The sequence below is a fragment of the Meleagris gallopavo genome, chromosome 2, assembly GCF_000146605.3.
Source record: "Meleagris gallopavo isolate NT-WF06-2002-E0010 breed Aviagen turkey brand Nicholas breeding stock chromosome 2, Turkey_5.1, whole genome shotgun sequence".
Taxonomy (NCBI): Eukaryota; Metazoa; Chordata; class Aves; order Galliformes; family Phasianidae; genus Meleagris; species Meleagris gallopavo.
In genome coordinates, this window is record NC_015012.2 from 62,379,353 (window position 1) to 62,438,164 (window position 58,812).

The window sequence follows — 58,812 nt, forward strand, 5'->3', positions numbered from 1 at the left end:
TGACTGCTGCACAAGGGTACTGAAGCGGACATATTAAAAAAAAGGGTTAACACTGTAGTGGAAGAAGCAAAGGAAAAAATGTGTGACACGAAATATAGTGTTAGTAACTGCTGTTGCCACTTTATATGACCTGGCACGTTTGACTAAGAGAGACTTTGACTGGAATAGTTTTGTGCTGGTGACTATTAACTCAAGCAGTCACAAGAATAACTGTAATACAGAACAATATGTGACAATCCTAAAGTATTCTGTAAGTACTGATGACTACTTTGAAGTTATGTGGTCTAGTTTTGGCAACCGAGACAAAATTAATTTTTCATTCATAGATCTGAAAAGATTAATTGTGTGTTGTGCTTATGGGAAGGAATCATTACTTGGTTAACAAATTAGTGGGAAATCTTAATCCAGCCTTTTCTTTCCTTACCTACCAGTAGAATACCATTTTCGTAGCTTCCTTGAACAAGTATAAGTTTGATGGATTTATTAGAAATGGCAGATGCGAAAAGTTTTATTCCAACAAAATTTTCACTGAGCGTGCTCCAGCAAGCATTTGTATGAGGCACCTTTTTTAGGCACAACGTTTGAGAGAGTTTCAAGTTGCTTTTGATGGTTTTTAGTGTTTGTGGGATGTGGTCATGAGCATAGGGCAAGAAATAGTACTCATAGTCATGCATCATTGAGCCATTTTAGGGTAAAATTTGGTAGTATTTCACATTTTATTTTTCCTCAAGAGGCACTGTTACTCCTCTCAATCTGGCCTTTTCATTAAAATGTGATACTAAATACTATCCTGCTAGATACACAGATACACTAAACCATCTAATTGCTGCATTCCAGATGCGTGTGTTTGTTTATTTATTTTGCTTTGTTTGAAAATGACTGGTACAATTCAATTAGATGTTGGATGTTTCTTTGATTATTTTTTTTTTAGTCATTGACATTAGACGTTTAATGTGTAAAATTGTTTGTTGTGTGTGTGTGTTTGTTGTCTTAAATTACTCATAACAAATTATACTGTTGAAGCTCTCCAGATTTTTAAGCAAAGGAAGTATTATTCCTAGAAGCAGATAATTGGACATGATAGGATTTTTTTTTTTTCGTGACAAAATAATCTTGAACTAGTTGACGTTGTCTTTTTAAACCTAATTTTAAATTACTTATTAAATGAAGAAAAATGTGCTTCTGCCTTTTCAGGTTCATTTTATCAATGAGCAAATCAGTTCAATCATTAGACTGAATGGGGGAAGCATACTCTTTCAATTTGCAGAAGAGGCTGTCAGGAATTCATGATGTCAGCACATTGTAATTCTGAGGTTTAGGCAGTAATTTCTCAATATTCAGTTTAGCTTTGAACAGAAATGCGTTCTACGTGAATATTGTGGACCTAATTTTAATATCTCATGCTGTGTTTTGGTCTTAATAAACTTAATTATAATCATAAGTTTAAAATCCTTAGAGCAATCAAATACAAATGAGCAATACTCATCCAGATATCTTTAAAAACTGTATTTTAACTTTTAAACCGAACTTAGCCATATTTTCACTTTCTTCTCCTGCTTTGTTCCAAAAAATTAGAGGCACCATAGTCCAAGGTTGCTCCTCGATAATAAAAAGATAAGTCTTTTTTTCCTAGAGGGTGTTGAAGCCCAGGTACAGAGTACCCAGGAAAGCTGTGGCTGTCCCGTCCCTGGAAGAATTCAAGACTGGGTTGGATGGGGCTTTGGGCAGCCTGAGCTGGTGGGTGGGAGCCCTGCCCACAGAAGGCGATTAGAACTGACTGGACTTTAAGGTCCCCAACCCAAGCCATTCTGTGATTCTGTAATTTTTCTAGTGATGAAAAAAACAGTGGAAGAGGAGATGATGGCTCATGGCAGCTGATGCTGGGTTGCCTCCATCTGTAGGCTAAAATTCTAACTTAAACTTTCCCTTATGCGGATTTTTGACACAAACACTCATAATGCTTTTTATATTCTGAGTATAAAAATATTCCCTATTTATCATCCCAGTTAGTTATTTACTTCTAAGCCATGTTGTTGTTGGCTCCTATTCAGCTTGACTGTTGTCTTCAGATCAGTTTGTAATGAGGCAAACTGCCTGGCTTTTGTGAACATCAGTGGCAAGCCTGTAATCTGTTACTTTTGAAACTTTGCTCTTGGAAGAAGTTAGAATTTAACCAGGATTGTATTCCCATATTCTGTATTTCAAATGCACATACTTTCAAGGCTATTTTTCTCTTTGCTAAAGTTACAGGTGGAAGTTAACAACTGAAAGAAATGGTGTTATCTGCAGTTATCAAGCAAATCTAAAGCTATTCAGCTATCTCATTTTCAGTACTCAATTGCAGAGGTATATGAACATTTTCTGTTGTTTGTCTTAATAATGTATTTAAATTCTAAATGAGCTTTTCATCTCATACTAGTTAAGAACTATGAAGTCATCAGTCATTATAAAGCAATTTTTAAGTCATTCAGGCTGGACTAAAATGTTTTTAAAAAGTGTGTGTAAATCCCATTATTTTAAATGAAGTAAAGCTGAATAAAGCATAAAACAGCGTTACGTTTCTGTAACAACAAGCCACTTTGTAAATTCCCCAGTATCTAGGAAATAATCTACTGTTTTTGAGGCTAATTATAGAAATATTTTATGCAGGTTCCGACTGGAACATCTCGTCAGAGTTACCCAGCTACCACATATCAGGACTTCAGCAACTGGGAATCTCTAATGAAAATTAAAGAGGGGCTGCTAAGACAGAAAGAGATTGTGATCGATCGGTGAGTAAGCTGCTCTTGCTGCATTTGTTAGATTAGATGACATAAAAGCTGTGATGTAGAAACTGGAAAAGTAGAACTGTTAGCTTTCAGTCCAGCACGTACTTACACACAAAATATGTGGGACTTAGACCTTGCCAGGAGGGAAGACAGGCTGCTTACTAAAAGTCTTCTACAAGTTTGGGAATTTACTCCGGGGTTTGAGGCCTTTGCAGTGGAAAAGGGGGAGCAAGACCAATAGCTAGTTCTGCTGTCAGCTTGCCCAGTCTAGTTTCATGTAAGTGTTCATGTTCGTATTGGATATATTTCTGCTTGCATGTAGGGTCTTGGAATTGATGCAAGCTGAGAGCAGGTAATCTGCTTTGTACTGATCTTACTTGTGGGAAAAGAAAGAAATGCAGTATATCTGAAGCCAGCTGATAATTAAAGCTTTGAGAAAATGGTCTTTGAAGAAAAGTTTATTAGCAAAATCCTATTTAATTGCTCAAACAAATTGTTCAAATAATAAAATATTAAAATTGTTATCTACTTATCAAGAGATACATAGTTTCGAGTTGAAATTTTTATCAATCTAAAATAGAACTTGGCAGCAAGTCGCTACTGTAAGTTTCTAGTACAGATGATATAATTTCTGGAGTTCTAGATGTTTAGATGGTATTAAGCCTTAATGAGGAAAATGTGCTTTTAATAAAGGGCCTGAGCTTAATGAAGCTTGCACTAAATTATCAAATGTCATCTGGAGTTGCAGAGTTTGGATGTAGGACATTTCAGAAGGGTATTTTTATATTTGACATAATTATCATTTGGCTTAGTCTGTGTTTTAATAATAAACTCTTGACTCATGACTGAAAGGAGTGGTTGTTCTTATCTTGAAATAGTTTTGGCCTCTTATTGATACTTTGCTTCTCAGCCTGGGGAGAACTGTGTAAAGCAGGTGTGTGTTAATAACAGGAATGTCAGGCATCTGTGATAAATGTTGTTTTATTTCATCTGGTAGTTCTTCTCCCTTAATTGGATGGAGATGGACAACTTGGGCAGTAGACCTATGCTTGTGCACAGTCTGTTCCTTCCCCTCTTGAAACAGAGAAGGGAATTGTGATGAATTAAGATATTTTTGCCCCCTAGCAATCTGACCATCACTTCTGCTGGCCAGCATCGTTTTCCCTAGATCAGCTTAGACACCTGATAGTATTTTCCTGCCCCTGCAATGGAAGATGATCTACAAAGTAGAAAGTGGCTGGTGCAAGCACTCAACATCCTGCTTTAATGCAGACCTTCCAAGGGGACAGGCAGTTGAGATGGCAGCATCTGTAGCTGTTGCATAGATCTCCTCTGTCAGAGTCTTTTGATCAGTGGTTCAGGGGCTGTCTAAAGTAAAGCAGCTTTTCCAGGCCTGTTATATCAATACTAATGCTGTATAACCTGCAGCCCTCTCTTCGAGCTATCACTGACATTTGTAAACACATAATGCATGATGGCCAGGGGCTGTCTTTTGTTGCCTCTACTGAGCACCTACGCTCTACAAGAAGGCTTGTTACACAATGGCAGTTAAGCCATCAGTTCACATTACTCTTCTCACAGTGAAAATGGGTTTACAGTCAAGGTGAAGTTTCATTTTACTGAAGTGACAGTTTGCAACCTAGTTACCTGATATTGTCCATCCTGAGGGAGAAGAGCAATTTCTTGACATCCCATGGCAATGTGTGTGATCTTTTTTTTTTTTTTGTAAAAAGCATGCTTTTGTATGACTTAGTGAATACAGCTCTTTCTGGATTTATGAGAGAAGTCAATTGAGGTGCTCCCTTTTCATTCATCTTAAAAGACAAAATACACTCTGAAAGCTACTGAAATGAACAGAGACCATTTCGTGATCTTACAGTCATTTGCTTTAAGTAGACACTTGGTGTTGCAGTTAAATACAGTGTAAATTGCAGTATAATCATAAACCACAGAAGGGGCGGTTTTCTAAACGTTAAGCCTCCATTTGGGCAAAAAAATTGCCTCAAGATTTATGATTTGAAAACCAAGTTACTTCGTATAGTTGAATTGTATTATTTAAAATCAGTACGAAATGTTGCATATTTATAAAATCTTTTGCATCTCCTTCTTATATTGTTGTTTTTTTTTTTCCACTGATGGTTTCTTTCATGGAGGAAATAGTACATAGTTGCAGTCCAAAATTCTAGAAATAGAACACTATTATAAAGTGCTAGTGTTCTATTTATTATTAGATGGAACATTCATAATTCTTAAGTATAAGTAATGCCTTCTTTCATTGCCATCCATATTTTAAAAGAGAGGTGCAAGACATTACTCTGAGATCCAATATAATATCTGGGACTAAACCTAGGATTTTTGACTCCTGTTCTCCTTGATCTTATCTGAAACTCTTTTTTTCCTAAGTTAATGAAAATTCTGAATACTGGCCTAAAATACATAAAATAAGTGTGTGTATTTTGCTAAAGTTCTGTTAATTATAATTCAAGATGATGGCATTTAAATTGTAGAAGTTATGCCTTTAGGTAGTGGAGGAGGAATTATTTTGTTGATGGGAGGACTTGATACTAGGTGTTGGCTGAAAAAGTGTTTCATGCCTTTGGTTCTTGCAGAGCTTCAGAAGGTGTGGTTGTCTTAAAAAAAACAACAACAACAACAACAACAACAAAACCATGGCTAATCTTGAATTTTTAACCTGGTAAAAGAAGGATATCAGCAAGACTCGTTTAATTAATGGGGGAACTGGGGAGGGTCAGGTCGTGCCCGTGACATTTGGAAATTGGAGGAGCGGTGGAGCGGTTGGCCAGAGGATGCTGGAGGTGGGGCTCTGAACTGGTGCTCTGGTCATAGCTGTTTGCAGTTGAGAGGTACAAGAAACAGCGGAATGAAAAGAAACACCCCAAGAACACCCTTATCTCGCTCTTGTCACTAGCTGCCCTTTCACTGGTTGCTGTCCAGTTTATTTGAGGTTAACATACGCTCTACTGCTGTGAATTGCAGCAGGAGGTAGAGGAGTTGAACACCACAACTTAAGTGCTTAAATCCGTTGATGTGCTGGAAGTAGAGGCTGCATACATAGTGGTGTCTTTGAGGTGCTCTACCTTGTTGTTCTAAAGGCAGCAGAGAGGAAACAGAAACCTGCTGCCTGCTTCCCTTCTTATCCCACGGTAATTAACAACAAAAATCCAACCCATCCGGATAAGATTATTCAACTTCCTTGTTTTGCAACAGAAATCTAACAGTTTGGAAAAGCTGCAAACAAGATTTTTGTTTGAAATAGCTCAAGAATTAACACTTGCTGTGTGAATCACCACACTTGGATAGGTTGTGTGTCACTGGAATTTAAAGCCATTAGTAGAATGTTAGGGAAAAAAACAGCATTTGTGACTAGAATAAATGGCTTGATGTATATTCTGTACACTGTTGAACATCAGATTTACTAGTAGATGAGTTAAAATTGTTTGGACTTGTACATCTGAACAAGTATAAATGAACACAGTAGCATAAATGTGTGGGTATAAAAGTGGTTTAATTTTTTTTCTAAAGCTGCTGTAGGTATCACTGTCAATTTAACAAAACAAAGCTTGAAATCTATTTTTAAGTCTACTCTTAAAGAATTGGGGAGAAACCACTTTTATAAAGGAAAAGTGTGGCATGAGGGAGGGAGCCTGGCATGTGTGTACAGAGGTACACAGTGGTGCTTTCTGAAGGTATGTATCATGCTTTTTCCACTTTAGATCTGTTGGTGCGGAGTGTGAATAAGGGGCAAGGGTCTTCACGGTTTTGTTTGTAAGAGGAAATCTGCTGCTATAACGCCTATTACTGGAATTGGATTATGTCATTGCCTCACTTCTGCAGCTTAATGTGTAATGCTGTATTGTATTTGGCACCAGAGGGAGCCAACAGTATATGCATCAGTTTAGAAAATTACAGCATCGCATTTTAATTCTCAGCGCTGTTCCCGTGTTGTGTACTCTGTTCAGTTCATTAACAAAAATGAAATTACAGCATTTTGGTACAACTATGAACATCATCTCTGACTGGCAAGCCACTGTGGATGTCTCTGCTGTGGTACTGGCACTGTTTGGCAGGGATTGCATGTAGTTAGGTATGTGAATAAATGCCAAATATCTGAATATATGACATAAACTGCTGAAAATAGCACTTTGCATGCAGTGTTCTCATCCAGGCAGCTTAAGGGCATTTGAACTGCTTTTTATGGAAATACAGATATAAAAGTATCATTTTAGTGAATAGCTGTAGTTCCTCGGAGCGTAGTAACATTCACAGTCTCTAATCAGTTGCTAAATTATTAGCTTTCCATCCAGCGTTGAATTACACTTTACTGTTTTCACTAAGACATTTGTATTAGATTTTCTTTGCCCTCTGTCAAATTGACCTGTCTTCACTTGCTGACGTCAGACTGGGTGTGCTGATAGTGTTCGTGTTACTGCTAGTGCAGGACTGTAATTTCTTAATTTTTGGATGCTCTGTAAGCATCTGCAGCACTAGCATATCCAATTGAAGGACCCATTAGTGCCATTTTTTATGAAGTAGCACTGAAGCTTTATGTCGCCCTGGATCTGAGCAAACTTGTACAGTGGGAGCCCCTGTGCAGGGATTAGGCTACGAGGAGCCTTCCTGAGCGTCTCGCTGCGTAAAATACTAATTGCTTGCAATAATATCTTCAAAAACATGAATTTATCTTCTTTTGATGTCACTGATCCCCTTGGTAGTTGGTGGTTGAGGTATCCTGGGCCAGTAAACTTTAAGTAAGCATTTTAGCAGTTTCAAAAGTTCAGGAAAGAATATGAGTAGTATTGCTGAAATGGAATCGTAACAATCCCTCATTAGATAACAGCCTGAATTGTGGCACCAATGAGAAGTAGGAAGGACCTTACTAATGCTTGTTCCAGGCCATAGGGATACACTGTAGCGTGACCTATCTAACCTGTTCTTTAAAGCCTGCAGTCACAGATGTTCTACAGCATTTCCAGGTTGGACAGTTCAGAGATTACTTAGTTTAATCATTACAAAACTAAGCTTTTCCCCAGGTCGTATTTTCTGGACCTCTGGTAGGTTTTCTTATTCCTTGAATTCTCTTCAACTGATTTTACATCTTCTGGAAGTGTGCAAGTTGGACAACTGAGGCTTTCTCCTGCTGTGTCCCTCTTGTAGGTTGCCTTTCTGCATTGCCTGCTTTTGTAGTACAGCATTGTGTAGTTGTGCTCAGTCATTGCTCAATAATCCCAGATATTATTCTCTGGAATTTCATTTTCTTTTCTGTGGGTTTAAATGTTTTTAGGAAGTCCCACTATTGACAGAGATGGGAGCAGCATGATTCCTGTCAGGAGGCCTCAGGAGTTGCAAAACTCCGTTGTAGGAGGGAAGGAGCATCCTTTGCCTGCGCAGGCAGCCATGTCCATGTTCCTCACTCCCCCGGCTGCATGGCTGACATCGTTTAACCAAGTCAAGTGCAGTTGTTGGCTATGCTTTTACCTGGCCTCCCCATATGTCAGTGCTAACTTGCCTCCTGAGGGTCAGAATAGCATATCAAACTTCAGTGCAATTCAAAAGAGTCATTACCTATAAGAAAGATCCATTCTGGACTCCCAGAGGAGGAAAGAAAAAAAAAAAGAAAAAAAACCAGCACCAAAAAGACTTGATTGCATAGGAAGTTGGAGTCTGTCTATTTTTGCATGGGCTTTAGTGGTATCGGAGCTCTTTGGCTTTATCTTCCAAGTTACGGAAATGTATTTGCATTGTTTTTAGGACTTTGTGTACTACTGACTTCTCTCTCTATCAGTACTCTGCACGTTTGGTCCCAAGAGATTGTGTCTTTAAAACAAAGGGATATAAAAACTAGTATCCAGCTTCTTAAAACATCAAAACAAAACAGCATACTTCTAACTGTGATGTGGAATGAGTGATGCTTTTGCTTCCGAAGGACCCATATTGTATTATATTTCATGTTCTGATTCTCAGAAAATCTTCTGAAGCATTTTCACCTAAGGCAGTGATTTCTCGGTAACCTTTGAAGGTGAGCATTGATTTCATTTGATTCATTATGAAATTACTAACATGATTTCTGTAGTGAAGGAAGCTGCTTTTTTCAGTTTCTGGAGTGTCTGAAGGTGCTGGACCTTTATCTTCATTTGTAATGTAGGACTTTTAGATTTATACTAATTTAAGACTTTTCAGAGTTGAAAGGAGGAGGCAATTCTCTGGCAACAATGGTCTTTTCAAGATGCTTTTATATTAGAATAAGTGATGAAAGGATTTTATGGAAACAGACGAGTTGGTCTCAGGTTGAAGAAAATGTGGCTTGTTTCCAGGCAAATGCACATACGAGTATCTGTCTAAGCTTGTGTGCCTGGTTAACTAGTCCAGTGTGAATATGAGAAAATGTTGTGAATGCCAATTATGTTCTACAAACGTTCTGAGAGAGACCTAGAAGCAATTTGTATATTAAACAGTTTATTTATTATTAATGCTGGTCTCTGAAGGCAGTCCAGGCTTTTGCATGCAGAGCTGCGTTGTATTCGTACCCCATGTTCTTTGTGCTGATCTGAGTTTTCGAAGAAGTTTGTTTGAGCCAAAGGACAGAACTACAAATGAATTGAAATCAAGATTCCCTCCACAGCCCCTGAACTCATATTTTACAGTTAAGGCTGTAATTTTCTCTTTGCACACTTAAATGTCGTCAGTTTGTGTCTAGAGATACGAGTAATTTTCCTCTGGATTGCGACCAGCTTCATAAATAGAATCTCAGTCATCCAGCATGGGATGAGCTTGTCTGCCATTTCGTGAAGGGCCGTGTGTTGTCTTCCCCGTGTCAGTCTACACAAAAGAAAACCACAGGGATTATGCACCACTAGCAGCCCCTTGCTGCCAAAGGGGCAGACAGACTGCAAAAGTTGCAGCCCCCCATGGGCTCTCGGGAAGCAAAAGGGTGGGTGGGCATCAGGCAAAGGTCCAGGGACGTGAGCAGACTGGGCAGCGCTGTGCTATTCTTCTACTGTGCATGTACCAACTGAAAGTGAGCTGCTGATTCACAGACTTGGCTTTAGGTGAGCTAGCAACAGTCACTTTGTGCCAGGTCACGCTAATGCTCATTACAAGAGAACAGTGCAGATGCTGGGCTGTTCTGCTGTTGGTGAGGGATTAAAAGGAGTGCATAATCAGTTAAAAATATTCTGGAATGTATGCATATTCCAAGATACTTAAAATTAAGGTGAAGTCATTTGTGAAAATGGTATTTTTCTGTAAATTAACTTAGCTAGCGTGTAACTAACTAATATGGGAGTTGAAACAAAAGAGCTAGGTAGAAGGAACGTTAGAGCACTTAGCCACCAAGTTTGTCCTGTGTCTTGGATAACCTGTCATTGCAGGTCCCTTTAGAAAGGAATACCTGGGAGCAGTGCAGGTAGGATTTGGTCTTAAGGTATCTATATGTACCTGTATCTATAAATTATGGCTGAAGTTCAAAAAAGGTGGTGAAAAGGCTCAGAGTGAAACTCCCATGGTATCAATGGAAGTTTTGGAATAATAGTAATGAAAATATGGATATAACAGGCAGGTTATTTCTGAGGAAAAACAAAACAAAACTGACAAATCAACCTATCTAATGTAAAATCCAACAATACAGTGGCTTTGATATCTTCATTGCAGAGCTCTTCTGTGGGTAATGGAAGTGGTATTCTTGCTCATTTAAAGAAGATATAAAATTCATTTGTTCCTGTATTCCCCATTCCTGGAGACTTTTATGCCTCGAAGGGCAGCTAGAAAGATTTGTGCTGGATTTGTCTCTGAAAGCAGTGGTATTAGTGCTATGTTGGTTGGATGAGAGAGTTAAATTTTATACACTTTTCAATGATATTTTCTTCTGAAACATCGAATTAAGTAAGGCACACTTTTAAATATCCCTCCCGAAAGGATATCTTTCATTCCTGCTTTTTTAACTTTCTTTTTTTTATTTATTTTTAAACAAATTCTTCTTCCCTTTGAGTCCTAATGATTGGTTTGCAACTTTAGGGCAGGTCTGTGCCTCCTGTTCTTCTTTCCTTAAGTCTGAGTATAAAGGGAGGGACATGTCTAGACAGAAACTTGAAGTATTTTCTCATCTGACTGACAGGATTGAATGAAATCCTGTGACAAGTCCTGTGATACTCGGATAACATGCCAGTAATTGTTACTTTGCCTTCAACATAGAGTTGCAACACCCACTGATGGAGACGTGGAATTTGTGAATGAGAGTAGTTTTTGTGGTGTTAAGTACAGCGTTTCTCTCGACCCTGGTTGTGCTCTGGTTCCTGCAGAGGAGTGTCTTGTTAGTCCCAGTGCCCTGAGCTCAGGCCTGGGCCTACTTACATAAAGGCACGGCTCCCTTCTGGGTTATAAATGCAGCGAATGCCTGGGGAGAGCTGATGCCGTTAGCAGCTCATTAGAGAAAGGAAAGAGCCGTGAAAAGTTTTGACCAATCTTGGCAAAGGTTACAGAATTTCAGCCTGCTCTGATCTGCCCTCTGCGAACATGCAGAATGCACGTGAGTTACAACCACCGCAGCAGTTACAAGGGGAGAGTGGCCTTGCTGTCACATCTTTCCATCTCAGGATTATTTTTGTTTTTTGCCTGACCAGAGTGGCAGTCAGCACGTACCTGGGTGGAAGATGGATTGGTGATGGAGAGGCTTATGGGGACAGTGTCCCCTCTGCAGTGTGCAGGTCATGTTTGTGAAATGCTTTAATAATATTTGCAGCCTGTGGTTATGCTGCAGATTAACGGTAACAGCTGTGGGGTAACAGAAGATTAAAACTGTCTTAGCATATGAGGACATCAGTGAGAAAACGCATCTGGTATGAAGTCTCCAAAGACTTACAGGACTGTATGTAAATAGTAGGTATGTTTCTATGGTGCTTTATCTTTCCCTCTGCTTGTGACTGCTGGGCTGTTCGCAGCATTTTTGTCTCTGGGTGGCATGAGGTTAATGATATTTTGAGAGAGGCAGTTATGTGAAGAAGCTGTGCAGGATCTACGCAGACGTGAAACATTTTCATGACAAGTTTTGCTGGCTAGGTTTCAGATGGGGCAGAGTTTCACGCTTTGCAGAGCGAAAAGAAATGTGGTTACACTCTTCGCTCATGCAGCTCTGTTTCATCGTGGATTAATTTGTTCTACCTTTTTTCCTACAGGGATTTGTTAGGGTAGGGAAAAGATTATGAAATATGCTACTGTAGTTGGAGGTTCAAAAATATTTAAAAATGCTTACTCTGGGCTGTAGCATTTGTTTCGAGCTATTGAATTCCTGCCCATAAAGTGAGGCACTGCTAAGATGTAATCACTCAAAAGGAGAAAATTGCATAGTGTCTTCAAGGGATGAGTGGCAAATGGATGAATAATGTTAAAACAAATGGGGCAGGGATGTTGTAATAGCTGTATCTGGTAAGTAATAAGGTAATAAAAAATGAAAAATGACTTCCGTTCATGGATTAAGACAAATCATAATAAATGATCCCAGTCTCTGTGACCAAGCATGCAGCAGAAGCCAGCAAGGCTTTATATTTTCTCACATGATTACACTAGCACTTGAGCTTGTATATGGCCTGTTACAAGTTACAGGCATACTCTTTTTCTTGATCTTCCAATTTGCTTCTTCCAAAATAAGTTTGAAGCTTTTTGATTGAAGTGCCCTCGTATAGAAAGACACCAACCAGAAGAGCTGAGTCCGAGTACAAAGTTGTTCTGCATTACATAGTCCATTTATGTGGACTTTTTTTCTCTGAATAGTAAAACTGAAAAGGGAAGCCTCAGATTCACCTGTTTGTATATTTTAGGACTTGCTGTGGAGTCATCTAAATGCATTTGATTGCTCTTATTTATGAATTGTAGTCAATGAGTCATCTTAAGGCACTACAGAATTGCAACTTGTTTGTACTGATTTCCCACTCATTGTAATTCTTTGTAGCTGAAGAAATAGAGAAATGTTACAAAGATAAGTTTTGAGCATGCAAAGCTTTGTACATGCATCCTATCTTTGATGCTCTCCTAAGATTAAAAAAAAAAGAAAAAAGAAAAAAAAAAAAAGAAGTAGAATTAAAGGAGTACATAGAAAGTACATAGAATCAAAGCAGAGCTGAGGTCAGAAGGGTCCTCTAAGTCCATCTGGTCCAAACCATGTTCAAGCAGGGACAACCAGAGCTGCTTGCACAGGGTCATGTCCAGACAGCTTCTGAAGATCTCTGGAGAGGGAAACTCCACATTTGCTGGGCACAAATGAAAGCTGTTTGTAGATTGATGGAGCAGGCAGGTTGCTCTGTGTGTTTCTGGTAGGTACTGATGACTCCACTCCAGTCACTTCATGAGGTACCCAGCCCTCCCCAGAGAGAACAGCAGAGCTGGCGGTCTGTGTCTCTCGTGTAACTTGGGCTGGGGTTGAAACGTGTCTTGTGTTTGCTATCTAGTCACATTAGTTCAAACGAAGTCATAATTTAAATAGTGATACAGTGTGTGATGTAATTAAACAGCGATGGAAGAGTGGTGCTATTTCTGCTGTACGCTAGCCAAATGATTGGTGTAAGAGGTTTAATTCTTTAATATGTAGTGCAGGATTTTACTGTAGTGGTGGGAAACATATGTGAAGCAACTAACTTAAAAGGCCTTGAGCAGCGTGGAAAGACAGACCTCACAGAAAAGCCTGCAGTCTAACTTTTGTAATGACATCTTCTTTTTAATTTTTCTGCTCCTTGCTTTGTAAATCTCTAAGCTATGTCAAAAGTCAGCTCTCAGAAAGAGAGAGGAGCCAGAGCAAAGTCCAAGTAAAGTGAAGATGTGAGTTTTGTTTGCATTCTAGTTTCTACGTACTTCTTGCTACTTACATTTCTGGGTGTAAGGAAAAAATTACAGGGGAAATTGCTCTCCAGCCCCTACAAAACTGGTATTCAGGTTCATATTTCTGAAAGATTAATTTATGATTCCCAGTTGAGTGCAGGCCAGTTGGGGGATGCTTTGGTGAAAGGTGCATGGCAGCTCTAGTTTAATAACTCCTTATGAGATTCCAGTTCTGGTGTTGAACTAGGCTTGTTGCAGTTTGGCTGCAGTGGGGGAAAAAAACAAACAAACAAACCCATAGCTAAAGTAGATCCAGGATTATGAAATACTTAATCTGGTTCTGTTGTCTGTTACTGTTTCATTTGACAATGTGGAAGAGAGAAAGTAAGCTGCATACATTGCTGTAGTATTCTCCAGTACTAGTCTCAAGATCATTTTTTTTATTATGATCTCTGTTCAATTCCATTTATTTTCAAATAAAATGTATTTATTACAGGCAAAAGCAGCAGATTAACAATTTACATCAGAAAATAAGAGAGAATGAATTACGAGCTCAACATGCAAGACTGAGCCATCTTGTGAACTGCGAAGAACCATACATGACTAATTTGCAGGTAGGGTGGATATTTTTATTTTAGAGAATCTTTCAATTATGCAGTAACTGCCACTTGAAATGATGTTCACAGTTCACTGTAGGATAAAATGCTGGGCTTTTATGTTTATTAATGGTTGTGTCTTTGGATAACTGTAGATTGCACAGAGTGAAAAATCCTGAAAATGTTGTTATTTACTTCAGATTTGTAGAAATGTAAGTTGTATTAATACTGTGTACATACTTATTTTGAAATCTGGTGAAAGCGGGGTAAGAATCCTCATTTGTATTGCAGCACTGTGCAAAAATGATGGTTTTTAACAGCACGTGTGTAACACAGCTATATGAGGAGATATTAGAAGATAAAATATTTGAAAACACTGACGAAGGATTTGTGAAGTTGGACAAGGAGGTGCTACCCAAAGGAGTAATTACAGAGATAGTATCGATACAATCCATCTCAACACCTCCACGTATCAAAATGGTCTTGCTGGAGGAAAATGTTAAAGGCAGATATGCAGAGAAATAACTTTGCCATCCTCTTTTATTACTTGATCATTTTTATCACAGACTCTGTACCAGGATCTCAGCTAACATATTTCAGCCTGATGTTAATTATGTTCCTGGAATAGCACAGCTTTATGTAAGGTATGACTGTTTTGTGTAAGATGGGAGGAAAGCTCAGGTAGCAACTCAGTATGAAGGTGGATAGAAATGATCTCTGAATGTGAATTTCGGTGCTTTCAGAAGTTTCTTCATAAAAATACCCTAAAACTCTGTCTAGATTAAGAATATGAAAGGAAAAAAAATCATGGAAACTGAAATATGAATGTACATAACCTTAATATAGCAAATACACTTGAAATAAAGCAGCAGATGCTTTCATCTTTCATACTTTAAAATATACAAGCCATTTATAATAGGTCTTTTGGTTTCTGCTTGATTTGTTTGCTTTTCATAAGATTAACTTGCAAATGAAAATCTGCTCTACTGGAGATTTTAATCTCTTATAATGCTTTGCACAAGGAATGTTATTTTAAGAGCTCTCTGTATAATTTCTTTAAAGGTTCCAGTTTATATTATTAAAAGAATATGAAACTGAAAGCCTAATGGGATGCATCTCCTTTTTCATCCCACAGGCAGTTGATTTCCATTTTGTGCTTTCTCTCCGTGGGCAGTGGAAGTGGGAGAACAATGTTGAACTGCATAAGATAGAAAAGGAGGAGGGTTTTGGTGGACACACCAGAAGGCAGGAAGCCTGCCATCTGGTTGTAGCTATTATCTCAGACTATCCCTGCACCCCTCATCTCAGTTGTGATAGCTCTGACGTTTAACGTTTTCTAATGTTCTACTTTAACAGAGTCTGTGAGATTGGAGCGTATCTTACTTTATAAAATGTCCGTGAATATATTACACTGTTTTTTCTCTGTAAGAGATAATAGGGTAATGTAGTGGACTCTTTTTTTTTTTTTTTTTTTTAAATTGCATTTTCTTTGAATTTTAAGGGTTGGAGGTTTTTGTTTGTTTTGGAAGAAAAGCTGCACCTCTTCGGTATATCTGAGGGGGAAATGTCACACAATGTTCATTTTCATATGTTGTGAATGTAAGTGTCCAGCTTCCATTTTTTTCATTTCTTTTTTTATCTACAGAAGATTCCTGAAATACATTCTGTTCCCACACATTTTAACGTTTGAGAATCAGACTCCACCCTTCCTGAAAGTGAGGGGAAAAAAAAACCAGCAAGACTGTTTTCTGCTGTGCAGTTAAAGTATGTAGTGGTATGTGTGTGTTCATTTATATGATTGTTCTCCTTCTTTTTGAAAGCAACCACAGTATGAGAGTGCATCACTGCAACCTCACGTTTCAGAAAGATCAGCACCCCACCTTGAGGAGCTTGAGCGAAAGATTGCAGTGGCTGAGAATAAGGAGTTACAACTCAGTGAATTTCTAAAGCAGATTTCGAACAAATCTAGTGAGGAGAAAAAGAAGATGGAAGAAAAAGTAAGTGTCTTTCATGTTCCAGATTTCCTTTTGACCTTGTTATAGTGGCATATATTGTACTTGTTAGGAAGCAACTTTGTGTGGAGATTACAGAGCTGTTTTCAAAATGAAGATAAAGTTTATCTGGGATAGTAGGCATTGGAAGTGGATAAACCTGAACTTGTAGTGAAGAAATATCGATTATTCTGCATATTTTAGACCTGGTAATGGCAATTTTAACCATATATCAGTTAAACTTATTTTGAAGAAAATCTGCTCACCTCTAAGCCTAAGAATTCATTTAGCTTGTATGTTTATTACAACTGAAGTATTTCCTAAAAATGCACGAAAAGCATGGAAATGAAAGCTCCTTTTTAACATAACGCACAGATGCAGGCCTCACGCTCTGAGATGTGCTGGAGGTGCCTACTCAGCAGAAAGCAATTCTCTTGCAACATCCTTAGGAAGCACGAAGCAGCCTTCAATCTGAGACAAGGAAGGGGCTTAGCTAGGTGTGTTCTTGCAACTCTCTTGATAAGAAGTTTCTTTGGAAGCCAAAGCAATACCTAAGGTGGTTGTGAATGTCTCGAAAGCCTGTCATTGTTGCAGGCTGGAATGTGCCATTGATCAGTGATTTCGTAATGTTCAGTGAGATGTTGGCAGTTACCTTCTCTTTAATCAGTAAATCTTACTGCTGTACTTAGATTTATATTCGTGCAGATTCAAGGGGCAGGAGCAATGTGGTACTGTGAAGCAGCAGATAGGAAGGAAAAATAGAAAGTACGGTTAATCTCCACTTCTGCCTTCCCATTTCTGATAAATCCTGTTGTATGCCTTTCATTGACTGAATTCTTCTGTTTCCTCTTGTTTCTTTTAGTGTTTTTGGTGCTTGTGTTCTTGTGTAGGAACTGTTGCTGTGAGTGGTGGCAGTTCTGAGGAGTTGTGCCCCAGTGTGCCTGTGTCAGCTGGATAGTTGATCACCAAGAACCTGATTCACTGTACAGATCTGATCCACCTCACAACACCCCCCATTCTGTCTGTTGAACAAAAGGCTCTCAACAAGAAAAAGGACAGGAAGGGAACATGTGTTGTAGTAATAAATTGAACGCCCTCCTGTTGAGGGAAGACTGCAGAGGGAGGAAGGCGATATTATGTAGTGATCCTGCAGTAGGCTGGGTGCCAAGCCTGGGGACAGCCCTCTCTGCAGTTCCTCAACTGTGCCTGCACTGAGAACCCCAAAGCCCAGAAATCTTGGTGTCCCTGCTCGGTGGTACCAGACATTAAGGGACAAAAAAATAGAATTTATGTACTGAACAAAGGTATTGTGGCTGGTAGCTGTTTTAGGGTTATTTTTGAGTGAATGCTTATGTTTTTGAAGAGGCTTTTCAATCCTAAGCCAGACTCGGCCAGCGAATGGGGAAATGATAGAAGCCTGAAGCAAATTAGCTATTAGATGAGCTTTGTAAGTGCATGTCTAAAAGGACACGTGCTATATGTATCTAATTCTCTAGCTACCTACTGTTACAAATATTTTTTCTTATATTGACATTTAAAACATACAACATTTAAATACAGTGTGCAGATTGTATGTTTTTGACAGTAAGAGACAGGCTGTGACTGTTCCAGTGCACATGGGAGGGAAAAAAACATGAGGAACGCTGCCATTTCCTTGTCCATCAATTGTCAGTGATGAAAGGTCTAGGAGAGTCTCCCTCATCACAAAAACAGGATGTAGTGGAACTGGAAAAGGTTCAGAGGAGGGCAACAAGGCAAATATCCGACGGAAGAATACAGAAACCATAACTGCCTCAGGAGAAAAATGGACAAAAGCAACTGGAGACTGGAAAAATGTGTTATCCACGTTCTTTCTTTACTGTAGATATCTGCATGTGGGCACTGTTGGAAATTATGCACTGAGCTAGAAGACTTCTTGTTCTGAAGTGCTGTGTCCCTTCTAATATAGTGGGTACACTGGATGCTTTCCTTTTGAGAAACAGCAGGGCCTGCAGAGAGAAGTGCCCTTTACTCATTACTGGCTTCGCATCTCTCTTCCGCATTCTGACATACCAAGCAAGGCAGTGTTTTTACAAATAATACTGGTACCTGAAGAGCAGGTTTGTTTTCTCCAGGCTCCACATGTGCTCAGTGTGTAATTGAGGTAACTGGAAGTGCTTCAGTGGGCGCTGAAATTTTAGGAGCCTGAAAAGGCTTCTCTTTTGTGGCTGGCCAGATACCTTGGCAGCTTGTGGCTTCCTAGCTGAAGGAGTGTTCACAAGTGTTCTTATCACAAGTGCTTAGCTTCTTCCTTTTCTTTCTGCCAGGCACAAGTGTGCCTCGTGGCATCTGTAGATTTTGCAGCCCTCGCTTTAGTTTTGAAGCATTTCATCTCTAAGCTGTGCTGCTGAACTGAAAAAGATTGAGTTCAGGTACCTGCACCCTGCTATCTTCTCCTCCCTCTACTGTGGTTAGTTGTGAAGACTCCTCTAAGGCACCTCTGGTAGTTGGTACTAATGGTCTGCCCTTTGAATTTCTATGGCATGCTTTAGTATTTAATTGCCAGGTAGTGAGAGCCTGTCCCAGCTAAGTCATATGCCTGAAGGATGAAATAATAAAATAAAGATACAACTCACCAAACGAACAAAGCTTTCTTGTCTTCTCAGTAGAATGGCAGGGGTGAGTGGAGGGGGAAAAAATAAAATGTTTTTTCATCTCAGGAGAAGGTAGAAAGAGCTCTTGGGCTGATGCTGAGAATGTAGAGAGGACAGAAGGAATCGTAAGGCAAACACTGTAGCTATGAAAAAGGTAGAGGTTGTAGGTGAGAAAATGTCTTAGTGTACATATGCAGGAAAACAAAAGATTCAGAAATCATGTAATCTTTGTCAGAAGTACTGAAGTATTCAGACTGTTCAACTTGTCATCCTTGTTGGTGTGTGAGAAACAAAGAAAAGGGATTTACATATTGGACAGTCGCATGCTCTTGGCAATTTGGCTGGCTTGAATGTATTTTAGTTGCTGTCCTGGGACTTGGACTGTGGGGAGAGTATGTGTTTATATGGGACATGTTGTGGCAGAAATTGATGGCTGAATTGCAACTTTGCCTCGCTTGAGTGTGCGGTGTAATTTGATTTTGTCTGATCTGAAGGATTTTAAATTATTTGGAAAGCTTTGCTCAGTTTTGAGGTCATAATAGAAGGAAAAAAAAGAAAAAAGATGTAAGGACTTGGCCTTTTGCAATCCTCAGTTTTCTGGTCTATTTTAAAAGGCTCTTTCTAGAAGAACCTTTCTAGATACTATCAATTTAAACTTTTCTGTTGGCCACAACTCTGACATTGTCGCACTCATTTCTCAATGAGGTGGATGCCCTTAGTACCAAAGTAAAAGTACATTTTGCATTTACTGTCATGTTAAGTGTTTGTTGTCTTTGAGTTACTACACAGTTTTGAGTAATAGCAATACTGTTTTCCATTAAATTGGACTCTGACTGGAAAATAGTTGTTGGTTTTTTGTCTTCCTTTCTCTCTTTTTTTTTTTTTTTTTTTTCCCCAAAAAGTACCAGCAGTGTAAGCAAACTTAGTACAAGGTGCTTTAAGAAAGCAGCTGTTCTGTTCTGATGTCACCTGATATAGTTGACAGATGGCATCACAGTCCAGTTATTGGCTGCAGTTCTTCTTGGGTTAAGTTCTTAGATCTTGGTGTTTCAAGTCATTTTCCAAGGTCGAAAGAAGGGAAGGGACTAAAATATCTCCTCATCATTTTTTGCTCTGGAACATACTTCCTAGCAAAGTGGTTGATGTCCTGTGCTGTCAGTGTTCAGGAGGCATTTGGACAATGCCCTCAATAGTGTGCTTTAACTTCTGGTTAGCCCTGAAGTGTGCAGGCAGTTTAACTTGATCTTTGTATGTTGCTTCCAACTTAGCTATTTTAATTTTAATATGAACGTGCTCATTGGTGGAAAAAAAATACATCTATTTTATCTTTTAAATTGTACAGTTTGCTTTTTAGGCATAGGTGGAATGGCTGTGGTTGGAGGGTCTGGAAGTTTGAGGTGCTGGGACTTTTTATTTTTTATTTTTTATTATTTATTTTTATTTTTTTTTCAGTAATTAATGCTTTTGTGCAGTTGAGAATATAATTCCTGAAGAGCCTCTGGTCCCAAAGTAGGTTTATTTTCCTCTGTAATCTTAAAATGTTTATTCTTATTTTCTAGCTTAAAACTAGAGACCGATATATTAATAGCCTGAAAAAGAAATGCCAGAAAGAGTCAGAGCAAAACAAAGAAAAGCAGAGACGAATTGAAACCTTAGAAAAATACCTGGCTGACCTACCAACACTGGATGATATAGAAGGTCAGACTAAACAGGTAAGATGAAAGGAGTTGGTTTTACTTTTTAAAAACAAACATAAGCTCTGTAATATCTGTTGTCAGATGTTTTCCAATACATTTTCCCCTATCTGTTGAGGAAGAGAAGTGTTTCAGTGTTTTAGGAAACTAAAACTAGTAGCTATCAGGTATTGTCATACTTACATAACTGTGATGGGGCTAAGACTGTACATAGAGTAAGTGCAAAGCTGTGGCCTGCTGTGAGCTCTTCCAATGTGGCGTTGTGTCTGACTAATATAACCTGTGTTAGCTGCAAATTCTAGAGGAGAAGAACAAGCAACTTCAAGAAACTATGACTGAGTTGGAGAAGAAACTTGGAGAGGCTCGATCTCAGTGTAGAGAGAGAGAAATGCAACTGGTGTGTCAGAAGAAAAAAGAAAAAGAGCTGGTTACGACAGTGCAGAGGTATGAACAGCTGCCTAAACTGAACCCTGGAGCAGATGTGCTTTACCAACTAATAACAATATATAATGTTTGGTTGGGTTTTTTTTTCACTTACACTCTGTTGCAATATTAAGGACTTTATGGCATAAGTTTATTACTCTGCAGAATGGCCGTGTAACGCAGTAGAAAATCCAACAAAAGTTGGTTTGTATTGAGTTGCAAGGAATACCACAGAGAAGTCTGTCTAGAAATTCCTTGCTACCACTTCTGAAGATGTAGGACACCACCACAATGGCATCACAGGCTGCTGCCAGGCAGAGGACAGAATAAACGTGTTCAGCAAAGGAGCACTGTATAGAAACTGTCAGTATTCCTTCTTTGTAACTAATCTTGTCACAAACTGCAGAAAAGCTCCCTTGGATATTAGCTGAAGGGCTTATCAGTTAAGGGTCAAAGATTTAAATAAACTGTAGCTGTCTCTTATCTTTTCACTGAGTCTGAGGGATACTTATGGAGAAATGTGTAGCTGTTGCTTGTCTGCTGTCACTGAACTTGTAGAACTGTATTTGAAAAAAGCAACAGAGCCAACTACAGTAGGATAGGTCGCCCTTAGAAGATTCCAGATGAAACTTGGAGATACCGTTACAGTTGTACATTTTAGATCAGCAGAGATACTTAAATGTTTATGTAATAACAAACAAAGAAAAAGGTAGGGAGAATCACTTTCAGTATTTTATGTGGATGTCACTGCAGTTCAGTGTCCCACCCTTGCGTAAACACGCATGCCATAGCAGTCTGAAAGTGTTTCCATGATAAAAGGCAAGCTAGTGAGGACATCTTGCCAGCCAAATTGTTGACACATTGTTTCCATCTTACCAACGAAAGGCCTTTTTTCTTTGTGCCCTCATAATCTAGAGAGGGATCATTTTGTCTTTTCTGAAAGCCTACAAATAGCTGAAGTGACCCTTCGTTTCTAAATTAGACAGCAAGATTAATACTAATAAAATCTATGTTCTTTCTGAGTGAAGGTGGGCAGGCAAAAACTGTATGATCCCAGGAGCTTGATTTTAGCTGTGGAAAGCCTCCTGAATGTTATGCCTTGGTGTGGAAGCAGCTGGCAGAAATGGCTTCATGACTCCCTGGCAAGCCAGACAAAGAGGGTATGCAAGGTGGGCTGCCAGTACTCAGTGCTGCCTCTGATTCTGGACTCTGCTTTGGGTCACACATGCCCCTGTGACAAAGTTGGATTTTTAAGGCTCCTGTAACTTGGAGAAGCTCAAAGACTGTCTGACCAGTGCTGGTCAGATGCACAGAGCAGCTGTGAACTACATGAAGTTTTCCTTGGGCTTATCTGCCTTCTCCTTATGCCATACTGCTGGATCTGTGCCTTTCTGGAGATATACAGTGTCTGGTCCATAAAATCATTTTTACATAAGTTGACTCTAGTCAGTACCACAGGTACTTCAGTTGTTTAGGATTTCTGTATCATTTACCCACTGTTGGTTTTCTCATTCATTAGGCTGGATTCTGCTAGTTATGATTTTGCAGTTCTGTTTGGAAAATGGTGAAACCTCCTCATTTTTTGCCAGAACATAAAACTCTTCTGTATTTTCTCAGTACAGTCAATTTTTTTTTTTATATTTAATGGCAGCTTGCAGCAGAAAGTAGAAAAATGCCTGGAAGATGGTATTCGCCTTCCTATGTTGGACACAAAGCAGCTTCAGAGTGAGAATGAATGTCTCAAAGAAAAGAATGAGAAAGCCAGTAAGGTTAGTCTGCAAACTATATGTGATATTTTTGACCTTGAATCCTATATTTGCTTTTTGTTATTTTGTTTTGGTTTTTTACTTTAGAAACAATTATCTCTGTAACAAATTATGCATTTATTGCTAGATCAGTTTTATCTTCAGTATCTGCTTCTGTTCATTGGAATTATTTTGTATTTATTTCCAGTTGTGTGAGAGTTTAACTCTGTCTTGTAATTTGGTTTTTCAAAGATACCATGTAAAAACTGTGGCTACACACCCCTAAGTTGATTTAAAGAAAAAAAAAAAAGCCACAAGCTTTAGAGTTTCAAGCCTATTAAATTACTCAATTTTATATTCTAGGTCATAGACAATCAACAAAAACAGATAGAGGGACTGATTTTAGACATGCAGGTAAGAAAGAGAGTATATTCTGTTTACTCTGCCCATGTTTACTTCATAAAGATGACATCCAAATAGGATGTAAAGACAAATACTAGAATTTAATCTTACAGACTTTGGTCAGCCGTGTTCTCTTGCAAGCTTATAATGTATTTGTTACTGAAGTTTGTAGGGTTTGACACTCTTCAGATACTTATAAAGTGGTAAGCTGTTGCTATATAGCATTCTTATTCAGCTGATCTATGATGATCTAGATGTCATGTCAGAACTATGTATTTCAAGTTTGAGAACTGCATTTTGTGAAGCATCTCATCAAACACTGGGACTCAAATGATAATCCAAAGTATGAAAAGTGACATTGAGCTTCACTGCTGAGATCCCTAGCAAGATGAGTGCCTTTTTAAACCATACAATTTCACAGAGTTGAAATGGATTTCTCTTCAAATGGTCTCTGACATATTGCTCACTTAAGTGAACCACTTGGTGGATCTTGGACACCCAGGATAGAGTCAAGAATTTTTCAAGACATTAGAGGTTACTAGAAGTCAGTTGCAGCTCTGTGGATCAGATTAACACATCAAGTTCTTGATCCTTGAGAGGTACTTAGTGACCAGTGTTTGTTATGGAGAAAAGGAAACATTATACAGGATATAAAGAAGAAGGTATGACTAGCTCTAAAGAAGCTGAGCATCAAAGACAGTAAGTAAACATCTGTTTTCGTTAAGTATTGAAGCCAAATTCAATAAATTCTAGTTTCTGTGATCTTCCAGACTGGTATTTGTCTCCAGATTTCTTCTTCCCATACTCTCCAGCAAAAATTAAGTTACAGGTTTGACCCCTGAGGGTGAAGAGGGTGTCTCTACTTTGGCTTACTGTGCTTTAGGTTTGGGAGAACAACGAAATGGTAGCTGAATGCTTTCTCCTTCTGAAGTGGAAGGGAGTTCACTATGGAGATAGAATCCAAGTAACAAAGAGATAACTGCTTGCATGGCACTTGATAGGAAAACATGCATTCTCTTATTTGTATCTGTTGAAAGTAAGTTGTGCAAGTAAACAGCAGGTCTGGTGTCTGTTGACAACAACATTTTTGCTTAAGTGAACTACAGTATATTAAATATATCTGGAAAAAAGCAGTATGGAGTTGCAACATGAAGTATGCCTAACTGAAAAGCAAAATCAGACATCTAAGCTCTCCTTGGTTTGAGGACAACAAAATCTATCAAATGGTTATGTTTGCACAGAGCAGCCTTCCGTATGTGGACATTATGGCGCAGGCAGATATACTGTCATTATTCAAGCAACAAGGTCACAAATTGAACTCCACAACCTTCTCAAATTCTTTGTCCCTCTCCATAATTCAGTTTCGATTGTTTAGATTGAAATACGCACGTGATTTTTAACCAACCTAAATCCTTTTGTATTTCCTAAATTCTCTAATCTTTTTCTCACCACCACCTTTATCTTGAGACTTAGTAATTTCAGTAGCCGTTTATACAGATCACTGTTTTGTGTGCTTATTCTGAAATGACTTTAGGGATCTGTGACTGGGAAATGCTGAGTAGCTGTAGCAGACTGTGAACAGAGGAGTCTTCTGTTCTCTGGGATTGTCTCTTACCTTTCTCATTTTGAGATGATTTGTATAAGGCCAGAAAATAAGATTTGGAAGTGGTGTTAGCCTTCAAATTACTTGCAGACTACAGCAGTTTCTTTGTATCTTTGATCTTCAATCCTTTTCACATTTGTTCCATGGGAAGCATTGAAAATTAGTTTGTAAGAAATAGAATTCCCTTATTGGCAGAGAGATGTAATTCATCTTCAGTTGAAATCTTATTTCATTTCCCATCTTCTGCCACACTGTCAAGTTGTGCTTGAGAATATCTTTCAGTTTTTCAAGCTGAAAGAAAATATTCTGCTTCAGACAACAGTGAATCGAGCAGTACTAGCTTCTGTTTCCTCATAGTCATGATGGAGTGATTTTGATCTCTTCCTTATATGGTTTTGCTTGCTTGATTTTTATTATTTATTTATTTTCTCCTGACTGTGAGTGATTAAACTTCTGGTTGATCTTGACAAGATGTCATTCTGCATATATTGCACATTTTCCTAAGGACAGAAATTACAACTGAGAGTATTTTTGTTTTTAAATAAAATAATCCTTGTTTACACGATTAATTTAGATATTGCAAAATTAGCATTATTTTTTTTTACAAAACAGCTAGTAATCAACTTATATTGTGTCTGTGTTACCCAAATTACGTCTGTCAATCCTGTAAGACATAATAAACCCAGTGTATGCCAGGGCTGGAAATAACACCAAGTTGTAACTTCAGAAAGCAAAAGGAAAAAGTAAGGATGGATTATAGGGGACTCTCAGAACTGTGAGTATTGGGAAGCCATAGCACTATGGGATCTAGCAAGCTGGTAAGCATATGTGCTTTTTCTGAGCTTTAAGGTAAGGATAGCATAGAGTGATAGGTGATAGGTATGCCTCTCAGAAGTAACACTTATTTCCACATTTAGTAGTTGTTGTTATGTTGCACAATTGGTAAGATGACCATGTGCACATTATTTTGAATATTTCTGAAAGGTGATTTTAGAGCAACTTGCACTGTTATGCAAGTTCAGTGACAGATATAGTTCTCAAGATATACTGGGAAATGTAATATTTCTGACCCTGTTCTACCACCACCTGCCCACCATAAGGAAGGCTACACAATAGAATCTTTAATGTCTGTCACTGACATGCACTTGAAACATGTAAATAATACTTCTAATGCATGTGTCATATTGGGGCTTGGGATGTCCCTGAATTTGCTCATGCAAGAGAAATGCAATAAAGACTGTTAAAAAGTGAAGATACTCAGAAGATGGAAAATTAGTTTGGGTACCTATCGTTATCTTGTTGAGCTCTTCTGCTTGTCTCTAAGCAACCTCTGCATGGCTGCTAACTGCACACACAGTCCTTCACTCTGACTCAATATGGCCATTTTTCTCAGTAGACTGTTTTTAAAATAAAATGAAGGTGATTGTTCAAAATCTCTGCATGTTACACTCATCTTTAAGCACAACAAAGGAAAAGCATCAAGCAGAGCTATTTCCTGCCCTCTCTTGGCCCACAGTGTTTCCTTTGACATGGAGCCATGATCCTTTTTCTTCCTCCTCTTCCTTTGTAGCATGAAGCTGTGCTTTCTAGCTACTGCTTATCTATAGGATGCACACTATTTCAGCACTTCCTTGCTAGGGGCATGGTGTGGGTGAACTGAGAGGCACATCAAGCATGTGAAAATATTCTAAAAACAAGTAGCATTTCTGGGTTCTGCCTTGTGATTCCTGTTACTTAGATGAAAAAAGTATTTTCATCTAGATTGAATGTGTAAATTTTAACACCATTTTTTCTGGCTTTGAAGAAAGTGTCACTACACTTCTTGTTTCTTTTGCACTATTGAGCTGAATGTCATTATTAGGAAATTTTCTCAAAGCTGCACACCATTTTCTGTTGGCTCTGCCCTGCTTCTCACTAATTCCTACCTTGTCAGCAGTGTTCTTACAGCTGGCTGGTCAGTTAAAAGGCTTCTCCATTATGTAAGCCACAAATGTGGTGTAGGGCCGGCCTCAACGCATAAACATAGTTTCCTATGTGTTACAGTCCACAGTATTAGTACCTTGAAAGTTCCATTCTTCATACCATTTAGGAATAGCTCTCACATAAGAGTAAGTTTTGGCTTTCTTCCCCAACTGCAACTGAATCATAGAGTAAAGTATCCCAAGTTGGAGGGACCTACAAGGATCATCAAGTCCAAATCCTGGCTCCACACAGGACCACCCAGAATTGAAACCCGGTGTCTAAAAGTGCTGTCCAAATGTTTCTTGAACTACATCAGCTTGAGGCTGTGACTGCTTCCCTGGGGAGTCTGTGCCAGTGTCTGACCACCCTATGGTGAAGAACCTTTTCCTAACCCCCACCTGACCTTGCCCTGACACAGCTCCATGCCGTTCCCTCGGGCCCTGTTGCTGTCACAGAGAGCAGAGCTCAGCGCTGCCCCTCTGCTCCCTGCAAGGAGCTGCAGCTGCCATCAGGCCTCCTTTCAGCTGGTTCTGCTCTGGGCTGAGCATACCGAAGGACTTCAGCTGCCATCGTGCACCTTGCATGAGGACCACTAGATGCTTCACCATCTTTGTAGCCCATTTTCTGATGTTCTTAAATAGTTTTATATTCCTCTTGAGCACACCATCATATTGCAACAATTAAAACACGTATTTTACTCAAGATTGACTTCAGTCTTTCTGTAGCATTTTATTTAAGCTATGACATAGAATTCCCTATAACAGAGTTCTTTGTTTTGGAAGATGAATATTTAGGATTTTAACTACAGAGATTTGAGACAAAACATTCTTCTCAAACAGTGTCACTGTGTAAATTGAGATCCATTGGTTTGTAAAACATTCCACCTCCTCCTCCCATCGTGGTCTCTGGTTCCACTTCGTGGAAGGTTACATTCAAAACTGTGCCAGAGCACACACTGTTGTCACCAGTGCACCAGCTGTAGTTTGAGCATGATGAGATTGGATTTGCATCCAGTAATTACACAGGTTTTACACATGAATATGCTGAGCTAGGAATGGGGAAGACACTTCAGATGCAATGTTGTAGCACAGCATCAAATCTGTCAGTAATTAATGACAAAAGAGGATTTTTTTTTTTCATTGTGAAAGATGAAAAAGTCAGGAATATGTATCAGCAGTATACTTTACAAGCATTCAATCTTTTGGCTTGCTTGGGGTGCACTGAGTGAAGAGGAATGGATTGTGTTGGGCTGCATATAATATATATAATACTGTTAATATAAGTAAGCATTTTTTAATGCTTTTATTAAAACACAAAAGAGCAACAAAAGCGTGAAAATAGTGGGATATTTGACCTTGTTTTTTGTGAAACTAATGCATCGGTGGAAGCAGTTTTAATTCTTAGTGAGCTCTCAAGGTGTTTGTTGGAGATTTCTCATAAAATTTAACTTTTCCTGTACTTCATCCTTGAAAACATTTGTTCTCAAATGTGTGTACTGCCAAAAAGCGATGACATGAATAAGATGTGATTGTGAACTGAGGGATGCTTTTCTTTGGAAAGATAAGTCTTACAAAAGTCTAGTGGAGAAACATGGTTATATTTTTAGTTGAATATCTGATTACAACTCTATGTATTCCATTTAAAAATTCACAGATAATATACATTATATTGACTTGAAATGGAGTCACAAATAAACAAAAAAGGGGATAATTTTTTTCAGTAGTCTTGAAACCTATTCTCAAATTCCTTTATCAAAACAGAAAGCGTGGCTGCATATTTTTCGCTGTTCACAGGGCTGTGTTTGGTCAATGTATCAAAATGCATAAAGTTATTTACCGTAACTTGAGTTTGCTACAGTCTGGTGAGACAAACTGATTTTAGAAAAATCTGTTTTTTATCAGGGAAAATTGTATCTGCCACACTTTCCAGGGATTGCATAATAAACTCACCATCAGTAAATGGTTTTGATTTTACTGCAAGCAGATTTGGTACCACATAAAGTAGCTTTTGTAACAGAGTCTGTTTGAGTTGTAACTTTTTTAAGGATTTGTTGAGGTGACGGACTTTTTTTCAGTTCTGCTATTTTGTCTTTAAAAAGCATTCCTTGATATTCATCGAATTTGACAGCATGTTTCTGCATATATTGTCTTTTTCAAAGACAATCTCTGAAAACTGACGCGATTTCCTTACGAATTAAGTGCAACGCCATTTTATTTGCCTTGACAAGGTGCTAATCTCTCTGTTTTTCATTGAACACTCTTCTTTCATCTACAGTTTTTCATTCTTTGGATTCCCTTTTCTTTTGAGGTAGCTAGAAATATTATTGTCAGTAATCACTGCTTTTAAACTCGCTAAGTGGCACAAGCACAACTACTATAGTACGTATGGGATTCAGTTTGACTGTGTGCGTGTGATGAGTGGAAGAGGTAAACTTAGCACTGCACTGCACCCTCCCCTTGTCCTGGTTTCAGCTGAGATGATGGTAATAGCACACCAATGTTTGGTTGCTGAGTGATGGGTGCGTGCCTGGGGCCGAGCCAGGCCACTTGGTGGGAAGAGCGGCTGCCATGATGGTGTGGGGCAGTGAGTGGGCCGCAGTGTGGGCTGTGCTGGGCCATGTGCAGCCCAGTAGATGTGGGTTGGGCATGCCTGCTGTTGCACTGTTACTAGTATTCAGATAAGATGATTTGAATCTTCCCCTTTCTGAATTTTACCAGGTGACTTTTGAAACAGATAATAGAGTGAAGGTGTCCGTTTGACAGCTAAAGTAGCTGTGGCCATGCTGAATTCATTAAAATAAATTAAAAAATAAATAGAATCTTACAGGGTGTTGGCAGCAGCTCTTTCCATGTTGCAGGAGTTGTTGATTTATTGCTGCTTATGACTGACCTGCAAATCAAACTCAGAAAGCATTAGTTTCTAAGTACAGCTGCATCTGAGAAACTTATTTCTGATTTTATTAATGATGATTGTAATTATTGCATCTGTTAAAAAAAAAAACAATATAAACTACAAATAAGTTTTGGGTTTTTTTTTTGCTTACAGTTGTTATTTCAGCAAAGTAAAATTGTAGTACCCTAGTCTGATTTATCTTGTCTGGATGGTTTTAAAGAGAATGGTACTCTGTGTCAGCTACCAGAGGCTTTCTTTGCTGTACAACAAGTTCAGGAGGTAGATACTATGTTTTGAAAGCTTGTAGGAACCCCTGCCACAGTCTTTATGGAAAACAGAGGCAAAAATACGTTCAGCTATAACTCTGAAATTGCATAAATTAAGTTTACTTGTCATTAATATGCTTTTTTCAAGTGAAATAATTTGGATAGAATAAACAAGATTGTGTGATTGCTTTAGCCTTCCATACATCCCTTGTTACCCTGTGTTACAGTAATATTTTGCATACATGGTCTGTTTGCTTAGAAACAGATGCTAGTAATTTAAAGAGTTTCACAGATATTTGGTGCAGTTAAGCTAGTGTCCATAGAGCTCTTGAAGTCCAGTTGGACACTATGAAGTGGAACTTGGTAGAAATTCAGGTGTAATTCAAAAGCAATGAATAACAAACTTAGGAATTTATTGAGGATATGTTTTTTTGTCAGCGCTAACCTGCAGTATGAAAATTTAAAATGATTACCTGTGCTTTCTTTTGATTTAGTCTGTGCAAGAGAAGCTTTTGCAAGAAAAGAGGACAGTTCTGAAGATGACAAATGAGCTTGAAGAAAAAGAAAGAACTGTAGAACAGTTAAATAAAACCCTCTCTGAAGTAAGTAAAAACTCCAAAAACCCAATCCATGACCATGCCAGCTAAGAAGAACCTCATGAAGTGATTATAGTCACTTGTGGTAGGGCTTTATGAGCTTAATACATATTTCGCTGTGATAGATGCTGTGAAAAAATATAATAGATACTGTCCCTACCTCAAGAAGAGAAAATTTTAAGGGTAAAGGCCACTAAGAGCTGTGTAAAAGCTGTCTATTTGCTGTTCTTTGGAGGGGTCCAGCTTTTATGTATGGAAGTAACTAGTTAGTATTGCTTGTGATTTGATACAGTAAATTTTCTGCGATGCTACATGCTGTAGACTAACTTGACTTTTTTCCCCTTTCTTTCTCATGAAGAACCAAAGACTGACAGAAGAAAATGCTTCTCTGAAGGAGCAGATACGGCAGGTGGAACAGTCCCGGCAACCAGTGTCTGAAAAAATGCCTGTAGCAGACCAGTTGTTCAAGGAGATGTCCCATTGCTTGTTTGAGTTGAAAGCTTTGTGCAGTATTCTTACCCAGAGAGCTCAGGGCAAGGAGCCTAACCTTTCCTTACTGCTGGGAATCAGATGTAAGTGATTTTATCAATTCCAGTGCTTACTAGTGTTTTGGACACAGAATAATAGCAGTTTAGTTAAGTGGCTCTCTCTTGCCAGGTGGAGAGGATAGTCTTCCCCTGACTGTGCAACTAGAGCAGTTGTGCATAAAGTATACTCCTGGAGCTCTTGGAAAGTGCTGAGCTGTTAGCACACCTGGGTTGCCAACTGCCTAAGGCTATACAGGTCTTTGTCAGGTCAGGAGGAGATGTCTAGACTCACTTCTGGATATATTCACACTGTTAAAAAGGAAAGGCATGTATCCATGTGTCTCCCTCGTGATGCACACAGCAATCAGCCCTAAGGGTTAATGGACTCTTTCTGTCAAATGTGTTTTGTCCTCTAAAATAACAAAGAAGGTGAGGCATAAGCAGGCCGTTTCTTAAACCCCTTGTGATCAAATGATGGAAATGTAAGTCTGCTGTTTGAACGTGTATATGTCTGATTTCAAGGGGAAAGTAGGTGTCTGTGTGTATAAGCCTGGGTGCCTGGCAGCTCTAGTTTTGATAATGTTAATTCCTTATCCTTCTCCACTTCCTATACTGTAAGGAGATGGAAAGTACATCTTGATGCCAGCCATTTAGAGCTTGAGTGTAGTTTTTGTTAGGTTTTCCTTTTAACAAGCTTAGTAAACTTTTTTTTTTTTTCACTTGAATGTATCATATCCTAGTGCTTTCTGAATGTTAATTAGAACTACTTGGACCATTTGCTGAACTCTACCTTCAGCAAAGTAGGAAGGTAAAAGTGCAGTGTTCTGTAAGCACTACATAGATTCATCTGCACTGGAAACCTCTGAAATGCTGTGAGTGCACATATATCTGTCTCAGAGTCCATGAGATCGTCGTCAGCCAGCAGGATAAATAGTGCAACATATCTGTAGTACTATCTTGTAATCTTACATGGTCTCATTTCCCAAGCTTTTCTATCCCTCTTTACTGAGTGTCTAGAAGTTCAAAAATTGTTATCCTACCCAACTTTTTCACTACTGTTGAAAGTGATTAGTCATTACTGAGTCTAGGTGCAGAAAGAAAAGCACGTCTTTCAGTAGAGCAGGGATGGGTTCTCAACTGCCTTTAAGTTCATGTGGCACAATGTTTTGTGGGCTTTTCATCACACTGGAACATGGTTTTTCTTGAGTTAATTAAAGCGACTTTCCCTTTATTTCGAGAGGCTGACTGGTTTAGGTATTCAGAGCACAGCTGTTAGAGCTTTAACCTTGGCTTTTGTTTTTTTTTGTTAGCTCTGAATTGCTCAGCTGAAGAGAATGAAAATTATCACAGCACAGAGACTCTCTCAAAGAAGCTCTCAGACGTTTGTCAGTTACGAAAGGATATTGATGAATTAAGGACGATAATATCAGACCGTTATGCTCAGGACATGGGGGACAATTGCATCACTCAATGACAACATTTCATCCAGTAGCAAATGACTTATTAAATGCTGCTGTGTCACAGGTCTTTGCATTTCTATTAAGGAGCCATATTAGAAGATAGCAACCACTGCACATGCCTCTCTGTGAGGATCATGCATATGTAATCTTGGGAACCGGGTGGGGAAGGGAGAGACATGATTTGAACAGAGTGGTACAAACTTTAAGAAATCTTTCTTTTCTCCAAACTACTGAATTTAAGAACAAGCTGTGAAGAATTTTTCAGTTGGATTTTCTGTTTCCTTTGTTGGGTTTCCTTTTATTGCTTCAACTAGTTTCTGGAATCTGAGCTTTGGAACAGCCGTGCTGCTACTACTCTCAGTCCTTTCCTCCTTCAAGGGTTTGTGTGGCATTACCTGTGTTCTGAAATCAATGCAGAGAGTCAAATGACCTTTGGCTGTATGTGGTGAAGATGGGGGCTTCTGAAACTTCACTTAGCTGTAGGAACTGCAATCGGAACAGTCTTAGAATGCTGCAAACAATAAATGCTTTTCAAGTTGCCTGAAGAATTTGCTACAGGAAGTATCTTGCTTTTAGTAATGAATGTTAGCTTGTTTGCTGAAGAATGGAAGAAAATCAACTTTCAATTCCTTTCTGCACATGAATCCCATAAAATTTAAGCGTTATTATATTGTTTTGAAGAATTTCAGTAACATCAAGTCTGTGACAAGCCCAGAGAAAATGGAAGGCATGAAACTGCAGTGTAGTACATGGCTGTCCAAAAAGAATAGACTGTATTTTAGTGTTCATACCATAATAATTTTTATTTATGTCACCTCCATTTTAAAATGTGGCTTCTCTGTATCTATATCCTTGGAGACCTCTGAGGTTGTAAACAACCTCAACCATTCTTTACTGCAGCTACAAAATGAGTGTTAGGCATTTGGCAAAGTCAGGGCTCAAAACAGAATGTCTCTGCTTATCAGTATTAAATCCTCAGTTATCCAAGGACTGCAAAATTTTCCACGTTCTTTCTTGCAGGAAGAGATTACCTTAAAAATAAGATCATATTCCATAGTTTGTTCCGTGAGCATCACTTGGCTGTGCTACTTCACTCCTGTGGGGCAGATAAAATATTAACACTTCCACTTTCCTGGATCAGTACTGAAAGTTATCTGAGCAGTTGTGTGTGGTGTAAGATGGTAATTAACTGCAGGTAACAAAAACTCGTTGAGAGCAAAACCACTCTAAAATCACATTATCAAGAAAATATATATGACCTTCGGTCATACATGTGATATTACAGTTTCAAGTGGCTAAGGGGCAGATCAGTTTGCTGATCTGTATCATGCATAACAGCAGAAATCACTTAGCATAGAGGTTAGGATTGTGTAAGTTCTAGGATAACATTTTTATAGCAACAGTTTTCTGATGATATCTATTTTAATAGAAGAAAAAATGGTTATAGCAATGTAGGCTGAATTTACAAATTTTAACTTGGTGTTTTGCTTTTCTGTTCATTGTTTTTGCAGTTACTGTTAATGTGTTTATAATTTAGTGTTGGTTTTCTTGCTGTTTTGGTTTTTTTTTCTTTGCTATAATGACTAATTTATTTGACAGTTTTCTCTGTCATGAACCTACACATGGACTAATCTGTGAAAAACTATGTTACCGTGTATATTGTTGCTACACAGTATTTTCAGATAGAGATTAATCTGACTGGCCCAGCTCTGGTGGGCACTAAAATATTCAGATTAAATCTCAAGAGAAATTGCATGATATCTCAGCTCTAAGGTTGAGGGGAAAAAAAAAAAAAAACAGGCCATTTTATTTTAAATTGTTGAATGCTGTTCTTTCTATAGTTTTGAAAGTATACTGTTATACTAGTGCAAAACTGAAAACAAGGATCTTTGCACTAATTTTCCTGTGTCTCTTGATGTAAAAACATTGGCTTTTTTATGAGGGCCATAGGTCGTTCCTTTGGTGTAGTGCAGTGGTTTTGGCCCTGCAGTGAAGGAACAGTCCCCAGTCTATGACTTCTGTCTGGTATCAGAAATTCAGCAGCAGGGTTTCAGATAACTAACTAGAAACATTAGGAAGAAAGTGAACACCAACATAGCACACTGTTACTTCCTTGGATGGAAATGCTGTAGCTATAAAAATGACCGAGCAACACATTTTTCTAAATTTTGAGGAAATAGAGCATTTAATAGAGAATTAGCTAGCAAAAGGAGATTTTTCGAGTCTGTTTGTCCTGTTGTGTTGTTGCTTGACTGGTGTGGCTCCACTGTCTCACTTGTTGAATGTACTGCAGATTTGAGATCAGTAATTTAATATTTGCAAGGCACTTCGGGAGCTGTGATGCTCTGTAAGTATTAGTTGAAAGTCCCTCTGGAAGGAGGTCCCATTGTATTTGTAATACTTTATTAGCAATGCTGTAATCTTGCATTTTAATATTATTTTTTTTTAGGGAACCCGTGATATTTATGTTGACTTTAAGGCACTTGGTTGTTGTTTTGTTGTTGTTGTTTTGTTTTAAATATATATATCAATTGAGTTTACCTGCCTCGGTCAGATTAAAATAGGGCTGTAAATGGTGGATGGTTGAGCCAAAGATGCAGGCTACCAACTGAATATCTAAGCTGATACTGTATTTTGCTTTGGTTTCTTGAAATTGGGCCTGTTGTAGTAGTAGCAGTTACTATATATGCATCACTTTAGAGATGCCTCTAAATGGAATAAGCTTTGTCTATGATATGCATGACTGATTAATTGGTTAAAATGTAGTGTGTGTGATTTCATTCAGCATATTTAATACACAGTTGATTAATGAATGTTAACATTGGAATTGCTTGGATTTAGTCATGACAACTTTTTGCTGTGGCTGTTAGACAATCTCAAGGGCTGAAAAAGAACTGCTAATGAATGGATACTGTACTGTTCTGTTTGTCAGCAAATTTGTACGGTAATTCTTTTGTATAGTTTCAGATCGAATTTGTACAATTCTTTTAGAAGGTATTTACAGTAACTACTGTATTCAAGAATGTATTTTGAAAAAAGACTTGGAAAGTCTTGGGACAGGCTATAGATGATGCTGTCTATTTGCTATGTAGAAGTAATGCAGCTCAACTGTGTAAACATGATTTAGGTTCCTAGCCCCAGTTGTGTCACTGTAGGGTGTGATAATTCTGTGAAATTGCTGACATCGCTGCCACCACCCACCCAGACTTCAACATTTGAAGCTGCTGGTGGCTGTGAGGTAATGGCAGGAGCTGAAGTTTTGTCCTTTTCACTTCAAGACGTTTCTTCCCTTCCTTTGCCCTCACTGCCTGCTTCTTGTAGCACATGTTCTTCTGGCAAGGTAAGAGCACAAGGAAAGAAAGAAAATCCTTCCTCTGTGACCCACTTCCCTAGCACTTGTTCCTTTCACTGGTATTACGTATGAGGAGATGCAGATGTCATTGGGCTCTTCCCACTGATGTAACGAGTTCTGTCAGGAGAGAGGAGAAGACCTGAATTAATCTACTTTTGTTGGCTGCAAACCAGTCAGTGGTTATTACTGAAAGGGATGATTTATTCTAGTAGCTCATTAGCAATATTAATTCCACAGCTGCATACCTTTGTGCCTTTTTATGCCTGAAGTTAAGTAGAAATTCCCTTTGAACTTTAGATGAGTTGTTAGAATGCTGATGACTGCACCTTGTTTTCCTCTTACCTGCCAATGTTTTGTTGTTGGGCTTTTGTAGTAAGAACTCTGCATAATATCTAGAAACATAAGTACTTACAACAGGTACTAGGTGTGTGCTCGGAATGTTAGCCTGCTTGTAGTATGCAGCTTTCTTGAATATGAAGTGTGAGCAGGAAACTCAAAGCATAATGTGATTCTTTTGTGTGTATTAATTGCAGTATATCATTAGTTCAGTGGGGAGGAGTGTCTGGAGCTATCTTTTAAAAGCACAGCTGACATACGTACTAGATCAGTCCCCAAAGACTGGTAGTTGTGTAAATTGGGTTCAATTTTTGAACCGCTCAGAATACCTCATATGTAAATAGAGTTGTCATGACTTAATCAAAATGTGGTTGTTGTAAAAAGTAAAGGAGCCACTGGCTGGCTCAGCTTTAGGCTTGTTGTTCTTGCCTCATTTTGTAATTTTTTTAAAGTAGGGTTTACAGCTAGAATTTTGAATGCCAAAGTTCTATTTATTAAATAATAATAAAAGTTTTCATTGTTAATGACTGGTATTTTTTCACTGGAATTTGTTTGTTGATGTTTGGGATTTGTATCCACAGAGCAAAAATAAATTTTGTTATAAAATTGGTTTCTTCTTTGCTGATTTTTTCCTGGCATTATTTCTTGTTCTAAAATCGAGGCGTTGGTAGCAAAACTATTACTTCAGTGCAATGCAGTGATTTTAAAGCATCGTTGCTTGTAATGTCCCTGCTCCTTTTCTAAGAAGGATGCTGCTGTTTTTGCTTGCTCGTGGAGAGATTATAGATAGAACTTAAAAAAAGACTGAGTTGGTACAAACTGGTAGGGAGACCTGTTATGATCATTAGGCTGAGAGCTGCTGGAGCAGTCATCAACAAGTGGTTTCCCCAACACCAGTCAAGCAGGACAGAAAATAAAAGAAGGGGATGGTGAAGCAAAAGCAGCAGTGCATTTGTTGGTACCAAAGAGAAAGGGCACATGGTTTTAATTATAATTTTTCAGCTATGAATTTTTCAGCACTAATGGATGTGGTCATACTGGAGAGCAGTTGCGGCAAACAGAAATCCTTCCTGCATGAAACACCACAGGTTGTCACAGACCAACAAGACCAAGCAGTGTTGACTTCTTTTCAATGTCAAATTAGCGCTGTCTGAGGAAAGTGAAAAGTTATAGTTTGAAAAATCTGAAGAGGAGTCTTCCCAAATGCTGAGTAAGTGTGCTTACCTGAAAATGATTTCTTTTCAGGCTGCTACCCTTAAGAAGTCTTAGGACCCAGCTGGAGCATCAAGTGTTGAGTGGTCTCTCTTGACAACTGCTCTTCCTCGGCCCCTGGCTTTCTTCACAGTGCAGCGCATAGAGGTCAAGGATCTTTTTCCTTGCCTTTTTGAAGATGATGGGAAATTCATTTTGATAAGCTAATGCATTATATATGGTACAGATCACTTGGTTTTCTCAAACCTGGTGACTAAACGTTGAATGACGTGCTTTTAATTCAATTAAAGCACACTGTGCCTTGTATGAATGTATGGAAAGGGCTGCACAGGTGCCAACTTTCCATAAGATTTCTGAGGGTGACCTTTTGTGAACTGTTCAAAGTCAGGTTTAGATTTCAGAGTATCATGATGAAAGCACTGCTAACAATAGTAGTGGTAGAAAATGTTCTCTTGCCTTTATACCACAGACAAAATACAAGTCCAAATGTGGTTAGAAATAAAACATCAAACAAGAACACTGCAGGTAACACTACAGCATCTTGAATGAGGACAAATTTGGCTACAGCAAAATCTGCAGTAGATTGTCTGCTGTATATTAAGTTAAATGTTGTAAATTAAATAATTCCATCGGGGTTGCTAATGATGGTGGGTCATTTGTTTTATAAATGAATGGTGTTCGGTGTACTTGGAGAAATTCCAAGCAGTGAAGGAAAGCATATAATGAAGAACTATGATATTAATTACATGAATATACGTTAATATTCCATAGCTCATGCATATTTATTTTCCTTTCTGTGAGTTACTCCCCCTCTGCGGGCTGCTGCTGCTTTTATCTGCATGGAGCTGAAGCCTCACTTCAAGCTGTGGTGTTGCATGGCTTGTGGGGAACCCGATAGGTTCAGCTAATGCTGCTGGGCTCTTTCATGGACAGCTTGGCAGCTACCCTGAAGAATGCAGCCCATGTGTATTAATAGACCAGAAAACTGATTCACTGTTCTATGTACCTGTGAAAGGCTTTGCCTGGAGGAAGGAGAAGAGGAACTGTTGTCAAATTCTGGACTGGAGTGAACTGTAATGCTGAAACTGAGGTAAGAGGATTTTCTGATTGGAGTTTCCCCTGAATGGAGAACTGAGTAGAACTTAGTGACAGTACTAGAGGGAATGGCCTCCAGTTGCACCAGGGGCATTCAAGTTGGATGTTAGGAAATACTTCTCTAAGAGAGTGGTCAGGTGCTGGAATGGGCTGCCCAGGGAGGTGTTGGAGTCACTGTCTCTGGAGATGTTCGAGAAGCATTTAGATGTTGTACTGAGGGACGTGGTTTAGTGGGGTGGTAGATAGATGGTCTGAATGATCTTGGAGGTCTTTTCCAACCTTGGTGATTCTGTGATTCTAACTTGGTGTCATAGACGCTTGTCTCTCTTACATTAACAGCTGAGACCACAAGCAGCTGCTGACCACCAGATGTCCCCAAACCTTTCCTGTCCACACTCATGCTGAGCTTCATGGTGACCCTGGGTGCAGCCTGCAGCTGTCTGTGGTGTGATGAGGGGAAGCTGTCTAGCTGCGGAGCCAGCACTCCACCACACAAAGTCCCTTCTGGCAGAGCCCAGCTTTCTTTTAAGGGATTTGTCTGGCTGGGACATAAGCATGGCAGCAAATTGCTTTGGTCTCAAGGAGTGTAAGCCTCGTTCTGCAGAGGTTGGTTATAAGGAAGCAGCTATGAAGTCAGATTCAGCTCCTCACTGTCCCCCAGTCTGTCGCACTGAGGCAGGGCAGAAAAGTAGTTTGAAGTATTTTGGAAAGTAAAGAAGTGAAGGTAAAGAAAGCACAGCACACAGGGCCCAGGCCCAGCCTCCTCCCACTGCCACCTGCTCTGATGAGATGAGACTGCCTTACACTAATGGATCGTAGTATTTTTTTTTCTTTTTTCTAACTGTCAATAGAAAATCATAACTTTAATCACTTCATTTCTACAGTTTAAAGCAGTTTTTCCCTCAGCCTGCACTATAGATTCTCTTAGGCCAAATTAATTGCTGTTTTCTTTTTATGATGCCTGTGCTGAGAAGGCACATTATGGAAACCAATTTGGCTGAGATTTTGAAGCTGATGTAATAATTTGAGCAAGGACTCATTGCACTCTCTATAATCATATCCACTTTCACTTATTTACTGAATTATTTTCCAGGCTACTGCAACCACTCTCAGATGTTTTATGATTTGTTGTTACCTCTCTAACCTCGGTGCTGTCCATGGGGGTTTCTGGAGCTGGGGTGGGAAGCCACAGACAGAAGGGCTGCCTGCAGGAGGAGGATGTGATGGGCACAGAGACTGCCCATCCCTCAGTGTTGCAGCTGGAGCTGGGCCATCACCAAACCTCAGCTCCTCGCAGTCTCCTTTTGCCCACCTCACTTGTTGCTTAGGGAGTGGAAGAGGAAGGCTGCATCTCTCCCCTGCAGAGAGCAGTGGTGCTTGATTGTGTAGTTGGCCCTGGACACGCTTCGTTCCAGAGGCCTGCCACAATCACATCATTGGTTACTCTATCTCCCTTGCCTTAGCACCCATGAAATTGTGAGGATAATTAATGGGATATTTTTAGTTAGAATTAGGGCTTGAAATTTTTAATTAAAAGCCAATTATGATCAATCTGTTTCTAACAGCCCTCCCTTCTCGTAGTCATAAAATTAATTACCACCATAACGAGCCACTGAGTGGCTATGCCCTGATGCTGCCTAGTGACAGCCTTTGAGCTGCATTTGTGACTGCCTGGGGGCTGCATGCATGTACCCAGCCCAAACTGTGTGGGTGCGCAGAGCTCACTCTGTGTGCAGCGCTCTGAATGTCAGCACACGATCTGCCCCAATGGCTGTCAGAGCAGCTTTGCTTCTCCAGCAGCCTCAAACTCAGTCCATGCAGCTTGGCTTCACAATGAGAAAGTAAGAATAAATACAGAACTCATCCTTTGGTTTAAAAAAAAAAAAAGGTCATTCACTGAACTTTCCTGTGACCTTCAGAATGCTGATCTTTGCCTGTAGAAACAGATTTGGGCCTTAAGATACCTCATTTGGGAATTAAACATGTTTCAGCAGCTCTGTCCTCTGAAGCAGAAATACTTCCTCTGCCAAAGAGAAATCAGCCATTTCAATGGAGGGCTTTTCTTTATTGCCAGGAGCAAAGGGAAGCTGACGTTATTTCCCACTGGAATGGCATTGCATGAGGCTCAAGGGGAAACAAACAGCGTTAAACTGGAAGAGGGTAGATTTAGACTAGGTATTAGAAAGAAATTCTTTACTGTGAGGGTGGTGAGATACTGGAACAGGTTGTCCAGAGAGGCTGTGAGTACCATTATCCTGGAAGCATTCAAGGCTAGGCTGGATGGGGCTGTGAGCAACCTGGTCTAGAGGGAGGTGCCCCTGTCTATAGCAGGGGGTTGGAACTAGATGATCCTAAACATCCCTTCCAACCCAAACCATTTTGATTCTGTGATTTTCTGACAGTAATAGAGCAAGCACTGCAGATGCTGATAACTGACCCATACTGGGGGATGGGGACCTTTAGGCCAACCTTTGGGCTAACCATGAGAATGCTTAAAAATCTGATCTACTGGAAAAAACAGAAAATGGAACCTGATGGTGTTTGAAGCTGGGCTGAAGCTTCAAGGTATGCTTAGGATCTGATGCTAATGCTGCTGAGAGACAGGTATTCAACCACAAAGCAGGTTCTCCCTGCTTTCTATGCTGCAGAGGGAAAGCCACCAAATCCCCATGTCAGAAGGAGGACTTTCAGACACTGCTGCACTCAGTGTGGACGTACCTTTATGACTGGGGCCACTTCCTGGGGAGCGAAGTCACAGCTGTCTGGGACTGTGAATTAGCAGCTCTCAGTGTAGCAATTTCTGTGCACGATTTTCTAAAGCCCATCTATTCTTATTTGTACAGCATAGAATTGGTAACAAAACCCTCTGCTATTTCCGCAGAGAAAACAAAAATAGGTTGTTTGTAACATACAAGTGGTGACTTTACAAAGCAAAAGGATGATTCTAAGACCTTGTTCATATAAAGTAAGAACATCCAGTTCAGGGAAGAAAGCCCGATCTTTCTGGTTTGCTTTTTCTTTTTTCTTCTTTCCCCCCCCCCTCAGATAAGCAACGAATCACACTGCTACAGGCTCACAGACAAATAAAGTGGCAATTGCAGTAGGAGCTGTAATTCATCAGATTGTCCATGAGGCTGCTAAAGGAGATAGAGTGAAAGCCTTGCTGAAGTCAAGATGAGATCATTCATTGCTCTCCCCTTGTCCACTGAGCAAATCATGCTGTCGGGGAAGTCTATCAAGTTGGTTACACATGATTTCCCCTTCATAAATCCATGCTGACAATTCCCAGTCACGCTGACTTTATTATGTTCTGAAACCATTTCCAGCACCGTGTGCTCCAGCACTGTCCCCAGGATCAAGGTGAAGCTGACAGGTATTGAGTTACCTCTAGCTTTGTCTTGCCCTTCTTGAAGGTGCAGACAATGCTCGCTTTCTTACAGCCCTCTTTGCCATGACCATCCAAAGATAATCAGGTATCCTTACACTGACTTACGCCAGCTCCTGAGCACTGGGATTTTTCTGGCTTGCTTAAATGCCTAATGTGAGCCTCCTCCGCCAACAGGAACGCCTCACTGATCCCTGTGACAGTGAGCAGTTCCCAAACCTTGAAAATGAGCTCATCTCTGCCAACTGTAACTGTACTTAGTGCTCTTGAGTATTTGCTTGCATACACCTTCCATTCAATTACAATCAAAAGTCTTTTCCCAAACTCTGAGGATGGCACTCATTTCAATAAGTTATATTTCAATGTGTGTCGCATGTAATAATGCTGGCTTGATTTCTTCCTGTCACACTTTTAATACATATTTCCAACAAGTTGACATCAAAAATTGAAGCAAAGCCCTCTGCAAAATCTCAGCTATTCAGAACTGAAGCAAAAGTCTGCAAAGGTCCAAGAGCCATGTTATGACAATGTGTCACCTCCGTGCTTACCCCTCACTTTTGCCCCTTCAACACAGCCGGCTCTCTCAGTGCTCCCATGCTGAAACATGAGCTCTTGGTGGCATGACCAAAGCCTTTCCTTACACTTGCAGGAGACCCTACACTGTGGGGCTGATACTGAAACAACAGGCAGCAGCTCTTACAAGGAGACTTCTCTTTCTCCAAGGAGCATTTTATTTCTTCTGAGAGCTGTGAGTTGTGCTTAGCATATGTGGAGCAACTTAATGAGGAAAATAGCTTGCTGGTGTAGTCTTCCACCACTGAGCCCTGAGTCAGCCATACTCACACTGACGGCGAAATGAAGGAAAACAGAGGTCACCATGGGAGGCAGTCTGAAACAGCAACAGTGGCATTTTCTGTTTCTCAGAAAAATACTTCTAAAAATACTTTTATTTAATGTAGTGTAACTACTATTGTTTATTTGCACATTAATACAAACGTATAATGTGGTTTCTGCTTAATTAAACAAAAAAAAAAAAACAAAACAAAAAAACCCAACAACCTCAGCAATGCTCACATCATGTCAGGAACCAGTCTTAAATGGTGGCAGCGGAAGAACTGTACATCAGTTCATTCACTGTACTTACTGCATGGCACTGCAGAAGCTCAGGGATGCAGAGAAACTTAGTTTCATTTGGTTTGATCATGGGAGAAGTGGAGCTCCTGTCACCAGTTCCTGCACAGACAAATGAAAAGCTGGGCTGGAAGACAACTCCAGCTTAAATTCCTGTGCATCCTGCTCTTGTGCACCTTCTCCTTGTACCATTGATTGCTCTTCTACCCATTTGACATTTTGCTAGCTAATGAGTGACATGCCTGGCCTTTTCCAGATTCAACAGCACAGCCCTACCCCCCCTATATCACGCAAAGGTAAAAGGTGATTCTGTCACAGACTGTTACAGAAACATCCAAGTGTTTCCGGATGGAGCAGCACAGACTCCATTCACGTGACGCTTCCCCTCTGTAAAGGAGAACCTTTAAGGAGCAGAAAGGCTTGCTGGCTGATCAAGCAACAGACAGCACTTTCAGAATGCAAATTTTTGGATTTGAGCACCTTTGGCACCTGTCCCTAGGCTGCCCAGAGAGGAGTCGGTCGTCACCACAGACTGTGCTTGTACCATTGCTGGTTAAAAGGTAACAGCATGTGAATACTGACCAGGAAGAAGTAAATTTATAGGCGAAATAGAAAGTTATTGCTAAGAAATTCTGGAGAAATGACTGTATCATCTTTTAAATAATTGGTTTAACTGTCTAACAATACAGCTAATAAAATACCACATTAAATTCAAATGGAAATAAAGGGAATTCACCTGAGGAATAAAACCTGTCCATTCATGCCAAGAAAATCCCGTGCAAAACAGCTCCCTAATTGAAAGTGCAGGCAGGATACTTCATCAAAGCCTCTCTAACAAGCAGATCCTATCATTTCTCCAATGAGAATGAAGGAAAATGTACATGCCCGACTTGCTCATGCATACATGCCTCACTATGACTCAGAGAGATTTTCAGACTGCAAGGAAACCTCCAAAGTTGCTACATCATTCATGGACTCATTGCCTGCAAAGAAGTACAGCAGGGGAGTGTAAGGGAAATAAAGAAAAGCAGGGGGAAAAATATATATATATTTACCATCCCCCAAAATCCTGACTGACTCCAAGGAAAGCATCAAGGTTCTTAAGTAAGTCCAAATGGCTGACATTGTAAGTCTGGTGTTTTGGAAACCCCATACTGGGGCTGAATGTGTGAATGCAAGGATTCCCACAAGCGATGCCTTTGCGAACACAGAGGCCTCTGATATGGCACAAAAAGCACCGAACACCAGGCTGGCTGTGACCACGAGCCATTGGAGATGATGCTGTCAACATATCACCTCTACTTCTCAGTGAAAGCTGATGGAGAGTGAGCTTCAGAGCAGGAGCTCCATGAGTGTGGGGCACCATCACACCAAGGGAGATGCCACCGCTCTCATAGCTGGGCTGTGGTAACACACTGCAGCCATACACTGGCTCTTGCCAACCTGCCCCAGCACAGCAGTCCATTCATCTTTCCTTTCTCTATTGGCTTTGTCATCCTTCCAAAAGAGATGGCTACAAAGAACTCCCAGGTGACTGGAAAGAAGCCTTCCCAAAGTGTCTTGTCACACTCATCCCATTTCACACTTCAGCCCATTTCTCTCTCCCTCAAGCAGGTTGCAGGCTTCTGCTCAGCCAGGCCCTCACACTCCCCCTCGCTTCCTATCTTTGCCCCCACACAGCGAAGTGGAAACGCTCAGGGTAGCTGCTAGAGGCACCCAGAAGTGGGATGAGGAACCCAGGGCAGTGCTCCCTAGCACGCTTCTTCCTGCTGAGGAAATCTCTTGGAGGAACCTCTGGGGCAAAGGGAAGGCAGCAAAGCTTCCTGCCCAAGCTCTGTTTCTGTTCTGCGATTTTCCTGAGCACTCAGCAAACCATTCAGATGCTTGGACTGTACAGTAATCCATTTGTCTTGGATTAATTTTTATCTGTACTAGTGATTTATTCCTGGTCACTGTTTATTCTCCAACAACATATACCCTAGCAATGGCCATAATAGCTACACTATTAATGTAGTAAAAAATTTGGCTGTTCTGTTCCTCTCACAAAGACAAGGAAGAAATGTTTTAAACCAGCCTCTGTTCCTAGTTTACCCTAGTTTATCTCCATAACAACAGCTTGCCTCTGGGCCAGCAGGCCAAGCTGACCTGCCTGGCTCCTGCTGATGTCTGCCACTGAGGCATCGCACCACAAGAGCTTCATCATGGTGGCAGAGAACAAACACCTAAGGAGCATAAGGGTTGAAGATAAGGATGCAGGATGCCTCACCCAGCTCATCAAACCCCAGGTTGCAGTATGAGGAAAGGAAAAACAGAGAAACAGCTTGTCAGGAGTACGTGGCACGCACAGGTATGTACAGAGGTCTTGTCTATTCCTGGCTGAATGTTTGACCTCTCTGAATGAGGCATGGGATAAAGAGGGCTAAAGTGCAGAAAGATGTTCCTCCCAGTGAGTGAGCAGTGTGCTCTGCTTTCTCACTAAAAGAAAGAAATTCAACCTTTGTGCAGGATGACCCAAATCCCAAATTTCTCTTTTAAAACACGCACGAGGCTTGAATCTTTTTTTTCACCCAACGTATCATTTAAATTCAGAGCAGCAAAAGTGTCCATATCCTGACAGACACTCAGCCTATTTCATTCAAAAGCATTCATGAAGTATTTCACACACTAAAGATGGCTGTCACTATAAAGAGTAATTCCTGCAGAGTAGTAAAAGTTTTAATGTTAGCTCATTATTCATGTAGGTTTTTTTTTTTTAATTAACTTGCCAGGCCAAAAGATGCTAAAGGGAAAAAAAGAAAAAGCAATAGCAAGCAACATGGTGGTTCCACACTGGTAAGCAGCTAAATGCAATACCTGCTCTCTCGTCTCCCTTCTGAAGGGAAGAGAGGGAAAAGGACTGAAAGGGTTGGGACAAGGACAGGGAAATCACTCAACCAGTTTCTGTCACAGGCAAAACAGTCTCAGTGTGGGGACATTCATAGAGTTTATTGTCTATTGTAAACAGACCAGTGAGAACTAAAAGCAAACTAAAAACACCTCTCCCTTGCCATTCATTCTCTTCTACCTCCTTACCTGAGCAGCGCAGGAGAACAGGGAATGGGGGCTACTGCCAGTCCATAACATCACTGCCACTCCCTCATGGAGCTCTTTTCTCCTTGTTATACAGCTACTCTGAAGACAGCTTAAAATTCACAAAGGTGTGTTTGCAAGGCCTTGAAGCTGGTTCACATCTAATTCCACGCCCAGGACAAGCTTAGTGGAAGGCTTCCATGAATCACTCCTTCAGATTGGGTCAATACACAGCACTCACTCCATATGTGGCCAATGGAGACATTACATCCCAATGTGAAGAACTCCACCACTCCTATTAGCCTCCAAGAACTCACAAGCTCATTATTATACACGTTACTTGGGCAGCATCCATGTTTTTAAAATAGTAGAGAGAGCAACTTTAAACTAAATTATATTTAAGTTGAGTCCCTCTGGACCCAACATCCATGGTCAAAAAAGTCAACTAAAATTCATTAAATCTACTTACCTCAGTATAATTGAAATGCAAATCTCAGTGAAACATCTTAGCTAAACAAATGAATTTCTCTTTGAATCACACAGTGATGCCATTCTTAGAGAACAATATTTGACACAAAGCACACAGGCTCCAGAGACCTCAAAATCTACCAGCACTCAAGTTTCTGAATGATAAAATCGCCATATAAAAACATAAGTAATTAATTGCTCCTTACATCAGGGCTTGTCTGATGTACTCAGTTTAAATTATACATCTTTCAGAATAATGTGTTACTCATCTAATGGACTTGTACATAGGGAAAAAATGGTAGCAACACCTTCCATATCTAAAATATTTGTAAGAGCTTCAGAAAAAGAAAAGCACCATAGCTGAAACAATAGTTCAAACATCACAAAATTAGTTATTTTGAATGAATTTCCCACGTTAAACAAAATCAGAAACAGTAATTTCTGGTTTTGAACTCATCAAAACATCAAAAGCTGAATCATGTAAATCACTAAATACCATAATTTCAAAGAATTCATTGCAAATAAAAAAAATATTCTGGCACATACCTCCAATATCTGAAAAAATACATTGTGTACATATAAACTGAATGCATCTACAGATGTATTATATATAAATACATAATGTAAATACATGTATACACATGCATGTAATGATTACTGAGTGCAAAGAGTATTGTTTAATGAAAAAAAAAAGTAAAGATGTTTGAGTTCCTATAAAAAAAAGCCGAAGTAGATTTGGATGTTGGATTGCTCTGAATTATTTATATGATTATACCTATCATTCTTTTTCTTGTTTTAGAGTTAGGAGCTGAAATATTCCTGAATTTCTCAAAGGCAAATTCCTTGCACCTTATCTTTAAAGGGCTGAACCACAGTGCACAACTCAGCCTTACCCAAGACAGCCCCCAAACTGAGAAGCCAACAAACCAAACAACCAGGATAGTAAGCAAGCAGAAGGAGGAAGATATGAGTGTTTACTACATACAAGAAACATACAAAGATTGAATTCCACAGCTGTTACAGAAAAGGCAGCTGAATCTGAATGCTGCTTAGAGCAGATGTAGTGTGTTAACCACTGAGATGTTTCTTGCCTAGATAGAAAAAGATTTTGTACTTACTGTCATTCAGGACATTTCATGAAGAGTACCTCCCAAATTGGAAACTATTTGCTGTTGCGTGGCATTAGATAAGAAGGTGAAAAGCACAATCTGCAGCAGACAATACCTGGTTTCCATGAAGATGGCTTTGAAACTGAGGATGGAATCAGATGAAGAATAAGTAAAACAACTGTTAAATTATGATAACTCCTCCGAGAAATATGAGAAATCTTCAAAGAAAAAATGATAGGAATGATATATATCATTCAATAATAGGATATTGATTCTCCAATTAGACATGGAGTGTTAGAAAGCACTACAAATTCATGCCCAAAAGGTTAGCTATTGACTTCAAACTTTACAGCTACTTTTGTGCAGTCAATGAGGGAGTAAGAAAGAAACAGCATTCCTGACCTGCAGAAAACAAGCTACTGCTGTCAGAGAGCTTGTGGTTGAAATAATTTCCATTCTAATGAAATAGTAAATCTACATTTGTTGACCAGAATCTTACTAAATTACAGGATTCTTAACAGAGCAGCCTTCTAGGTATTAAATTTTGTTGTCTTAAGAACGGCAGAAGTTGCCAAATTTCATTACAGTGGGGATAAGATAGTTGGACCTCATGTCCACTGAGCTCTAGAATCTGTACAATACCCATAATGACTGCTGCTGGCAGGAGTGTTGTAATTCCTCTTCTCAGTGGAGTAGTGGCTGTAGCTGGCTGACAAATTCGCAACATGGTTGCAGATGTTGGCAGGCAGTTGCTAATCAGTTCTCAAGGTGACATGTGATGTTCAGAGGTTCTTCTGGCTTGAATGTTTCTTCCCCACATCAACCTCTGTCCCCTTTCAGTCAGGTGGCTACAGTGCTTCACTGGTGTACATCAGTAACACAGGTAGGAAGGAAATACAGTTTTGGCCTTCTTTAGATGGCTGCTCAGCACGATCCAGACTGGAACTACCTTGTTAGCATTGTGAATTAAGCATTTCTGGGAAGAGAATATTGAGACCTAATAGTTGTCACCCCGTGCCACAGATACGTTCTGCTTTAATAGAAAGTGAAAACAGTGGCAAAACTTTAAAAGAATTGATAAAACTCCTGCCTTTACAGCCTTTTTAAACTTCTACTCAACCTAACTTTCTGGGACAAGAAAAATTCTAAACATGACTTCAGTAGCTCTTTTTCCAAATCAAAATTAATCATCCTTCTTATATCAATAGAGTTATTCTTCTCTCCCACTGAAGATTAGAGTGCCTTTGTGTGAACCAAAATAATGGCACTGTGGATTTACATTATGCCCCATTTTTCATAAGAAATGCCCAGTATCACCCGCAGTGATCACAACAGCTGGATACTGAGCCATAACCCACCTTGCCTTTTCCACGAAGTATGTGTTGCAGAGCAGTTAATGCACTGTTAGATTCACATCTAACGTTGCTATTTACTTTTCTTCCAGAGCAGAGCTTTTGTTTTCTTTCTGAATGTTATTTCATCCTTACTGAATGCTGATCAACTGTAGGCTTTGGTGCTTCCTCACTGAGTGCTGGGGTTGTTAGTAGTGAAATGTTTTGGAGACGCGACTGCCCCAGAAGACTGTATTGCTAACTGAGATATCTGGAGAAGAAAAAAAAAAGAAAAGAAAAAAGGTCAGGTGGGAATGGTAGGGTGATGGCAGTAGAAGGAGAGGCTCTTCTTCAACAAAATTTGTGGTAATGAGTTTTCAAAATGTATTCTGAGATTGGCAGATTATTGGTTTAATGTTTGGACTAGGGGTTTTCAAGAAGCTCTTTGAAGTTGGCACAGTGTTACTCCCTATAAAAATGAGAGCTTTCCCACAAACGAGGATAGGAGACTAGCTTGAGGTTAATGCTTAATTGAAATAGTTCAGCACTGAATTGATACACTGCTGCAATTACCATTAAGGAGCTTGAAGAAACTCTTTGATAGACCCACTCCTCCTTTTCCACTCTTTCAGACTTTGGCATGAGGACTGTGGAATAATGGACTAAGCGAATGGAAGATGAATAAATGGTAAACGGGCAAAATGAATGACTGCAAATAGGCAGGCTCTAATTGCATTCACTAAGAAGTTCTAAAGAAATTCTGGAATAATATAGCTGACCTAATAACAGTGGTGTGCATCCTCTCATTTGCTGTGAGAGAGAATGGGGAAGTGGAAACACGACGACAACTTTTATAAGAGGTGCCAGTGAAGCTGGGCCACCACAGACCAAGAATTCCTAACTGACCGCTGTAAAGAACAGCATCGATGAGAACCTGGAGCAGAACTTTGGAGAAACTCATCCTGGATTTTGCAAAAGGAAGCTACACATCTATTGGTAATCTTTCAAGAGAACAACAGCCCAGAACTCCTTGCCCATGTTTGTGTAGTCTAATAGTCTACCTGTGTTTGGAAGAGGCTTCTCAAAGTCCTCCAGAGTGCCTTAAGAGACTCTGGTACCCCAGGGAGCATAGAAATGGCCTCACATAGACAGATAGTTTACTAGAAGACAGGAAAGAGAGGGCAGAACTGAAGAGATATTCACAGTACAGAGAATATTCAAATGAATCTGTGCTCAAGCTGATGTATCCAGTACATCCACACAGAATCTCCAGGAAAAAAAGAAGTTGTTTTTTTTTTTTTTTATGATGCCAAGATAATTGACGTATTATTAATGTGGGCCTGGAGAAGAACTGTAAGGGATGGCAGAGGACTTCATAATACTGAGCAGCTGCATGATGAAATAGAAGTGTAGCTTCCCACTAAAATGTCAGCTCTGTACTAGTGACAAAAAAAAAAGGTAAGAAGAATAGATGGATTTATCTTGAACAGGATGCAAGCCCATACTTACAGCTGGGATATTGGTGCAGCTATGCCCTGAGTGCTGTGAGAAGTTCTCAAAGGTGGTAGAGTTAATCTGGATGTTTTATAGAATGGCTCTCGGATGTATGGAGCAGATTTAAGATGAGGAATAACTAATGTTACCAGAACTTTTCAGTATAGCAGAAAAAGGAAAGAGAGAGAAAGAGAAAAAGAGAACTCTTCTATAAAGCTGCAGCTATTTTAGAAGGAAAAAGAGGGATATTTGCTATCCTTTCCTGGAAAAAGTAACAGAAGAAAAAAATCAGTCACGACCTAGTAAATACAAGGTACTGCCTCTTACTCTGAGTCTGGACACAGTATTTCTGTCTATGGCAAGAAATAAGTTCTGGGAATTATTGGTTCTTACTTACCTTGCCCTTTATCCTCTCCTCCATGCACCTGCTGCTGAAGGTAGGAAGCTTGGCTATGGGCATCTTTATTCTAACCAAGGGAAGCTTTTTTTTTTTTCCCCTCTCTGGTTAGTCTATTCAACAATAGCACAGTACAGGCCTGCCATAAGAAGAAAAAGTGAGATGGATAACAGATTTAATTGCATTTATACAAGTATAAGACAAAAGATCTCAGTCCATCTGTATATGAAGCACCGTGCAAGCAGTGTCTGTTTGTATTTATAATTCAATCCACTTTCGTCTTTCACTTTGGAGTCTCAAACTCTTTACTAAACTTCAAGTAGGATACTAATCACTGGAAAAGGTTAAGTGCACTTTTTTTTTTTTTTTCCTAAGACAGACCAGAAACAAGCACAAAGGACACTAGTAGTGATGTATTTTAATTACTCCTTCTAGTGGCAACCTTATCCAGAAGATGTCACCAAAACACAAGTAGTACTCGATGGTCCTACAACAAGGAACATAAATTGAAGGACTTCTAATCTGTAGATGAACCACAAAAAAATAAAATAAAATGAAGAGGGATGTTGAAAGAATACCTTGAAGTAAAATTACCATTTTTCAAGAAGTTTAAATCCTCATACCATCATAACAAGAATGCTGGATACACTGTACAAGGAGAAAATCTGATGGAAAATTTAGAATGATGTTTTGAGCAGAGATCACATTCTTGCCAAAATTCTTCCCTTATGTTAACAAAACATGGACAGAGCAACCACTGAACTATTGAACAAAGAAGTTTTTCATTTTCTGTAAATTAAAAAAAATTAAACCATAATATGAAATTAGAACTCTTCTTTTATTTGGGTTTAAAGAAATGAATAGTATGTCCAAGAAGTTCACAAAGCAGGCAGAGCCCTTAAAAAAAAAACAAAAAAAAAAACCAGAACAACGCATGGAATCTGTCCTGTTGCTTGTCTGAGCAATTAAAACAATGTTTTCTTCACAATAAAGTGCTCCCCTAGCAATCTGTGAAGTTAAAAATACACAGTAACAGAAGATTTAGCTGCACACATGCTTAAAATAGTAATAAAAATGCAAATCTGCTTTACTAACATGTTGAATCTCGAGTCATGAGTAACAGGGAAGAATCAGCATCTAACATACCATACAGTTTCAAGTTTGCCCGTAGTGAAGAAACTCAACAAGGAGAGAGGGGAGTTAAAAGCAATCCCTGCAGAAGTTATGTGTTGTTCTCCTGTGCTAATAGTGAGCATTTGCCTAATTCAGAGATCCTCTTCAGAAAGCTCTTCTGATTTGTTTTCTATTCTTTTCTGAGTGAGAATAATCAGAAGTGGAAGAAGTAGGATGGGATGCTATTTTATTGTAAGCTAGGGTTTGAGATCTCGTCGAGTTACTGACAGGTTCTTATTTGTCACACATTAAGAAAACAATAAAACTTTACTTAAGGGTAGATTTTATATCAAAGTCTAATGCTCAGTTAGATATAAATTAGGAGATCAAGCAATGTGAACAGATATCCAGCCTTACTGGGTGGAAAATAAGGGCAATTTCAGCCTGGGAAGTTCTCTTTGCACACCACACATCATTGGAAATGCATATTTTTTTCTTTTATTAATGACAGTAATTATCCCCCATTCCATAAAACAGCTTCTTGTCTCTTTGTCATGGCCCAAAAGAGAATGTTTGACAATAAACTTACTTCTTACTAACTTGCCACTATTTGTGCAAAACCTTCCGGGTTCCACACAGGCCTGGACAAACAGCATGGTTAAGAGACAAGCTGTTGGGTCAAACAGAACTGGCACAGCTATCAAATGGGTAACTGAAGAGATCTTTGCAATTTCCAAGTTCAGTAAGATTTCAGTATATACTTCTATGAGCAAAGGTATTGATACAGAGAAATTAAAATAAGCACTTTTTCATTATGTTTCAAGTGTATCTGTGTTCTGCTCTCTGTACACATCATGGCTAGATTTGCTTATAGGTCCAAAGAGCACTTATCATCCTAACATACACTGGAGGGAAAAAGTGCTTCCATAAGCAACAGTGAGCAACCTGAGTTGCTATCAACTAAATACCAATGGCAAGATTTCATGTCACATGCTGAACAATCACTCTTCTATGTTTTCATCCAGTGCTTAGTAGAATTCATAGAATCACCAAGGTTGGAAAAGACCTCTAAGATGATCCAATCCAACCATTCACAAATCACCAATATTTCCCCACTAAACCACATCCCTCAGTACAACATCTAAACATTTCTCGAACTCCTTCAGGGTCAGTGACTCCACCACCTCCCTGGGCAGCCCATTCCAGTGCCTGACCACTCTCTTGGACCATCATCCAACCTGAATCTCCCCTAGTGCAATTTGAGGCCATTCCTTCTAGTCCTATTGCTACTTTAATGAGAGGAAAGTCAACCTCCACCTCACCACAACCTCCCTTCAGAAGTTGTCAAACTGCAATTAAAAAGAAGACATGATTATGAGAAAATTACTAGATCTTTAAATTCTTTTTTTTTTTTTTCCAGTTCTGTGCTGTTGTCTATATTGGTAGAGAATAAAACATCACATTGTTCTTTTAATCAAATTCCATCACACAGCTCTTACTAGTACTGACTCCTTAAATTCTAAAATTGTTCACATTCTAGGAGCTAAGATCATGTTGTTTCTGCAGTTGGTTTATGCATAGTAAAGATTATTTTAAAATAGGATGGAAAGCATGATTGTGTAAGCATACCTCCAATTTCCTTCGGAGCTCTCCTTGAGGAGAGATCAGGATTAGGTTAAAGCTGACCTCAGGGCCTCGTCTTTGTCTCGCTGCAGTCAATGGAGCAGAAGTATCAGTTCAGTAGCAAAACCCTGTGGCATGATGATTCACTCCCAAATTTGGCACTGGAGAGATTTGAATCAACACGAGGTTGCAAAGTCTTTTAAATTTATTTGGCAACAAACTCCCAGAAGGTTTGTCATCTCTGTCCTGTGATACAAACAACGCAGACTAAAAGCTGCTAAAGGAGGCTGCGGTGTTTTTTCTTCCAGTCTAGTTTCTCAGTGTTCCTTTTTCAAATGCACTGCCTTCATTTTAGTTGGTTGTTAGAGCTCTTGGAGAATGCAGAGATGGTTTCTACCACAGTAGAGCATGCATGAGCCCGGATAAGTACTGGTTGTGCTAATTGCTTCCTTCCTTGAGACACTGTATAGGAGATTGTAAAAAACAGACTTGAGAGTAAGATGCAAAGGCTGTGCATTCCTCTGATGACAAGGAGCCATGGCCAAGCCTCTGAGATGTGGCTCTGACAGCCACCACTTGGTACAGGAACCTCCAACTCGAACCTTCTGCATTTAAGTGAGGAATTCCTCTGGGGCAAGTATCTCCTCTCAGAATTCAGAGAACAAAAAGCTTTATGAGCAGTGCAGTACCTAATTAGAAGTTATTATTAGGGGTAATGGAAAAGAAAGTTATTTCTGTGACCACTGACATGCTTCAGGACTTGCTAATTGGAGGCTGGATAATTCTCAGGCTTAACCTAGAGTATATAGATAAGTACATGACTGCATGACTGCCTGTACCTTCAGCCCTCTCAGTCACTCAGTGCATCCTGGTATTTGTAATGTTTTGCGATACTAAAAACTAACGTGAACCATGAGCTTATTGTACAAATAAGTCAATGAAGGAACATAGATATTAGCAATTTTCTGACTGCATCAGTGTAGGAGAGTTCTAAGTAAATCACAGTAAGCAGCAATAGACTAGGCAGCCTATATCCTTCACCATCTCACCTTGCATGTTTATTGTTATTGTTAAAAAAAAAAAGAAAAAACAAATGAAGTAGAAATATGCCTGATCATTCCTTTCTCCTGGTAAATGGCAGCACCACTTCATATGAAACAATAAAAAAAAAAAAAAAAAATAACATACTGATCAGCCACCCACACATTTTCTTTAAAACTCACAAATTGGATCAACATTTAGAAAGCACAGCAAGTACTGGTATTTAAGCAATATTATAAAACCTGACAATCTAGAGTAGCATATATGTATCTTTCCTTTGTGCATTAGCTTCCCTATGCAGACATGATTAGACATTGCTCAGCAAAGCAAGAACAAGAAATCATGTCCGTCTTTGCGTACATGAGGAATGCAGTTAACTCCCCCTCTCATAACTCTCCCCCTCACTCCGTCCAGGATCAGCTATTCACTCTAGCTCCAAAGGGTGCTCTGAGCCCAGTGTTTGCATCTCCCTGTGAAAGAGGTTAACCACAAGCTTTTGTGCTCAGTCTAATCCTTGATCCTCCCACACCTTAATTTAAACTGAATTGGAATCTCACATGCCTTGGGAACAGCAACAGTTATCACCATGCCATATTCTCCTCTTGTCCAAAGTGACTGGCAAGTTCACTGTTTGCCAGTGAAATCTATATTCTGCTTGCAAGGAAAGAGAAATTAAATTGGATAAAACTATTTTAAGATCAGCTTCAAAACACAGAGCTGCCATTCCATTATTTTTCATACACAACGCAGTTGCTTGAAAACAAGCTTGGGTTGGGTTATTTTTCCTCAATGATGTCTCAGGGAAAAGTTGCTGTGAACAGACAGTGGCAGTCTGTCATTTTTCTCATCAGCCTCTGGCTATTATTTAAGATTTCTAAAATGCTTTAATGTTTCTTCTTGAATTTATATTCTTCTACATTTACTTTCAATGTATTTATTTTTAAACACACACAAACACAGATTTTAGGATGGTCTGCGTACCATGAAGAGGCTGCTCAGATGCATTAATAACCTTTAACAGAACATCAGGTCTTCATCATTCACCCTCTTTATTACCAGTCTCTCCGTAGCATCAGTCTGAACTTCTCCATTCGGAAAACCTTGATTTTGTTGTTGGAACTGTTTCTTGATTATTTTTTTTCTTTTTATTCTAGAATTTCTAGCAGAGAGGAAAGTTAGCAAGCTATTGTGATCCTCTTCATATTCCAGTAGGAAATTTCCACACTGGTGTGGTTAACTCTCATGGATGCATTGCCCACAGATGTGGGTTGACCTCTTTCTGGAGCACTGGCGGAGTAGAGATTCCTTGAAACCACTCTGAAGTCATCTCAAAAACTAGCACATAAATGACATGCAAGAAAAACGTTCATCACTTTGAGTCTTGAGCTACCTCAAACTTGAAGCTGGGATACACAGGTTAGCATAACCTACTGCAGTCATCTCATTTGTAAGCTTTCCACCAAAGTCCCTTCCACCCCCATTGGAACACACTGGCCCTTAAAGGAGGTCAAGCACAAGGCTTTTACTGTAGGGAAGATTGCTTACTATGGAAGATGGGTGGTGAATTAGGTCATGGAAGAAGAGTTTTGTGGTTGTAATGCTACAATGGGACAGAAAGTACCACAGTAATAGCAGGATAGCAAAGTCTTTGGCTACAGCAATTGAGAACGAGTCCAAATACAGCAGCCACTGAAATAAAGGAAAACAGCTGCCTACCTTTAGAAGGCTCCAGGAAGCCAGGGATCTCCAACAAGAAACGCCCTTGCTTCCACTGCCAACCCTTACATGAGGTCTGGGAAGGAGTGCATCCCAGCTCCACCCCTTCCAATTACTCAGGTGCATTGCCTCTGCTTTCTCACCAGGTGCTCAATCACTGTTTCAGGCTATGACTTAGTATTTCTGCTACAGCAGTGCTCCCTTTAATCTTGCATACTGTTGCCTTTTGCTCCTGGAAGTCCACTGCACTTGTTTGTCCACAGTCACCAGAAGTCATTATTTGGATTTCTTTGGTCTGTAATGACTGCAAGCTTCATCTGTACATACTACAAGAGACAGTGATTCTTCCTCTCTATCCAAATGGGCAAATTGGAGCTCAACATCTGGGAAGACTTTTTCAAACAACTGTTTGAAAGTTAAGGAACAGACCAGACTATGGAACATTCTTTTTTAAATAGAAGTTATAATGCCTGCAGTGTGATGCTGCATCCCATCTTCAGCACTCAAGGCAATGTTTACCCACTTTTTAAGTGGCCCAGTAGATCTAGTCTGTTTGAGCAGAGACCATGCAACTCATTCCACTCTGGAGTGGAATTTAAAGCAGAGTTTAAAACTGCAGACCCAGAAAATTGATCTTAAAAAAACCATTCAACTCTGTGAAGAGCTCATAAACCTAAAATTAAAGCTTTAAAATAAATGTGAAAGCCATCATCTCCTGCATTATGTTTCTCAGCTATACCAATTTAAAATTTTCACACTGAGATAATCAGCATAGCCCAGCTCTGTGTCAGTAATATCACCTATACTAATGCCCTGCAAGCACAGCCACAAACCCTCTCAGGTGGGAGGCCAAATGCAAGCATCAACTACCAAACTTGGAATCAATTTTTTCTCTCAAGTGTAAATTTATTCTTGTACTCTATGAATCTATCACTGTGTAGAGGGACAGCTGTACACACATTTCCCAGAGATAAGAAAGATGAAACCACTGACTTATTAAATTCACTTTTTGTAGATGTACAGTACTTCTCCCCTGTGCAGCTGTAACAAGAGCAGGACAGAAGCAGTGTGATGCAAAGCAGGAGGAAAGCAAAGACATGGAAATCTTTATTGTCTCCTTCTGAAAAAGGAGCCCTGTTTCTCTTCCGTGCACTTTGTTATCTTACTGAGGAATTGTTTTGAATATTTTCACCACTGTTCTCTCAAGGGGGTTGACTACAGTCTTCAATTTCTCACTCCTGTGACCAATGTAAGCAAGCTGGTATTTGTATTCCCAGTTCTTCTTCTCCCATATCAAGATCTTTCAAGTGTCCCAAAATAGGTTGTACTTGGAAGAGCCTTTGTAGATTCCCAGTAAAAGAAAGAATACAGACGAACTACATAGTCCTCTGAATTAAAATGCAATTATTTTTAGTACTGTATTACAGCGTATGAATTCATCAAACAAATAGTTTCTTGAAATTGGAAGGGAAGAGAAAAAAGAAGAAAAAGTGCTCTCAAACATTTCGAACAGAGGCCAGCAGTTAGTGCTCTGCTGACAGCAGGCTGCAGTATCTACATTTATTCTAAAAACTAGCAAAATGTGAATAATCCATTTCTAATGTGCCTTTTCCCCCATATTAGACAATTTGCACACAACCAGCAATTCTTCAACGTTTTTCATTCACCACAAGAGATAGTGAATGGCTCCCCCTAACTCTGGGGTTACAAACCTCAGTGCGGTTCAAGTTCATACTTTTGGCAGAGGCAACCCTCCCAGTAAACAGATCCGCTCACTGCAGCAGCCATTTGTCAGTTCTGGAACAAGCAGAGACATTTAGGCAGAAGTGCTGTGGTAGTCCTGTTCTAATGGCTCAGTTATCTGGCATGATGCCTGGCATCTTTTGAAGTCTCGTTATCTTGTAAAAGCAGAACAGCTGCACACGTGGTAGAGTTTTCCAATGAACAAGTCACAAGACTCAGAGAGATATAGCTGGTGGAAGACTGCTGAAATGCTCTTAGAATAATAATAACAACTTATCAATGGCTGGAAGAAAATCATCCTTTTAATTCACAGGCTCTGGGAAGAGTGTTTGCTTGTGAAATATCTTCCGCTAGTTCTAATGGTCATCTGTAAGAAGGAAATGTTAAGAAGAGCACAGCTGTAAGCTCTTCTGAACTTAGCTCTGTTATCAGATAGCTTCCTTGGGAGACTAATAGATAAAGCAAAACATGGCTTTTCTCACCAAACAACAACTATTTTGATATGCAGAGCTTTGAGTGATAAGCTCCCTGTACATGCCTTCATCTTCAGACCTGTGATCGTGATACTATGGCTCTGTTACACACTGGGTAACCAACTCTACTATGTGGGCATCAGCTCATCTGTGACTGTGCAGAAAAAGAAGCTCTTTAGGATTCTTCAGCCCAGCAGAGATTGCCTTGCATGAGAGCTGGTAATATAAAAGAACTCTAAATGAAACTGCACCTGCCTTTTATCAGCATAAATAGTGAGAGCCTATATTTCAACCGCTAGTCAATAATGAATGACCCCTTACTCAACTTACACGACCCAGGCA

General features: G+C 39.5%; 1 protein-coding gene and 1 long non-coding RNA gene across 2 annotated transcripts; both read left to right on the forward strand.

Annotated features, from left to right (window-relative positions):
- The first annotated feature begins 2,643 nt into the window (after positions 1-2,643).
- On the forward strand, positions 2,644-36,678 carry LOC100550735 (centrosomal protein of 85 kDa-like). Its single transcript, XM_010707445.3, has 10 exons — positions 2,644-2,771; positions 14,089-14,206; positions 16,009-16,185; positions 20,372-20,524; positions 20,796-20,950; positions 22,581-22,698; positions 23,038-23,088; positions 30,294-30,401; positions 30,754-30,967; positions 32,233-36,678. The coding sequence occupies exons 1-10, from the start codon at positions 2,644-2,646 to the stop codon at positions 32,394-32,396; spliced, it is 1,386 nt and encodes a 461-aa protein (XP_010705747.1). The 3' UTR covers positions 32,397-36,678.
- Positions 36,679-38,131: 1,453 nt separating this feature from the next.
- Positions 38,132-51,305, forward strand: LOC104909819. The gene is made up of 2 exons (XR_792618.2): positions 38,132-38,372; positions 49,503-51,305. It is a non-coding gene; the product is annotated as an uncharacterized LOC104909819 (long non-coding RNA).
- The last annotated feature ends 7,507 nt before the right edge of the window (positions 51,306-58,812 follow it).

Bases quoted from the DNA above. Each gene is read 5' to 3' on its own strand.
- LOC100550735 (XM_010707445.3), top strand. From the start codon at position 2,644: ATGCAGGTTCCGACTGGAACATCTCGTCAGAGTTACCCAGCTACCACA. The intron at 20,951-22,580 runs GTATGAACAGCT...ATTTAATGGCAG, and splicing joins CTGGTTACGACAGTGCAGAG to CTTGCAGCAGAAAGTAGAAA. The intron at 22,699-23,037 runs GTTAGTCTGCAA...TTTATATTCTAG, and splicing joins AGAATGAGAAAGCCAGTAAG to GTCATAGACAATCAACAAAA.